This window comes from Phalangium opilio, unplaced genomic scaffold (genome assembly GCF_054372755.1).
Source record: "Phalangium opilio isolate 3A_F unplaced genomic scaffold, DU_Popi_V2 ptg000095l_1, whole genome shotgun sequence".
In the NCBI taxonomy this organism is placed as follows: domain Eukaryota; kingdom Metazoa; phylum Arthropoda; class Arachnida; order Opiliones; family Phalangiidae; genus Phalangium; species Phalangium opilio.
Window position 1 is genome coordinate 342,139 of NW_028324200.1, and position 72,089 is coordinate 414,227.

General features: G+C 37.6%; 4 protein-coding genes across 6 annotated transcripts; 3 read left to right on the plus strand and 1 right to left on the minus strand.

Annotated features, from left to right (window-relative positions):
• The first annotated feature begins 37,242 nt into the window (after positions 1–37,242).
• On the plus strand, positions 37,243–38,313 carry LOC149635032 (uncharacterized). Its single transcript, XM_089850908.1, has one exon. It carries the CDS (start codon positions 37,243–37,245, stop codon positions 38,311–38,313), a length of 1,071 nt encoding a protein of 356 aa, XP_089707034.1.
• Positions 38,314–39,649: 1,336 nt separating this feature from the next.
• Positions 39,650–40,954, plus strand: LOC149635033 (uncharacterized protein F54H12.2-like). The gene is made up of 2 exons (XM_089850909.1): positions 39,650–40,704; positions 40,780–40,954. Exons 1-2 carry the CDS (start codon positions 39,650–39,652, stop codon positions 40,952–40,954), a joined length of 1,230 nt encoding a protein of 409 aa, XP_089707035.1.
• Positions 40,955–42,167: 1,213 nt separating this feature from the next.
• LOC149635034 (uncharacterized) lies at positions 42,168–43,540 on the minus strand. The gene is made up of 3 exons (XM_089850887.1): positions 42,746–43,540; positions 42,386–42,675; positions 42,168–42,293 (listed from the first exon to the last, which is right to left on the minus strand). Exons 1-2 carry the CDS (start codon positions 43,522–43,524, stop codon positions 42,468–42,470), a joined length of 987 nt encoding a protein of 328 aa, XP_089707013.1. The 5' UTR covers positions 43,525–43,540; the 3' UTR covers positions 42,168–42,293; positions 42,386–42,467.
• Positions 43,541–68,014: 24,474 nt separating this feature from the next.
• LOC149635035 (uncharacterized) lies at positions 68,015–70,595 on the plus strand. 3 transcript variants are annotated; one of them, XR_016372408.1, is made up of 7 exons: positions 68,015–68,747; positions 68,810–68,989; positions 69,045–69,116; positions 69,173–69,475; positions 69,539–70,107; positions 70,170–70,226; positions 70,286–70,595. XR_016372408.1 is itself a non-coding variant. In XM_089850920.1 (5 exons), the coding sequence occupies exons 1-5, from the start codon at positions 68,695–68,697 to the stop codon at positions 69,801–69,803; spliced, it is 873 nt and encodes a 290-aa protein (XP_089707046.1). In that variant the 5' UTR covers positions 68,015–68,694; the 3' UTR covers positions 69,804–70,595. The 3 variants fall into 3 exon arrangements, 2 of the variants coding, with proteins under 2 accessions (XP_089707046.1, XP_089707048.1); XM_089850920.1 differs by having other exon boundaries at positions 69,539–70,595; XM_089850922.1 differs by having other exon boundaries at positions 69,332–69,475; positions 69,539–70,595.
• Positions 70,596–72,089: the final 1,494 nt, after the last annotated feature.

Genomic DNA, 72,089 nt, shown 5'->3' on the forward strand with positions numbered 1-72,089 from the left:
GAACACTTTGGTTCAGATTTGAAAACTGCGAATGCGTTCCATTGGGGTTAACAATAGATAGGCACAAACACACAAAGACAGATAATCGAGAACAGAACATCTCAATGACAAAGGTCACTCGGATTAGTTGCTATATTGGCTTGTTATGAGTCCAATGTGGGTTAGATATTAGTCCAATACGCGTTAGATGTTAGTCCAAGATCAGTAATACATTAGACGAATAAGTACTCGATTTTAAATCAATATGGACGCGATATTAGTCCAATCTCGGCTAGATTTTAGTCCAATATCGGTTAGAAACAGGTCCAATGTGGGCTTGATTTTAGTCCAATATCTGTTAGATATTAGTCCAGTATGGGCTTGATATTAGTCAAATGTGGGCTTGATATTAGTCAAATATGGGCTTGATATTAGTCCAATATGGTCTTGATATTAATCCAATATGGGCTTGATATTAGTCAAATATGGGCTTGATATTAGTCCAATATGGGCTTGATATGAATCCAATATGGGCTTGATATTAATCCACTATGGGCTTGATATTAATTCAATATGGGCTTGATATTAATCCAATATGGGCTTGATATTAATCCAATATGGGCTTGATATTAATCCACTATGGGCTTGATATTAATCCACTATCGGCTTGATATTAATCCAATATGGGCTTGATATTAATCCACTATGGGCTTGATATTAATTCAATATGGGCTTGATATTAATCCAATATGGGCTTGATATTAATGCAATATTGGGAGGATACCAGTTAATTTTTGCCCACTTCCGTAAAATATGGATAATAGCCTGACCATTACTGGATAATAATTGATCCCATAATAGATGACTTTCGATCCAGCTTCGTACGAAACTCCAAATCTGGCTTATTATTCGAGAGTCCCATTTTGGACACTAGTTACGTTATCCAAAAATGGATTAAAAACTGTGCTGTCTCAGAGTCAGCCGTTTGGATCCATTTCCATCCAATTTTGCACAACATTTTCTAAGAGTGTAGGAGAAAAATGGTGCGGTCTTAAAGCAAGTTCAAACCCATTACATGTAGGTACTGATTTTATTCGGAAAGTCACTCGCTGATAAGTTTTTTGTTAACTAGCCGAAAAATTTGATTTATATACCACGTAATCAATGCCTAGATATTCTAGCACGGACGAGTGATCAGAATTGAGTAAAATAAACAATTACAAGGCTCCCGATAGGAAAGTTATTTCTGCAAGAAATCTAAATGCAATTCTTTGGATTTTAACCTAAAAATAAATGGAAAAATAAAATAACCACTTTTTGTTACGTAGTGAAATGAAATTTATTAACGTGTTTTTATTTCGAATATGAAATATGAAACGAAATAATAACTGACCTAAAGATACCTTTGTACAAAGCTCAATTAATCGCTTTGGTCCCATTCAACCGAATTCCCATTCGTCAGAAGGGTTTTTATTGTGGTGTCCCATTCGACCGAGCGTAGCTAAAAAGCACGATTTTATTATAATATAGTCCAATTGGACCGAAATTCTATTCAACTGGAAGAAGACCTAGTGTGTGGTTTTGCATTAAATTTATTAACGTGTTTTTATTTAGAATATAAAATATGAAACGAAATAAATCTAACTTAAAGATGCCTTTGTACAAAGGCCAATTAATCGCTTTGGTCTCATTCAAACGAATTCCCATTCATCAAAAGGGTTTTATTGTGGTGTCCCATTCGACCGAACGTAGCTAAAAAGAGATATTTTCATAATGATATAGTCCCATTGGACCGAAATTATATTCAACTGGAAGAAGACCTAGTATGTGGTTTTGCAATAAATATATTTTTATCCTTATCAATGCTTTTTAATATTTTTTACTATTTTTTAACATGACTCTTTTACTTCATTTTCACTCTGTATAAATATTAAAGCTACTCGGAGTTTAAATTAATTAATCAGAAGACTAATTAAAATGAAGCGTTTAGCTAACAAGGGCGGAATTGTATATTAATAATGGTTACTTGTTCGTCTTAACAAGAAGGATAAATCGTGCTCCTATTACGAAGAACTCAGTCTTGTCGAATTAGAATCGTTACTTTAGATGGTTTAATTACTAGCCCGGCACCAGAAACCTATCCAATCCACGAACCGGACACTACAGCTATCTTGCAGCTGAAATCCAAACCAAAGATGATAGAAAAAGTTGATTCTACAACGCCTAGTAATAAAAGAAAACGCATTTTCGACATCTTCAAAGATGCAAACACAGAAACAAAACGTCTAGAGATTGCTTCAAAGCCACGCCATATTACCAGAATTCAAATCTGTAAAATCAACTCTATTCCGACATCGCTAAAAGAGCTTTCCTTCCAATCCCCCGCATCGTCAAGACATTAATCTAGAAGGTGAATGGCGCAAATTTGGAAATGCTGGCGGAAACTTTCTACTAGCAGAGGATGCTTCTGAAGAAAATATTTTTATTTTTGCCTTTGAAGAATTTTTGAAATTACTTTACGAAGCCGAGTGCTTATTCATGGATGGCACCCATTTCTCATGTCCGAAACAGTTCTCTCAACTTTATGTAATTCACTCACCTGCCATGATGCCACCATTGATTTACGCACCAGGACATTTCAAAGTCGTTTATACTCGTCTTTTTAATGTCATCGTTGATGTTACCAAAAAGCTCGGACTAACTTTTAGGCTTGTGAAGTTCCAAATAGATTTTGAAAGCCCTATGATATCAACCATAAAAACAACAACCAAAGGGTGTTTGTTCCATTTTACTCAGGCAGTATGGCGAGCAGTGAAAAGAAAAGGACTCATCAGCGCTTACAGAAAAAATTCAATGGTTAAAAAAATACTGGTTCAAATCTCTCGAAATTTTAATGAGATCTGCGAAGTAAATTGAGCTGTGATTGTGCAAAGTTTAAAAAGTTACTCTTTTACATTTTTGGTAAAAAATTAAAACACAGATTAATCATAATTAAAGAGCAAATTCTTCAAACGGTGGAAATGTGTTTTCTTCGGTTTCACGGGTTCGAATTTCTTCAAACTCCATCGAGAGTCGCATAGTGAAGGGTTTCAAATCATCTTGTAGTTTCAAGTATAAAATTAATAGTTTTTTCTAAATGTTCCCTAAGTGGCTAAACAGGTCGTTTGCAATTTTGGGAAAAAACCATTAGTTCTAAAACTTTTCACAAAAATTAAAAAACCTTCAACCGGACTAAAATTTCTAGAGATTCGAACAATTGAAACTGAAGAAAACATATTTAAACCGTTTGAAGACTAAGTTCTTTAATTATGACTACTTACGTTTCAATATTTTTAAGAAAAAAAACTAAGAAAGAAAAACTTTGCTTAAAAATAAAAAACCTTATTTTACACATATCATTTAAATTTCAAGTGATTTCAACCAATATCTTCAAAATTTTAGCAAAAAACTGGTGTTCTTCCCATAGACAGCCATGTTAAAAGCTGATTCTTTTGATTTTTCGAAAATTCACGATACAAGCTATTACGTAGCAAAAATTTGTTTCGATGGGCTTTTATAACTCGTGTAGCCAAAGTGTGATCGGGTGAGTTGTGAAAAGCCGTTGTTTACCATTCCAAGTGCTAAAGGTATAATAAATTCCTGATACAAGCGTTTCTCTTGACAATATGAATATTTTTTTAAACCTAATGTCCAAGAGACCAGTACTGGCTTTTTGAATAATTGTTATAAAACAATGTAACTGAACAAAGTGTGACATAATATAGGAAAAACTCGTAGTGCTGTGCGAGTACTCTATCGAGTATTGAGCCCAGTACTCGAGTATCAAACCAAGGCACGATAAATACGCGAACCTGCTTTTGGAAGGCTTTTAACTCTGAAAATGAGATGTAGTAGTTATAAAAAGGCTACTAGAAAGTCATTCTTATTGATTAACAGACGGAAGATAGTGCTGATTGGGTAGTTTAATTCATAATGCCAGTGTTATATAGTTCGGTAGTTGCTCTTAGCTGGTTTAATAGTGGAAGAAAAAGGAGTAAAATACAGTTATGACTATTATTTATTTTCTTTTTTATTAATTTTCGTTAGCGACTTTGCGCGAAGTATAACAATGGCTAGCAGTTATTTTGGTGAGGAATGAGATACTAACGTTTTTAAAATTTAAAGGGAGCAAAACTAATACCGTCCGGAAATTGTTTCAAGTAGTTATTGATGATCCAAATTATTCTAAATATCTTTTATGAGAGCGATAAATTAACGCAAAGTGTGGAAATACTAAAAAAACAATTCCCAATTACTGGATAGCTACTCGAAACAAATTAATCAAGTATTTGATGCTCGAGCCCTAGAAGTTGGTTAAATTAGAACGTTCTGCTTGAAGTGAATGGTGGAAGATAAAGAGCGTTACGCAAGAGTTAACGTCCATTTAAGGAAATATGATAAAATTCATGATACAACTATCACTCACTAACAACGAAAAATAAAAATAAAACCAACAATCACTTTACTATCAACTCGCATGATTAAAGCGTAGTTGTTAATAGCATGAGTAACAACGGTTGTTAGTGCTTATAATTGATTATAAATAACTCCATCGTATGGTCTAATTTTTTTTATCAAAACCCAAGTTAATATACGCATCTTGTATGTTTAATTTTAGGGCTCTTTGGATACTCCTTTTGGAATCATTTGTCAAGATATAGCCAGATATTTTCACAAGACTCTAAACGCGACGTAAGGTTTCAGGCTTATGCGTGAAAAAGCGCGCGTCACTCAGCAGCTCTCAGTTTAACTAAATTAAAAATTCACCTACGCAACAGGTACGAGTTTCATGAAGTGACGGTCGAAGAAGTGGATACCTTCTACCGACCGCGAGACATCCTGAAAGAGGTATCCACAATTTTAATGTCAACCTTGTCATTTTTTATTTTCCCTTAATATCATTAATAGGGAATGGATTTGTTCTGCATGCCGTTCTCGCTGAACGGCGGGTTTTATTACGACTTTTACGCTTTTTCGGTGCCCACCTGGTCCAGCGAAGTTATCCTCTTCTCAGGAGTTCCCACCAGAAAAACTGAGACTTCCCTTAACAGTCTCTTCATCTTCTCAGACGCCGTAAGACTATATGCAAATAAAAGCTTTTTACGAACATTTTAAGTAAATTTGAAGAGATTTTTATTTTATTTTGCTGTAAGTTATAATACCCGTGTGCTTAATAAAATAAGTTAGAGAAAAATCTGTTTTGGTACTGACGCCACAGAAAAGCGCGATTAAAATATTGAACGATGCTAAGCCAATTACCGGGAGAGTAAATTCACGTAGAAAGCACAAGTTATTCTCTCAGCTCCTTCAATTGTTTTTTCATTTTGTGCGACAAAATATCTGAAAAAGGCTCCGGATGTCGATTTTTACAATATTATTACCATGTACACAGCTATTGGTTTTACCAAGAATATATACCTCTTCACGGAATGGCCAAAAAGCTATACTCTCTATGCTGTGATGAGGGGTGAAAGAGGGTCAGCGCATAATTTCGCTCTACTCGGACAACTATAGATGATAGGACGTTACATATTTTACAGTCATCCGATTGGGTTATAAAAACTCCTTCAGCAGTTTCTTCGTGAAAGTTAAAGCGATATCAACGCTAGTATTTTAACCGCTCCAAGTGACGATGACCTCACGAAGAAGTTTTACAAAGGACGTGCCTGTGTGTCTGTCACCGCATTCGCAGTTGACAAATTGGAGCAAACGTAATTTTTGGGTTCCACGGCGATCGGCTAGGGTTACATGAAACCCTAATAATGGCAGGCCTTCCACGAAAGGTTCACGCAATTGTGGATTTTCTTATCATCTATAGTGAATCATTCGCCTTTAAAACCCTAAATTTCCAATAACTGTTAAAGAGGCATACTCTTGAATTCAAATGTCAACAATATCTATTTTTAATATGATTTTAGGAATTAAGTTACTTAAAACGATTTATCTAGAATTAAGGTAAATTAATGACGATTAAAATAATTATTTTCAATTATACTTATTTAATTATTTAAGAAAAACCTCTTATTAAGTCTAGACTCGGCGAGGTTTATTTTGGTTTTCCATTTTGTATTTTAACCGTTCCGTTTTCAATCAACACACTACTCTCCCGAAGGAGCGAAACTTGCAATAGTAAGGCTCCTGCTGTAGGAGGAAAAATAAGCTATGCACATAGAAACTAATTATGACGCGATAAATGAGGTTTTTAATACTTTGTTTGGCCCATCTCCCTTTAACTCCCAGACATCATTTGAGAAATTGGTTCAATTTTCCCTTCCAAGGAGGGGTAGAACTTCCAGGTTTAGCCAAGCACATGCTGGAAGAGAAAACTCATAGCATTAACCTTGACAGTGTAAAAATCTTACACAAAGGTGGGTATTACAAACGGAAGTTTGTCGAAGGACTATTCATAAAAAAACAGGGTGTTTTAAACCTAGACGAAGGATGTGAAGAATCCGGATTATGGGGTGTTATCAACAAAAAACATTTTGCGCCTAAAAAATAACTTACTTTGGTAAAATTAAAATTTAGAAATTAACTCCTCAGATTGATAAAGGCTCACGAGCCGAAAGCTCTCTGTATTTGTTCTGGGATTATTTACACCCAAATAAATAGTTTTGATTTATATCCATGTTGATTCTCTTTATTTTTAAAATTAGTCTTATTGTTTAAAATACCATGGACATCAAAAGTTTTTATATGCAAAACCATTTAACCTCACAGGTGACGGTTGGATTGGTCAATTGCGTCATTCTGGTCTCCATCCTTGCATCACTAATGAAAGTCGCCGTTCACAAGGCGAGACACTTTCTCCGACATTTTGCCTCCAGTCTTTACACGTTTTCTCTTAGCATGTTCCGAGTTCGTAAGTTCATTCTCACTTAACCTTAGACCTAACTGACACATGGCTAGACACTTTTAAGGACGCCGTATCTAAAAGGGTCTTTCTTTGACCAGGCAGTTTAAGGGTCATTTATCACACTGTTACATTTAGGTCAGGCTTGCTAAAACGATGATAGTTATTTGTTTTTAGCTATTTCTGACAATCACTACTCACTTTCATACCGCATCTTGATGTTCGGGTGGTTGCTGGCAGCGTTCGTTATAGGCGCGCAACAGAACAGTCACTTCACCACCAATCTATCTATTCCTGTTTACTTTCGCATCGACACTTTCGCCGACTTGAAGCACTACAAGGACAGTATACTCAAAGTACCCAAGAAAACCTTTGAGGAAATGTACCTCGCTAATTTGGTAAGAAACGTAGACGATGTCTTTCATTTAAGCGAAGCGAGGCTCCTTTGGCGCTACTTAAAATCTCCTTTTATGCTGAAGAACGTGTGTATATAATAATGTCAACCAGAATGCTTGGGAAGAGAATAGAAGTTACTGTGGTTTGTTAAAATAATAGTTCGGTTTATGTCTCTAGGCAAAATCAGACTCAGTGGCTAGCAATCTGATGACTTCGATTAAAGAATCGAACAGTTACTACAGGTTTTTGGATTTGGTTGTTGACTTTGAGTTCCGTAAGAACATCAGTTGTCAGCGTCAGGTCATTATGATTAATACACTCTTATTGCTATCGCTGGCGTCTCTCGTCATGGAGGAAGACGAGGGCCTGAAGTATCACGTGTCACCCCCACTCACTCAAATCATTCAAGGACTTATCATCAACAGTAACGTCTCCAAACAGACCATGGAACAAATCAACCGAGGGTAACAAATTTATAATTGAAATATTGTAATTATTTATTCAATATAAATTTTGGCTGTTAAAGTGGTGTGTTGTATTTCAGCATTTGTAAAATAGCGGTTTCTCATACCAGTGGTGTTTAATTTTTTAAGTATATTAAGCTGGCTCAAAGGCTACTTTCTGGCTGCTTAATTAATTTCAGCCGACCAAAATTATGCTTTAAAAATGGTGTAAAACATTTTTCTAAATCTCCCCAGCTCAAGTTAAATATCTGTTGCTTCACGAGTTATTTCAAATTCAGCGTGCGTCTGATTGGCTGGCAAATAATTTTTTTAAATGTTGAGGCAAATGAATTTAATAATAAATATTCATTTTGTCAGATTAGGTAGAATGTTCGAGCAAAAATCTCTGGAGCGAGTGCAGCAACGATGTGAAAGTTTTTTAGATGCTCGGACGTGGGAAATGCCCAAGTCCGAGGATGACCATTTCATGAGTCTAGAGGATGGCTATTTACCCCTGCTCTTTTACTTAACGGCAAACGCTATCGTCACCATCACAATCCTGTTCGAAGCCATTTTCTGGTGTTACTACATTCGGAATCAAAACGTAACGCTGAACCGCAAGAAAGTACTTCGCGTAGTAATGTTTGACATTTAAAAGAATAGCAACGACAAATGGAATACTCGCTTTATATAATGCTGAAATAAAGATTAGAAAATATTTTAAGTTCTGTTTTTGTTATCTAATAATTTCAAAATAAAAAAACATGAAATAAAACGCTTAAACAGTTACTGTCGACTTAGTAGTGTTTAAAAACTTCCTAAAATTTTTATTTCCCATCCTAGTGGGAAGAAATAGTTTAAAAAATGTCTGAAAACCTTTTGCATCTTGACGGTCAATTGACAGCTAAGCTTCTGGGCGACAAAGTTAGAGGGAATACAACCGTGCACGGACATTCTACTCTATTGATGCCGATTTACCCGTGTCTGAGCCCCACACCCCTTACATCACCACCCAACAAAACATTACTTCGCTGATTTATCAGATAATACGGCAAAAAAATAATCAGATGTTGGCCATAGAGTTTTCTCAGACCCTTTCCCTAACAACCTCGTCACATTTATTTAACCCCCCCCCCAACGCACTATGATTTGTCTTAATTTACAAACTTAATCTTATGAATTTAAGTAGAGACCCTTTGTTATTGAGGGATACGGGGTTCCATTCAGAAATATTTTGCTCGGCTTGAAATTTAAAATTTTCTTCCGTAACCATTGCAAATTTCGATAGCATCTTATTGTGCTTTAAAACTTTAATGGAATGTCTGGATGTGTTTTATCAATATAACATTTAAAACATTCCAGAAAGCTTCGTTAAAGAGGCACACTTTTTAGGTTTCGACATTGTCACACGAAACCCATAGTCTATTAGAACTTGGGATTAAGATGTCAAAAATGTGCAAAAGTAACGAAAGTATTTTCCGACCAGGCAGAAAAATAAGGTTTTAGGTATTTTTCTGGATAAAGCAGAAGGGTCACGGCTCTTCTCGTAGTAATATAATATACTCGTGAGTCGTGTAGAGCTGTAGGCCGGTGTGACCGAGGCTTAGCCTCTTATTTTAAACTGGTAATTAAACAACTTAAATAACAATATAAAAGGTGCTAACCCTTAAATTCGTTGCGGATAACAACGAGGACTCTAAGCAGACGACAACTAAATATTATAAAATGAAAACTTCGTAGTTGAAGGTTTTCAAGTAGAATCGAGAATAATATGAACCGAACTGATTTCAATACCAAAATCCAGTACTACTGAGCAGTCTGGGAAATAAGGATATTTTTTAAACTAGTCCTTGGGACCAGTGACCCCCCTAGTCCCCGAAATAATTAACTGGTCTCCGGACTGGTCCCAGCCTTTGTTCTCATATAGATTTGCAATTAATAAACTGGTCCTGAGGACCAGTAAGCCCCACTTCTTGAATTAAAAAACTAGTCCAAGCAATTAATAAACTGGTTTTGGACCAGAGGAAGTGTGTTATTTCCCAGACTGCTACTGAGGGAAAAACAACTTAAAGGCGAATTTTTTTCTTGGTCTATTGCGCTTATTCTTATCATTTGTGAATGAATCGCCCTATGTACCCTAAATTTCCAAAAATTGTGAAAACGGTGTACGCTAGAAGTTAAACGTCAACAATAGCTATGTTATAATCATTTTAAGAATAACGACTTAATTAGAATTAAGGTAAAATACTGCAGATTATAAAAATTAATATCAGTAATAATTATTTAAGATAATCTTCTTTCTTCGGAACGACACAAGTGAAAGGTTATATAGAACGAGTAATGAAGATTGCATCTGAATAGAAACACTATACTCAAATCAAAGTTAATATAAAGCGAGTAGGTTGAAATGATCTCTTACAAATGCAAAAGATTTTCTTATTAAAGGAAAATATGTTAAATATTTTTCGGCAATACGATTCTATTAGTAGTTTTTTAGCTATAAAGCTCGGTTTCATTTCAAAATTCCAAGAACATCTTATATATTAATATTTCAAATTAGGTGTTTACTTTTTAATTCAGCTTTACTACATTTTTATAGAGTAAAAACGTGTAATTAAACTTTTCTAGTTTCAATGGATGTTAAAACTAAACGTTCCAGTAAGTGTTGTTCCTTACCTTAGGGTTAAATCAGAATTGGCCTTCATTCGTGTCCTCTTTGAGGTCTAAACGGTTAAGAGTGAGCCGAAAATTAAATACACATCTGAATGATATAAATCAGATCCTTAAATAGAATTATTGATGATATACACTTAATCTACTGGATTTGAGAAGCAGACTTCCAGCCGATATTTTGATAGACAAATCTACGGTAACTCATGTTTTTCGAAAAAAATAATTTAAAAAGAACACCTTTTACACAGAGTCTATAGACACTTTTGTGGTATAATTATACAAATCTATTAAGGGTGATGTTTAACACTTAACAGGAATAAAAAGCAACAACGTCAATGGAATTTAAAAACACCAAACTAGTCTCAAAAAGACCTTTTTTTAAAGGGTTTATAAACACTTTTTCTGCTATTAATATACACCTCTATTCAAAGTGATTTTAACACCTAACAGGGTTTAAAAAGTGCCTCTAGAGAAGGTATTATTTCGCACCATTTTCAAAGGTGCGTAATGAGATCCTCTGGAAGAGTGCTTTTAAACACCAATAGGGGTGTTACTGGGGATGCATTAGTAAACAGTTCAGCTAGCTAATTGGACCAAGTCATCTTGCGACTTATTGCCACTTATCTAACGCCTTTACAATGCATAGAGGGGTGGTGGCTAGCCACTATGCCACAGCTAACCGACAGCGCCCTTTAATTACTCCTACGTTTAAATTAATCTTTTTTGAACCGCATATATTTATGCTCCTTAATTTGGGCGTATTTGTTTCTCTAGTACCATATTCGGATTTATGTGCATTTTTTAAAGGTATTTATTATCAGTGGCTACAAAGCATATAAATGGTGTGACCCAAAATTATCAGATTTTAGAATTCGGAGTATATGCACAGCAGATATTAGCAGAGTTTTAATTTAGAGTTTACCCGGAGTTTAAATCCATTTCGCAATTTATTTGAAGTGCAACAGATAGATTTATTTCAAAGGTAGACGATAGCTACAGCAGTTCACAACACGAAAATGGGCTACAGAACTACGAAACAGTGTCTTATCTAACACTTCTCTGAATTGTGTTTGGTTTTCATTATAATTTGTGTTTACTGTATTGTCAAGGAAACCTAATGAATTTAGGCAAAACAAACCCAACATTGGAATTAATACATTGAAAGTGTTCGTTATGGTTCTTTTTATTAAAGGTTTTTTTTCTAACTCGTCGGTTACACTTTCTCTAAGATCTCTACTGATTTCTGTGTACATTATTTTTTATATTTTTCAAATTTTAAGGAACGAAAAACTTTTTTATCTATTGAAAGCTTCGATATTCTTTAACTTCCAAAACACGATTTTCATAGTACAATATAGGTTATTTATTAGGGCTAGCAAATGAGTGTTTATCTCGTAAGTACAAAGCGAATCACATAGAAGTAGTACGTAGGAAAAAAATGGCAAATAGCTTAGATATACCAGTCGTTCCCTCGACAGGATTTTGAAAATTCAAGTAAGATTAACCAGAACCACATTACTTGCTTATAATCTTATGTACTGCGCGGTAGATCGTAGAAGCACAACCACTTACAATATCGGTAGCATTTTCTTTTCTTTTTGACGATGCATTGACGGTATGAATTTATAATACGTTCTTAATTGCTAAATCGCGGTAATAACGTATAGTGAACAGAAATATAAACAAATTGTTGAGATATATTAATTTAAAAAATATTAATTCACGAGTTACGTTTTCAGGTATGTAAATGTTACAACTCGCAGTTTCGGTGTTCCGCAAGTAAGAACTTAAGTTATTGTTAATATTTCACGCGGTTTTGGTCGACATCAATTAAATTTCAATATGAGATGTCTACCTTTTGATAATGAAATAAACACAGGAAGCATTTTTCACAGGAAACCCTGTTGATTAAATCAATTTCAAATATCTACGAATTTGTGACAGCAATTTTCTTACAGGCAACAAACATAAAGTAAGTCTTCAGACGCTAATAGCTTCCATTAGTCAATTTCGCATATACAGAAGGATTTATCTCCCAAAAGTAATTAATGTAATGATAAAATGTTTTCGGGGAATGGAATTGTGGTCGAAAAGCCGAGATAAGTAAATTTTTGAAATTGGTTACCAGTAAAATAATTTATTTCAACGGAAAACGGTAATGGAACGTTGTTTTTTCTTAACCATGCATTTCAGTTTCAATTAAAAAGAAAAACTAATATCTGATCCTTCACACAAGTGATAACCTCAGTCTTATCGATACTTTTTAGGTCTTGATTCTAATCAAGACATTTTTGATTAATATCTGTTCCTTCAGAAGACTTATTTTAATTAAGAATGTTAAGAAACTGTTTTACATTTTCAAAATCTGCACTAAGCAGAAACATATATAAAGGGGACCATAACTTTAGCTCAATCAGACATTTATTTATAATGATACTTCAAAAAAAAACGTAAATCAATAAAGGTTTGTATTCTTGTAGTAATTAACATAATACATTTTTTTACAATCATTTATTGAAACGCGAGGCGCCCCCCTAAAAATTCCAGAAATAGGACCAAATTGACAAATTTACAAAATTTTTAAAAATGCTGATTTTTTCCCGTTTAATATTTAGCTCACAATTGTCATAAGCAAAATATGTAATTCGGATATCCTTAAAACTTCATAAAGACGATCCGAGATTGTCAATTTCAAACATTTATGTAGCAAAAACTAACGTCTGTTTGATATTAAGCTTAAAACCTTAACCAAAATATAGTCAGGGCTACCCTAAAAGTTCACAAAGATGATCCAAGATTGTTAATACGCCTAAAAAGTGCCATCTTCAAAATATGTAGCCGGGGAAAAGAGAACCTAGTGGTTGGAAGTCGCGGGGGTTGGGACAGGGATAAGCGAGTTGAGATGGATTGAAAGTGATGATGGGCGACCTGCGGCACCGTATCTCTCCCAATGTACCTCGCGCACGCCCCTACCCTTCGGTAGGCGATTGCTAAGTGCTGCCGCGTAGCGCCATTTTATTTGTATGAGAACTAGCTTCTATTTTGAGGGAGCGCCCTTTTACAATTTCGTCCAGTACGACCCTACCTAACCGCTGAGGATGCTGGGAGGACTATGGTGCCGTAGGTGGGGGTACACAGGCAACGCTATAGGTATGGGGGTTTCCACTCCATTCTTCTCTCCTTCAAGGTTGGGACTCCAGGCATAGCCAACTCCATCACGCACTCGACAACGCAAAGCAACTCGAGCCAGCGTGGGAAATAGGGCGCTGACACAGGGCAAATGACTAGTTTAAAAATTGCCTGGTCCAGTTCAAAAATTAAATCGGAGGGGGTCAGTGGTCCACGAGACTACTAAGAAAGTTCAAGGGAAACCAGACTTCACACATTAAAATTCTAATATTTTAATTATCCACTTCTTTGGTTTAGCAGACGACGTGCTCTGGTCAATTATCACGGACCAGTTTACCTCTTCCAAGTCAGGAAAGTCGCTGGCCTAAAACTCACGTAAACGCGACGCGAATGACGAAAACTACGTATTTTCCGACTGAGGAGAGGCGAAATAGCCCGGCCTCCTTTTACATCCCCCCTTGTATTATGAAAGTGGGACTAGGTCATCATTTATTTGTGTGGGGGACCTTTTCCAACTTAACTTGTTAGCTCACACAAAGCTAGGTCCCCTTGTTTTTCAACCACCAAGAAATATGAACCAAATAGCTTTAAAAGTGCTAACATCATAAACTGACTCTTTACACTGCTTAAATATCGCAGATTGGAATAGTTTTGAAAATTTAAATTTAAACATACTTAGACTTAATTATAGTCAATGAAAATTGCTTAGCGGAATGTTAGGTGTTGTACCTTCCATTTAAAACCGTTTTCAAGTCTAACAAACGTATAGTTTTTCTAAAATCGGATTAACCGGAATGTTTTTTTCTTAAAACTTCCCATGTTATTTCTATGGGAAAAAATTCCTTTTTTTCATAAAAAGGTGTGAAAAATTTTATGGAAATGAAAACCACCCTTAGCAACTTTATTTTTTATAAAATTAACTAATTAATGGATCTCTTTGAAATTTTAACCACATATTGTGGGCCAGAATTGTAGTTCTGTGGAATTTTTTCAAAATAGTTAATGCAATAGAAAAAAATATCCTTAGGGGCAAATAGGACTATTACATAATCAAAGGATATCCCCGTATCTCTAATATAACCAGAGTTACGAGCTTCCAAAATTTAGTGTAATGTTAATCCTATGGAGGAGGCAAAGTACCTACAAGCACTCGGGGCAAGTACCTACAAGCACTCACAAGCACCTAAGAAAATTGGGCCTTGGGGGGGTCGGGAGCCCTGCTGGCTCCCGATGAAATTATCACTATTTACAAGTCTGGTCTTGGGTCATTTTCCTTTAGGTTTTTCTAAAGCGATTTCTGAGGAATTTTAATCGAAATTTTGTAGAGGTTACTCTGTATATATTCTTTAGAAACTTTACAGGATGTTTTCAGAAAAACAAGGTTTACTTTTTATAGACTGTCTTTAGAAATCGTTTAGGTTTCTACAAAAAATCGCTAGAGATTTTGTAGAATACCTTTAAAGATGTCATAAAATAGCTCTAGAAAATAAAAGAATATCTTTGGAGGTTTTTTGGAATATCTTTAGAGGTTTTTTAGAATATCTTTAGAGGTTTTGTAGAATATCTTTAGAGGTTTTGTAAAATATCTTTAGAGGTTTTGTAAAGTATCGTTAGAGGTTTTGTAAAATATCTTTAGAGGTTTTGTAAAATATCTTTAGAGGTTTTTTAAAATATCTTTAGAGGTTTTTTAAAATATCTTTAGAGGTTTTTTAAAATATCTTTAGAGGTTTTTTAAAATATCTTTAGAGGTTTTTTAAAATATCTTTAGAGGTTTTTTAAAATATCTTTAGAGGTTTTGTAAAATATCTTTAAAGGGTTTGTAAAATATCTTTAAAGGGTTTGTAAAATATCTTTAAAGGGTTTGTAAAATATCTTTAAAGGGTTTGTAAAATATCTTTGGAGATTTTATAAAATAATATTTGCAGTTTTCTAATCTATCATAGGCCTGAGCTCTGAGAGCGAGAGATATGTTCCAGCTAGTAGCTATTAAAATTTATATTTATTACACTAAAATTTACATATTCATGGTTCAACAGTTTTTCTGTATTGCATATTAATTTCTTTTATTTTGTTCGCCAGAGAGTCATGTACTTCCCTTTTTGTAGAAGTTTTAAATTTTTTCAACGTGTATGCTGAAAGTAGTACATTAATCATCGTCAAACAATTTTAATATCAGTTTTGAATATAGTTAGTAATAACATACCGATTACTGCATTCACACGGGAGCTATCTAAACAACGCTTTGGTGTTGAAGTTTTGTGTGCATTACTGGATCTTCCAGTTAGGGAAGATCCAATCAGCTCTTCGGTGCTGAAAACCGATACCAATAAGGCTCGAGCAAATTTCGTACCTGTAGGGGAAATTCGTAGCATAGTGGCTAGAGTCCCTTTATCAATAAACACTTCAGGAGCTATCTCATATTTCTATGGTTGTGGATTGAGTGTTGGCATATATTAGTACACTTATGTAGTTGAGTAAAGATTTGAAAGATTAACCTATGCTGTCAAATTCTTTGAAATTCTTAACTATCGAAGAAAAGATTAAAAATGACGCGCAAACCATTGGTGAGCAATTATTATATATAAATCATCTATTACTTTTATGTAATGATGTTTCATCAGCACAAAGCAGCTCACTCATGCACACTTGTCTAAAAGTATCGGTTGATATAAAATTATATTTCTTACTTGTTCTTTTGCTAATTGAGGCTCTTCTGAACTGGAGCCACTGTTAGTTGAGGGAGACACGTCACTATTGAAAATAACCCACCTTCGTTTTGATCGCTCTAACTCTCCTACCAAGTCCCTCAGTTGACTCATCACGGATTTTTCATCTGCATAAAAACAATATTATAATAGCGATTAAAAATATTGGGTACCTATGTTTATGTATTATATCATACCCACTGCGTTTTGTGGGCTGAGCTGATACGCGCCCTTCCCAAGCCAAGGTGTGCAGGTATCGTGCTGAGGGCTGTGTGGTACCGGGGAAGTTAATCTACGGTATCTCGAACGATCCCCTCGGGGCACCAGGCGAAACCCCGTTGTAACTAGCCTTCCACCCGGGTTGAGGACTACCGGGTGGCGACCTTTTATTTGCCTCATTACTCGTGGGATCTCTATGGATTCTTTAAAAACAAAAACCAAAACCAAACCTGGGCATGGAGCCGGTTCTACCGGTAACCAGCCTTCTCTCAGGGAAGGAGGCAACTCCCAACCTGCTTCTGGGCGAGATGCTGCCTCTGGCAGCACCCACCCGCAATCGGCGGAAGGCCAAAAGTCGCCTCCTGCTCCTCAATCGGGTTCCACCAGGTTGAGTGAAGCAAATAGGAGGCGCAGGGCCAACCGCCGAAGAAAACAACCCCAAAAAGGTGGCCAGAACTCTGCACTGGGTGCAGGAGATACGGGCCGAGATGTGACTCCTGTACCTTCGGGTGCTGGGAGAAACGTCCCGGGTACGGACTCTACGCCTGGTGCAAGAGAAGCTACCACCCTTTCTGGCAAGAGAGCTAGGACAGAGGACCCTGATCCCTCGCCTAGCTTACAAGCTGAGGCGTCAAAGAAGACCAAGTCTTACTGCGACGTCGCCAGTATTGTCAAGATGGCCATCGTTAAAGATGGCTATCCGACTAATGCGGTCACGGAGGAGGACGTCGTTCCTATCCAGGCCGCTATACTTGACGCATTGGACGCTGAGCTTTCTTCGGGAAGCTCGCTGCCACGTCCTCTCAATTTCCACATCATGGCTGGGGCCATGATCTATTCATGTGGGGATTCTGCGACCAGTGAATGGCTCGTCAAGGTGCTACACCATAATGAGCGTGCCATAGGGGGAACACGGCTTTCAGTGATGAAGGCCAGTGAACTCCCGAAGCCGTTCAAGGTGTCCTTCCGGACCAAGGACCGTCGCACCACTGATCCGGCGGCTCTTCTCCGGCGATTGAAGGCCTACAACGGAAGGTTTCTGACCGACTGTTGGCGGTGCCTGAAGTCGTTCGATGAGAAGAGCACCAGACGCTGGATCTTCCTAATTGATGGCTCCTCCATGGAGGCCATCAAGGAAGCCGGCTTCGAGGGTCTTACTGGTGTAGATGTCGGGACATTTAAAGTCCTGAATGCGCCAAAGGACCCTCTCCAGAATGCCTCTGAGGCTTCTGAAGAAGAGGGTAATACTGCAGCCAGCGTGAGTGGGGAGCTGGCAGCAAATATTGCTAGTATTAATTTAGAGCCATCCCTTCCAGATAGCTCAGACATTGACCTCGGGACAGAGTCCGACTTCTTGAAGGACTCTGATACCGAGTGGACCTGCGCTCCTGTTACTGGGATGGAGCTGGGGGCCGAGGGTGCTGCTGGTGGTGGCGAAGGAGATACCGGTCCTGGATCGGGACCACGCTACCGCCAAGCGGTAGCCGGGGCCGCCTCTCTCCCTAAGTCATGAGCATCAAGGTGATCCAGATCAACCTGCATCACTGCAAAGCAGCCTCGGCAGTTCTCTGCCGGAGGTTTGCCTTAGAGGGCCTGGATGTGGCCCTCATTCAGAAACCTTGGATTCATAATGGCAAAATCCTTGGTTTAAAGAATGCAGGTAATATCTCTTATGACTTTACCTCACCCAACCCCAGGGCGTGTGTTCTGACCAGGAAGGGTCTTGACATCCTTCCGCTTCCGAACTACCTCACTAGGGATACTGCTGTGATTAAGGTAATGCCCTCCTCTTCTGGAGAGGCAACTGGCCTTATCATGGCGTCTGCTTACTTTCCCCATGATGCCACTGGCTCCCCTCCACCACAGGAGGTTGTCACTCTTGTCGACCGCTGTGAGAGGCAGGGGGACAGGCTCATTCTGGGTTGCGATGCCAATGCCCACCATGTCACGTGGGGCAGTAGTGACTGCAACAGACGTGGTGATGAACTGCTAGAATATCTGGTCGGTACGAACCTGCATATTCTCAACAGGCACAATGAGCCTACCTTCGTTACTTCTAACAGAAAGGAGGTCATTGATGTCACCCTGGCCACAGGCAATATCAGTCTGTCGGTTTCTAACTGGCATGTGTCTAATGAACCGTCTCTTTCGGATCATAGGCACATCTGCTTCTCGGTCGCGGTCAAGTCAACTTCGGTTAAGACGGAACTGCGTAATCCCCGTCGGACCGACTGGTCCGGCTACAGGGAGGAACTTTGCATCCTACTCAGAGGTAATGCTCCAAAGCTTTCCTCGGTGCTGGAATTTGATTTGGCAGTTGATCTCATGCAACAAGCCATTATCAATTCCTACCACCACAACTGTCCGGCGAAGCCTGCCAGCCGGCCGGGGCTCGTTCCTTGGTGGAATACGGAACTTGGCAAGCTTCGCAAGCTCACTCGTAAACTCTTTAATAGGGCTAGGAGGACTGGGGACTGGACTATTTATAGACAGACCCTTAACAAGTATAATAAAGCCATCCGGGAGGCCAAAAGGAACTCCTGGAGGGACTTCTGCGGTAGCATCTCTGATGCCCCCGCTACTGCCAAGATCATGAGGATCCTGGCTCACGATAACACTCACCAGCTCAGCACCATCAAGGTGGCAGAAGGTGAGTTTACCAAGTCAGGGACTGACACCCTTAAGCATATGCTTAAGGTACACTTTCCGGACTCCGAGGCTTTTGACCCCACAAGCACCGACACTCCCCCCGTGCACTTTCGAAGAGCACACAGGGCGGACTGGGGCATCGCCAATAAGATAGTTACATACTCTAGACTTAAGTGGGCTGTAAATTCGTTTCAGCCCTATAAGTCCCCTGGCCCAGATGGTGTCTTTCCCGCCCTCCTTCAGGAAGGCATAGACGCCATTGGCCCCTATCTGTGCAGGATATTTAGAGCCTGCATTGCTCTGGCGCATATTCCAGATATCTGGAAGCGCTCGAAGGTTATCTTTATTCCCAAACCTGGGAAGACGAGCTATCTTGAGGCTAAGGCATTTAGACCTATCTGTCTTACCTCTTTCTTCCTAAAGACTTTAGAGAAATTGGTGGACAGGTATTTGCGGGATGGTGTTCTTTCCCACACACCCCTGTCCACTTTTCAGTTTGCCTATCAGAAAGGCAAATCTACAGAGACGGCGCTCCATGGCATCTTGAACTGCCTTGACAGGGCCATCGAGTTCAAGGAGATGTCTTTGGCCATCTTCCTTGATATTGAGGGGGCCTTTGATAGGGTCTCTAGTGAAGTTATCCTTCGCGCTGCGGAGCGGTTTGGTATTGACGACACTTTGTGTCGTTGGATAAAATCCATGCTCACGTACCGTAGGGTGACGGCGTCTCTTCTCGGGGAATCCTTGGAGATCTCCACCGACCGTGGCTGTCCTCAGGGAGGGGTTCTTTCCCCTCTTCTTTGGTGCCTGGTGGTGGATGAGCTGCTGGGCCGACTCGGGGAGGGGGGGTGTCACTGCTTTGGCTATGCGGATGACATCGCAGTGATTGTTACAGGGAGGTTCCCTGCAACTATCGCTGCACTGATGAAATCTGTCTTACATGATGTTGAGGAATGGTGTAGGGAAGTTAACCTCACCGTCAATCCCAATAAGACTGTCCTTATACCGTTTACCCGGAAAAGGACTAATGACCTCTTCAATGATATTTCCTTCTTTGGACAGGTTTTAAAGAAGTCCTCCGAGGTCAAGTACCTTGGCGTGACTCTTGATGCCAAGCTTACTTGGAAATCCCATCTTGATCTGAGCATCAAGAAAGCCAAAATTCTATTTTGGCGTTTAAGGAGTTCAGTCAGCAAGTCCTGGGGTTTAAGCCCTGGCGCTGTAAACTGGATTTATACTAGGATCATCAGGCCAGTGGTCTCCTATGGAGCCCTTGTCTGGTGGCCCAGGGTTCGCCTTAAGACAGCCCAAGATGAACTACGCAAGCTTCAAAGGCTGGCGTGCATCGGTATCACGGGGTCCATGAGGACAGCCCCCACAGCCTCTCTGGAAATCCTTCTCAATATGCTTCCCCTTCACCTCTTTATTGAGGAAGAAGCTATTATGGGAGCCTGTAGGCTCAACAACCTCGGCTGGTGGAAGCCCAAGCACTGGGACTTCAGTCACACCAAGCTTTTCAGTGAGTACAGCAGTACTGAGCCATCACTTGTGATGGTCTCAGATAAGTCTGTTATATCACACCACTTCGACAAGCCCTTCAGCTTGCACTTTCCCAGTCGCGCTGTTTGGGAGACCACCCCAGTCCTTGGAACTGGGGGGGAGTCCGTCTGGTTCACGGACGGCTCTAAAACGGACTCTGGAGTTGGTGCCGGGGTCTACTGCTTGACCAAGAAGTTTGGTTTTTACGAGAGCCTTGGCAACTTTGCCAGCGTTTTTCAGGCGGAAATCATGGCCATTTGTTTATGTGCGGATTTCTGCAACAAGAAAAACTACCGCGGACGGACGATTCAGATTTATTCGGATAGTCAGGCCGCCCTCAAGGCGCTAAATCAGTGCCTTGTCGATTCTAGACTGGTGCTCAGCTGCCTGGATCTGCTGAGTTCTTTGGCTGCCCGCAACAAGGTTCAATTGCTGTGGGTGCCAGGGCACTGCGGATACCTGGGCAATGAGAGGGCTGATATGTATGCCAAAAGGGGGGCTGAGGCGAAGTTCTTCGGACCTGAGCCTGCGGTTCCCATCCCCCATGGCATCATTCGCCATAGGATTCACTGCCGGATGTCTGCACTTCAACTGCAACTCTGGCTTGACATGGATGGGCAGAGACAAGCCAAGGAGTTTGTCCCGGGTCCTTCTATTACTAGGGCAAAGGAACTGCTTGCCCTTACCAAAAGCAAAATTAGGCTGGTCACCAGTCTCCTCACTGGACACTGCCGGCTGAATAGACACCTGCACCTACTGGGCATCGTTGATGACCCACTCTGTAGGTTCTGCCGGGAGGAAGAGGAAACCTCCTCCCATATCCTGTGTTGCTGCGACTATCTCGCGGCCATGAGGTTTGAGCATTTCGATATGCATACTATGGAACCTCACCAGTTCTCTACTGTCTCGGTCAATCGGATTCTCCGATTCATCGAGGCGACAGGACTCTTCGCAGTCTAACCAGTTCGGGGCGCACAATATACCCTTGGTATCGGTGCTCGACGCGGCGACGCGTCACCCCCTTCAACAATAACAATAACAATCATACCCTTGAGATTTTCATTTTCAGCTTTAGTTTTTTTCATTTCAGATTTGAGTTTATCATATTTTTCTCTTAAACGAGTATATTTTTCTTTGCTAATTCCACTAGCTAACTCTGAAGAAGATTCAGAAATGAACTGTTCCTTACTATTGGCATTGTTAATCAAATTCAATAATGAGTTTTGTTGCTGGCTTTTATAGCTTCTAAGCTAAAATTGGTAAATCTAATAAACACTACAACATTGAAAATAGTTTGGCTCTGCGACCACTTACGTCACTTGGCCCGGAAACAATACTAATTCCACTATTATTTAGAGTATTATCTGGAATTTTCTCCCCAATCTGGTCATAGTGCTTCTCAATTAAATTACTTCTTTTATCCTCCATCTCCTTGGATGTTCCTAAATTAAAATATATGACAACGTTCTACTTGTTAAAAGCAAATTATATCAAAGTGTTTAATAAGTACTAACCAATTCCAAGTAATACCCCTGGGGAAGGTCCTTCTGATACAATCCAACTAAACTCTAATTCTTGTCAAAAGTAGGATTCCGGAGAGTCACAAATATTTTCGCCCAGGTCAGCGTCATGTTGAAATGCTAGTTTTACTTTTATCACATCCCATATAGCCTGATTTAGCCAATTTACTAATACGTAATTAGAATTGTTCTTTTTTCTGGACATTATTAGACCTATAACAAAATCGTAATTATATTATTATTAATCGTATATTGGGAATATAAAATAAAAATAAAAAAATGTTTGTTATAATTTTCACAATTATTCAATATTTAATAGTAATTAACTGTACTATCCATTTATTCTTCAGTGCATTTGCCAGTTAAAAGCGGTCAAAAATAGGGCAATTTAGTATAAAAAAATACCAGGTCTTCTCAAACATGCGCCACTTCCCCAGTGGTCTAAAGCTCCCTAATGTCTATGGCTCCCTACATTCTCCCATTTCCAAACAACCAATGAATCCCCTTAGTGAAGTCACTACGGGGAAAACAAGTTGGGCGGTATTTCGCGGCTGCTTTGAATTTCAAAATATCTAACGTACTTTTCTTAATTTTAAACGTTTTAATTTGATTTTTTTATACACATAATTTAAGGCACATTTTTTTAAAACTGCCCTCATCTTGTACCAGTCGGAAAACATTGATAGAATTCCTTTAACTTAGAGACTAAGCCTTTGCTTACAATAGAATAATTCCCAATAACTGCACGCGGCATGCCACCCCGTGTTGTCCGCCCAAGAAGACTGCCATCTTGGACTAAGTAATGCCTTACCGGGACTAGACTCTCTAGCCTTTGGTAAGGCAATCCGGTTTGGCTCACAAAAGCCATTGATAAAGGGAGGAGCAAAAAGTCTTTTTTCCCTCCTTTCCGGTAAACTTGTTACACATCCGGTTTATACGGCGCATGCGCGACTTTTTAACCAATCAGGACTGTTCCTGAGTTAGATTTGTAAACGGGCGGTTTCAACGACTAACGGATTATCGGATTTCGAAGGATTGGGCTAGATGAACAGAAATTTAAGTTGAAGAAAACTATTTAATTAAAAAAGTAGGTACATAATGGGCGTTAAACACTGTGATTACCCAAAATGTAAAAGTGATTCAAGATACTCAGACCGGACTAATATGAGAGGCGTTCATTTCTGGGAGCACGGCAGTGCTCCCAGCCAAGTCGAGCACTGACATCCTTTTCTCGAAGCAACTCACGGCACTTTTAAGACCACTGTAACTTCTAGAAGTCTGAAATTTTGCTTGCCGTAAGGACTGTCAATCGTGGCTATAGTTTCCAAATTTCAAGTTCCTACCCTATATACTTTTCGAAATATCGAAGGTGAAATTTACCTTATTTTGTCACTCACTCACTCACCGATCATCAAAATTCTAAGGTACTTCTAGAGGAGATAGATACTTAAAATTCAGGATTTGGTTTTCATTTATTTTATAAAGCACAGAAAAATTAAAACATCCCGAAATTTTTATAAAACTGTTCTTTAGTTCTTTATTTTAAAACTAGATGGCGCTGTCGTCTTTACAACAGAAATAGTGTGCGTTCTTGTTAAAACGACGTAAAGGTCATAACTGATGCTATATTCTTATATTAGAATATAGCGTTCTATCTTTTTTGTATATTCTCTAGGGGTTGAAAGGGGTAATTCAGCGTAAATATGGACAAGCGTTAGCAATTATATTGGCAAACGGAGTACAGCGAGAGGGTCTTGTTTTATTGTAACTACCGAAGTATAACGAGAGGGTCTACAAAAAGAAGTGAGATCCTATGAAAAACATTAACATGTACAAAAATGGGCCAAGCCTCGCCTCGTGCCCTTTCCGCCGTAAAACGTTCTGAGATCCCATGTAGAGCCAAGTCTGCCATTTTGTTCTTATTCAATCGCCAATTGAACAATTATGTTATAAATTAAGTCATTTTCCTAATTAATAACCAATATTCTTTGACTCTATCATTATTATACATCTTTGTTCGTATCAAAAATATCGTGACTTGGCAATCGCATGTAATTACCTTATAAACTTGTACATAGGGTTATGCTTGACTCATCTTATAAACTTCTACATATCCACTCGGCCATAAACGATTTAGTGAACATCCCTTCGATTATTTTAAAATCGGCGACGATTTAGTGAATATCCCCTCGACTCACTTTTAATATTACCAGGAGCAGATGACAAAGGAGTCTCGGACGCTAGCTTCCACTATATAGAGGGCAATGGCACCCGCGTACGTCACAGCTGTAGCGGTATCGTTTGTCATAGACGCGCTATCAGACATTATAGCAGACGATGCTTTTGGTGGATTATATCTGGCACCAAAGTCTGCTGGGAATTTGTTTTGTAATAACGGACTAATGGTGGCTACTGAAGTTCGTCTTATCCGATCGCGACATAAATATACACAATGTAATTATACTTTATTCAAACAGCTGTAACCGTTGGTATTAAGATAAAAGATAAGACTAGGCCTACATTTTGTGACTTTAACCCTACTAAATAGTAAATTAAGTCCAAACTAGCAGAGAAACCCAGGTAAGCCAAGGCTTAATTAACAATTTGTGCCCACTGGAATGATTGGGCTCGGGTTTTCAAATTATAAAGCAAGGTTTTAAAAGATGCCGAAACACAATCTTATATATGTGTTTTAGGGCCAAAATATTCCGTATGTTTTTGAATTAATTGACTGCTACAAGAGGTTGGAAACGAAATCACTGTCTCTTACTTTTTGGGTTTTAAAAGATCGTGAGTGATTTCTTTTCCCAACCTCTTGTAGCTATCATTTAATTCAAGACGAAATTAAGAAAAAATTGGCACTGAAACACATTTTAGTTTTTTAATAGTGTACATACGTTACTCGCTGGGCTTTTCATTATCAATTTCAGTCTAAAAAAAAGATTAAAAAGCCGTTGAAATCCATTTTTAACTCTAATACTCGTTAAGCCTAGGCTAATTATAAGCAGACGATACGTATTTTTAAAGAGAGGCTCCAGACGCGATTTCCCAGATCTCCTTTCGAGACTTTGCAGCCACGCTATTGGTTGGAAAATAAAGCTCAAATTTTCTACGAGAGGGGGCACTGGCGTAATGATTTTGGTTAATAACCGTGACGTTCGCGGATCCCATTGCCCTCTACATTATGGAAGCTAGCGTCCGAGACTCCTTTGTCATCTGCTCCTGACTTAATTTATAACATAATTGTTCAATTGGCGATTGAATAAGAACAAAAAGGCAGACTTGGCTCTACATGGGAACTCATAACGTTTTACGGCAGAAAGGGCACGAGGCGAGGCTTGGCCCATTTTTGTACATGCTAATGTTTGTAATAGGATTAGTATTACCATCATTAAATTATATAAAAAAGACTTGGTTTGCCCAAGCCTAAAAAACAAAACGATACGTGTTGACTGAAGCGTGGATATTTTTTTTCTTATATTGAACTTTAAAGACAATCCGTATTTTACTACTCTTTAGAATTTAATTCAATCACCTGATTTTACTGGTAATGGATTTGTTTCCTACAAATTAATAGAAATAAAAAGTTACTTATGTTAGATTTTTCAACAACAATCCCATTTTCCTAAAACATTTTATCATGAAATTTATTTTTTTCAAGGGAGAACGTGTCTTAATTTTCAAATATTTTTGTAATTAAATGCATGTTACAAGCGGTCTATACTATTGAAGCATTCGAATACAAAAGACCGACTTTTATCACCTTAAATATATTATAAAAGGGATTGTATCGGCTTTATTCCTAGTCACAACGTGGTCACAATTGTTGAATGGTGTATATCAGTACTTCGACGGAAGATTTTAGTGTTGGTCTAGTTGCATAAATCTGTTCTGCGAACCCCTAGCCATTAACCCTGTAAATCACGTTATTATTAAGATCCGCAACATTTTAGTTTTATTATTAATCCCTAAGTAAACATCGTTTTATCGAATTTTAACTTATGTATGCTTAAGTAATTCCTTTGTTTGTGTTTGTCACGATTAGTTATCTTATTTTCCCGAATTATTGGTAGCGACATACTTATGGAAGAAATCGTATAAACTTATAGTAACACTAGGAGTATGTTTTTCAACTGGTTTGGTTGATTTGCTCTAGGTTGTGTTTGGGGTATTTGGAAGCTGTAAAAAGTGAGACAAACAGACAGAAAAGACTCCCTGCTTTTTGGTCCCAGAGCAACTCAGAGTAGCTAAGTTATTTCATTATGATGTTGAATCAAAGAGAGTAAAGCAAACAAGGATAAATATAGTACCGTTATGATTCTTACATTGAAAGCGTTATTTTAGGGTGAAAAATGACTTAAAATGAAACTTTAGTAGCTAAAGATTTTTAATTTCGAAGAGCTTGGTTAAGTCAATTTGAATATTTATGAGGTCCATAAAATAAAATTTATTATGTTCTTTAACATAGGAAAAACCTTTTTGTATCCTATTTTTACCACAGAACTGCAAGGATATACAGAAAAGACACGTTCGTCTTTAGTTGACAACATTACGAAGCCTTCGTGTGGTTAAAACCTTCTCAAAGAAAAATTCTTAGATATTGGACAAGGAAGTGACAATTATATTTAATTTTACACGATATCCGTTGAAAAAAATAAATTTCATGATAGAATGTTTTAGGAAAATGGGATTGTTGTTGAAAAATCTGAGATAAGTAACTTTTTATTTCAATTAATTTATAGGAAACAAATCCATTACCAGTAAAATCAGGTGATTGAATTAAATTCTAAAGAGTAGTAAAATACAGATCGTCTTTAAAGTTCAATATAAAAAAAAATATCCACGCTTCAGTCAACTGGAAAAACTCTTATCGGTTTGTTTTTTAGGCTTGGGCAAACCAAGTCTTTATTATATAATATCTGTTCCTTCAGTCTTAATTTGTATTAATTTACATTAATTTATTATGAAAATAATTTTCTGCTTGTCAAACGTCATTCATTTGGGGTTCCAGTAAGACGTTCGTGGGCATATTGGCTCGCACCGAGTGCCTCTCATTATTTTATGGGAAAGTTTAAATGATTTCGCACATGAAAATTGTAACAAAATTGTCACGTTAAAACATTTTATAATTAGCTTGCTTGATTGTTGATGTTTTTATATTAAACTTGTAGCAACGGGGGTTATGGCTCTAGAGCGAAGAAAACATTTCGTTGATACTCATAAACATAAAATAGGTATTTTTTTCTAAGAATCTCAAAATGAGTTTCTTTTTTTCTATGGTTGTAATATTTTATGAAAACAATAAATCAATGTAAGAAACAATTTATTATCTATAATAATAGTGTTTATTTATTTCATGCAATATTTACATATTAATAAAAATTCCAAAGAATGAATATATATATATATATTTATTACCTAGAAATTTATTAAGGTTAGATTAGATAATTCACTGGGCGAAAAAATTCTTCGAGTTCTGTCTTAGACCAGAAAAGTTAAAGGCTTACTCTCTGACGTAATTACTTTCCTTATTTTCTGTTTCAAATTTCGGTATTTTATGTATTCAAAGTACTACTCCGATCCTATCAAAGTCGCTAGTAACAGTAGTGTATAATTTCATAAACATTTCTCTATTGAACTCGAATCGTTTTACATTACTACATTCTATTATTGGAGGATTTTTACTGGTTCAGACTGTAACCCTTACATAAAATTCTTACCCATGGTATAATTGAATAACAATTTTATTTAAAAAAAAATATCTTTCAAATATCTTCGTACGTTTGTCATGAATTTCGTCTGTTTGTATATTCTGCGTAATTATCTTCCTTTATTTCAATGACAAATTTCACGCATTTCCTTTAAAAAAAACTTCAGTGTTAATCCACGAAATAAAGCCAGCTACATTTAGTTCTCTTTTTTAAAAAAGGATCTTTCTGTAATATTGGGGAGTCGATTTACTCACGAATGTGCCTCGCATCGTCATTGTTTTGTCATGAAGCCCATTGCTTTTCGAACCATGTTTATGCTTTTTCCAAGAGCATAAGAGAGACATCAGTCAAGTTTCTGACGAATCTGTGTCGTTTCGTGATTGTTCTGTCATTAACCTCATACCAACTGTTCTCTTTTCGAACCATGTTTATATAATGACCGACGTTCACTGATTGACCTTTATGAATTATCACGCCTCTAGTTCTGTAAACGCTCTGGTTCAAAATGACATTCTGATTTTCGAACCCAGATATTTTGGTGAAAATCTTAATTGGTTGACCATGTTCCACGGTAGCTCTGGGAAACCATATAAATACGTACTTACCGGCCGAAATCAATACATCGCGTTCGTGAATTTCTGTGTTATTACATGTTTCGCACAGCGACATCGTTGGTCTCATCCATTTTTGCAGTACTTTCCATTCAATTCTTTCTTGGTTTAGCAAAGGAAGAGAGAAGATAAAACTTGGCGTTATGTTTTGAGAACTTTTTTCAACAAGACATATGGGGAATTTGGTAACGTTTTGCGACTTTGTCCATAATAGTTCCCTCAGAGCGTCAGAGTCGCAAGTTTCCATTTCTTCGCTTAGTTTTGTCAAGAGAAACAACAAAAATTCACTAGCATCTTGTTGTTGGTTGTGGTTAAAATGCAGGCCAATAGCCTTTCGCAAAATCAAACCATCGTCCCAGGAATTTCTATCGGAGCATTCAACATGCTCAATAGTGTTGGTAAGGCACGTTAAAATAGGCTTATCGCTGGGTGGTCCATTGTGCCCTTTAATAATGTCTCTTAATTCTGGAATCAGTAACAGCAATTGCAAAACTGTATTTATTTTCAAATCCTTTCAAGGGAAAAGTGTCCATACTCTGAAGGTCTTTTAACTTTTTTTTCGGATTTCTTTATACCGTTTTACCAAATATTTCTTCTTCAACCTCTACAGTTTTTTTAGGCATAGTAGATGACGGCCTCTTGCTAGTTGCTTTTACATCCGACGCAATTATTTCTAAAACAGGCAAATCTGGTCTGAATTTTTGACGTAACCTGTTGTACTCCGTAATGACATGTCCGTCTGCTATAACTTTATTTGGGTCTAATCGCAAGAGATGGAGACCGGCTAAGGAAGTGACTCTCGATAACGCAACGTAAGCCATCCCTGTCTCAAATAAATTTGGTCCCAGATCCATAATTGCGCACTTCAAACTCATATCTTGGCTTTTATGTATAGTAATGGCGTAAGCCAAGATAACGGGAAATTGCGTCCGTTTGATGTATATGTTTGATCGTCTAACTTGAATCCTGGTATAACGGCCATGGTTCCGTTGATAACACCTTCCTTCTTCAAAACTGATGTTTCTTCCGACCATTACTCGGGCTCCAACGCATAGATAGAGCTTGCTTTCTAGGCCCCCGGTTTTAGACGGATGGTCTTCCAACATTTTTAGTCTCCTTACAACGTTTTTGATTTTATTTTTGTTGTGATCAACTACGGTATCAACGCATTCAATACATTGAACTTTTTGTCCACTTTGCCGCAACATTTCGAAGTTGAACTTTTCGCACATTGCTAATCTCGGCATCAAACATATTGGGCCAAATCCTTCATTCACCAGCTTAAGGTACAGATTCTTTGCCACCTCGATTTTGTTTCCTCTCGGAACTAGTCTACTCTCTAATGTAGAAATTAGGGATGAACCGGTACCGATACCATATCGGTATCGGCACCGATTCTCAGGGTTTCCCGATAGTATCGGATCGGTTGGTTCGATACCGATACTAAACCGATACTCGTTTAAAATGCGTTATATGACGCTACATGACATTTTTAGGTCTTTTCGTAACGTAATGATGGTGATAATATCTCATTTCTATGAATTACAATCGTGACGCTTTCTTATTTATATAAAAAGTACCTGAATTCAGTTTATCTAACAACTAATAAGCGAAAATCTTTCTTAGTACGCGCCTGTAGGGATGAACCGATACCATATCGGTATCGATCGGTATCGGTTCATTTTTTACCGGTATCGATCGGTATCGGGTTAAGCCTGGTATCGGCCATCTCTAGTAGAAATATCAGGTTTCGTAACATTTCCGATTCTAATTCTGTTCAGTAGATCGGCGTAACTTCGGTCGTCGGCCTGCCTAACGTTCAGCGTTAGTTCATCGTATTCGAAAAATTTCCAGAGATCAGTTCCGCCAACGCTATTCAATCTACTTTAGCTTCCGCTGAAGTGATTTTTGAAAAAGCGGGGTTACCTTGTACAGGCGGCAACTGTAAGAAGTCACCAAAAACCAAAAGAGAGACAACGCTGCCAAATGGTTTGTTCATTTCCCAAAATTCGTTAAGCCTTAAACGAACGTAGGCTAACATCACTGATGACACCATAGAAACCTCATCCATATAAGTAATCTATGCAAAGTAACGCCGTTAATATTTATCGCCGCTAAACCTGTTGGAGCGGCGACAGCGACACTACCGGCATTTTTAAAGTGACGTCTTACGGCGTTTGAAATAGTTTCCATGAGAAAGGACTTCCCAGTGTCTCCTGGACCAGAAACAAAGTGGCAGAAGTTACCATTTTTATCTCCTCCTTGGGCGAAGTGATTCATGACTTTATCATAAACCCTCTTTTCGTCGGAGTTCAGTAACGCCACATTGTCAGAGACAACATCATCGAAATTTATTTCCATGGCAACCTCGACATTTAACATAGCATTTTCAGTTTCTATGACAATTTCTATGCCTTGGAAAGTATTTTCATCGTCATCACTTTCTGCCTCCGAGATATTCTCTTTACTTTTTTCAAAAGCTTTATGTTTCTTTTGAACCGGGAACTTTTCATTGTACTCTCTCAAAGTTTGAATCACAGGCAGAAAGGTTTTGAAAGCTTCGGCGTACGTTTGAAAGTCGCCTAATAATTCGGCTTCATTTCTCCATGGTTTAAACAGAATGAGTAAGGCGTGACAATACTGCTCTTCTTCTTCCTTCGGCTCGTGAATGTAGTGCTCTATGATATAGGGTTTTATTCTCCGTCTCATCAAACCCAGTCCATAGTAGATAGAAAGTACCGATTTGGGGACATGGCGTCAGACAGTGCCAGCATCGTGCCAGATGGCACCAGTAAATATGGCGCCAATGGGCGCCCACACCATTTTTTTTCTTATGGCGCCAGTGAATCAAACATTTTTCACCCAATCTTGTTGTAACGTCAGTGACACGTGCATGGCGTCAGTGAATCAATCATGGCGTCAATGTTAGGCTTAAGCGTCATATCCGGCAACATGGTAAATAACCCTTGTCATACACGCGGTTTAAACGTCATGTCGACTATAAGAACGTGATTGGTCTAAAAAGTGCGCCATGTTTACATGGTCAGAAAGTCACGTGACATTAAAGTATAAAAGACGAGGACGGTTTAAAGATAAGACATTCTACATCCTTCCTTGAAGTATCGATCCAGATCCGAAAAATGTAAGTATAAATTTCTTTAAATATAAGTTTACGGTAGTTAATTCCTCCCGCATTTATCGATATGGATTTAAGTATGCAACACCCCTTTACCGGACTAGTGGCAGGAGTCACCGGCTGTGGGAAAAGTGTTTTCGTGGGAGAATTAATTAAGCATAAGGATATATGTAATTCACCCACTCCCGAAAGAATAATTTTGTGTTACACGGAGTATCAGTCGAAACTATACGGCGCTATACTATCCCATACTCCGAGTGTAGAATTTCACGAGGGTTTATTAGATGTTAGCACCCTAGATGCTAGTGTGAGGAACTTCGTTATATTAGACGACTTACTATGTGAAATAGCGAATAATAAGGACGTGACGAATCTTTTCATTAGGGGTTCGCACCATAGGAATACCTCAGTTTTAATTTTAATGCAGAATCTTTATTATCCCGGGAAGGAAATTCGTACCTTAAACTTAAATGCCCATTACTTGGTTATATTTAAAACACCACGTGATCAGTCTGCCATTATCCATCTGGCGAAGCAAATTTTGCCGGGAAATAGTAAATACGTGGTAGACTCTTTTAGACAGGCGACGTTGGAACCTTACGGCTATCTCTTTGTAGACCTTAAGGCTAACACCCCCCCAGTAGCACGAGTGTTCCGCGTTCGAGTCGGTTCGAGGTAGATTCGTCGGTTTATGGTCCAGTCGGTAGTTACGACTAAAATCCGACTCTTATCCAACTTCAGTTGCCAACTCCGCTTTGCAGTCGGCCGTGAGAACAATAAAATAGAGTTGGCTGATAGTTGTCTTTAAGTCGGTTAATGTAATGAAGGATTAGGTCGGCTGCTCAACTCCTTACCAACTAACATGGGTTTTTATCAAAATAACAACAATTAAGGGACAAGAGGTCGGCATATCCGACTACCTACCGATCATACTAAAGATTTCAGATTTAGTTATAATGAAGCTTCTTCCGCGTTTGAGTCGGTTCGAGGTAGATTCGTCGGTTTATGGTCTAGTCGGCACTTACAACTGAAGTCCGACTCTTATCCAACTTCAGATACTAGCTCCGCTTTGAAGTCGGCCGTGAGAACAAACAAAATGAGTTGGCTGATAGTTACATTTTATGTCGGTTGGTGTAAGAAAGGATTAGGTCGGCTGCTCAACTCCTTACCAACTAACATGGGTTTTTATCAAAATAACAACAAGGGACAAGAGGTCGGCATATCCGACTTCCTACCGATCATAGTAAAGATTTCAGATTTAGTTATAATGAAGCGTCTTCCGCCTTTGAGTTGGTTCGAGGTAGATTCGTCGGTTTATGGTCTAGTCGGCACTTACAACTAAAGTCCGACTCTTATCCAACTTCAGATACCAGCTCCGCTTTAAAGTCGGCCGTGAGAACAAACAAATAGAGTTGGCTGATAGTTACATTTTTTTTTCGGTTGGTGTAAGAAAGGATTAGGTCGGCTGCTCAACTCCTTACCAACTAACATGGTTTTTTTTATCAAAATAACAACAAGGGACAAGAGGTCTGCATATCCGACTACCTACCGATCATACTAAAGATTTCAGATTTAGTTATAATGAAGCTTCTTCCGCGTTTGAGTCGGTTCGAGGTAGATTCGTCGGTTTATGGTCTAGTCGGCACTTACAACTGAAGTCCGACTCTTATCCAACTTCAGATACTAGCTCCGCTTTGAAGTCGGCCGTGAGAACAAACAAAATGAGTTGGCTGATAGTTACATTTTATGTCGGTTGGTGTAAGAAAGGATTAGGTCGGCTGCTCAACTCCTTACCAACTAACATGGGTTTTTATCAAAATAACAACAAGGGACAAGAGGTCGGCATATCCGACTTCCTACCGATCATAGTAAAGATTTCAGATTTAGTTATAATGAAGCGTCTTCCGCCTTTGAGTTGGTTCGAGGTAGATTCGTCGGTTTATGGTCTAGTCGGCACTTACAACTAAAGTCCGACTCTTATCCAACTTCAGATACCAGCTCCGCTTTAAAGTCGGCCGTGAGAACAAACAAATAGAGTTGGCTGATAGTTACATTTTTTTTTCGGTTGGTGTAAGAAAGGATTAGGTCGGCTGCTCAACTCCTTACCAACTAACATGGTTTTTTTTATCAAAATAACAACAAGGGACAAGAGGTCTGCATATCCGACTACCTACCGATCATACTAAAGACTTCAGATTTAGTTACAATGAAGCTTCTTCCGCGTTTGAGTTGGTTCGAGGTAGATTCGTCGGTTTATGGTCTAGTCGGCACTTACATCTAAAGTCCGACGCTTATCCAACTTCAGTTACTAGCTCCGCTTTGAAGTCGGACATGAGAACAAACAAATAGAGTTGGCTGACAGTTACATTTTTTTTCGGTTGTTGTAAGAAAGGATTTGGTCGGCTGCTCAACTCCTTACCAACTTACATGGGTTTCTTATCAAATAACAACAAGGGTAGAGAGGTTGGCATATCCGACTACCTACCGATCAATACTAAACATGTCAGATTTCGTTATAATGAAGCTTCTTCCGCGTTGAGTCGGTTCGAGGTAGATTTGTCGGTTTATGGTCTAGTTGGCACTTACAACGGAAATCCGACTTTTATCCAACTTCAGTTGCTAACTCCGCTTTTGCAGTCGGCCTTGACAACAATAGAATAGAGTAGTCTGATAGTTACATTTTAAGTCGGTTAATGTAATGAAGGATTATGTTGGCTTCTCGACTCCTTACCAACTAAAATGCGTTTTTATCAAAGTGCACTAGTGTAACAACGGTTTAAGATTATCTTAAACATTAATATAAATATAATTAATAATATTATATATTTTCTTTGATAATTATTAACCTTATTGCGCGTTACATCGTTTAAAAAATAACTATTGAACATTCTTGAGAGACTAGACTAATATTGACGTTTGAAATGAAGTATACGCCCATTGTTGTCTTACTCCAATCGGTACATAAGTTTTCGAATCTTAGTAATGGATAATAACAGCACAATTGCGTGAACCTTTGGTGGTAAATGCACCATTGGGAAACTAGAAGTTTCTTGTAACCCTAGCCGATCTCTAACCTTAACGATGATGAAGGAGTAGAAGCCAGTAAGTACACACTGGTGTCCATGTGGGATGGAAAAATGACCAGATGAAAGTGGTGTTTAGAAGACAGTAACTACAACCCTTAAAGCCGACCATAAACAAGCCAAAAGCCGACCATAAACAATCCTAAAGCCAACCATAAACAATCCACAAAACCGACCATAAACAATCCATAAAGCCGACCATAAACAATCCATAAAGCTAACCATAAAAAGTCCACAAAACCGACCATAAACAATCCATAAAGCCAACCATAAACAATCCACAAAACCGACCATAAACAATCCATAAAGCCGACCATAAACAAGTCGTAAAGCCTACCATAATCAAGTCTTAAAGCCGACCCTAAACAAGCCATAAAGCCGACCATAAACAATCCGTAAAGCCGACCATAAACAATCCGTAAAGCCTACCATAAATAATCCGTAAAGCCGACCATAAACAATCCACAAAGCCGACCATAAACAATCCATAAAGCCGACCACAAACAAGCCATAAAGCCGACCACAAACAAGCCATCAATCCGACAAATAACAGTCGATAAAGCCGACCGCAATTAGATTAATAATCCGACCATATCCAGATAACAAAGCCGACTTCTTGTTTGATAATGTAAGAGCTGGACACGCTTACTTTTTAGAGTCGGTTAAAGTGCTGGCCAAATTTCTACGGCCGGAAGTCGGGCCAACGCTTAAACGGATAGGACATTTCGACGGTCGAAATGAAAGTTTACCGACGCTTTTACGTCAGTGTTGGTTGGACCTCGAACCGACTCCGTTGGCCCAACGTCGATTTTGCTACTGGGGCCTAGATAACCACCGTCTAAGAACAGGTATACTTCCAGGTCAACAAGCAGCAGTATTCATACCGAAATGACGGCCATCCTGGAAGCGAATTTTTTCCGGATTAAAGGGCGATGGGTAATCAAGGAGCTGACGATGTACTTGAAGGAGACCGACGCGTACGAGGTCTGGATCTTCCAATCCCCATGCAAGTTCTCGGAGTTATCCGTCAAGGATAAAAGACAGTGCAGGTGGCTCTCAAGGAACACTTGCAATCTAGCATTCGAGGAGGGAGATTACCCATACGAGACGACACAAGAGGCCGCCGACTATATTCGAGCTAGAGCATCGTCATACGTGACGAAAGGAGCGGAGAAGGCCGAAACCCTATCAAGGTTCTTGGGGTGCAAAGTTATCAACGCCGAAGACCAAGGTTGCCCAAGATTATCAAGTATCGAGTGTGAAACCCCCAGGGCTTGTACATTCCATAGGGACAGCAACAACTGTACCTTGGTGAAGGCGTCCAAGCTAGCGAAATGGCTCCATCAAAACGAGTCGGCGATAATTTAAATTTTTTAAAATATATTGCAAATTGTAACTCCTGTCAAAGAAATGCTGCAATAAAATTTGCCAATAAAGAAGCGATTAAATCTATTGTCGAATGTTGTATAAATATCCTACGGGGCAATGTCCCTCTTTCAGAGGAGGAGAAGGAGCGGTTGAAGAAACATCGACACGTTATAAGAAAAGTTACGTCTAACATCCTCCCTTCAAAGAAAAGGAAACTATTAATTCAAAACGGAGGTTTCATCCCTTTACTTCTCGGACCTTTACTATCTATCATTAGTTCAGTAGCAGGTGCGGCTATAAGTCGAGCTATAAAGTAAAAATGGCGCGAAAAATGTTATTAATTTCCGAAGAAACATATAATAGGTTAAATTCAAATAGTGGTTTAAAAGTCGACACTTCAATGGAGTTGGATAAGGAGGATAAGTTGAAATCCATCATAAACGATACTAAATTAAACGATACTGATAAACTATTAAGATATAACCACGTACTTTCGAGGGAAATTAGTAAAACGGTGAAAAGGGCGAAAGTAAAACCAGCGAAAAACCGGAATTGGAGTCCTGAAATCGTCTCTTCGGTTCCTTCCTATAGCGCAGTTGATTGTTTGAACTTGTACAAATGGATTGACCGTATATCAAAAATAAGATGGACACACGCCGGAGAGTTAATATATGAGAACCGTAAAATCATCGGTTCAAATATAATTGATTTATTAGCTTATACCGCGAAGAGTTCTAAAAAACAGTCGTCCGTCATTGGCGCCCCACAGTCTTACCAACTTTTGTATACGGTTAATGTACCAAGAACATTAATTAAAATTAGAAAAACAGACCTACCCCCGCCTGAATAAAGTGAAACGAAGAAAGAAAAAGTGGTGAAAGAAGAAGTGAAGGAGGATTATTTCCCCGCTCAGACTGGTCAAGGTTTCGCAAATTGGATAAACTTGTAGCACTTGTTTTTAATAAAATACGATTCATTTACATTCCACGTTTCATTCATTTTAAGTATTCCGATATGGAAGGTTGTGATAATCAGGTGGGTACTTTTGTGGTGTTAGCCAACCTAGTACACACATTTTTTAAATCTCCTTAAATTTTAACTGCGGTTTTAATAATTGCCATATTCCTAATTATAGAGGTTAGCGATTTTCTCTTCAGGCATTATCATAGTGTAACCAACTGCACCCTTAATGGATAGACTAAAAGAGATTTATTCTAATGTTTCCGACCCGGGTTCATATGGAAGTGTTCTCGGATTATACCGAGCGGCTAAAGAGGACGGGTTAAAGGTTACGGTAAAAGACGTGGATACATTTTTAAAAACCCAAGATACGTATACATTACACAGGAATGCTAGAAAAAACTTTAAGAGAAATAGGACAATAGTTTATGGGATCGATGAACAGTGGCAGATTGATTTAGCTGATTTGAAGAACCTAACTCGTCACAATAAAGGGTTCAGATACCTCCTGTGCTGCATTGACGTTTTCAGTAAATACGCCTTTGTGGTGGCTACCAAGGACAAGAAAGGGCCAACCATCCTTAGGGCTTTTAGGGCTATTCTCGAGTCTGGTCGCTCACCGAAGCGAGTGCAAAGTGACCACGGTAATGTGTTCAAATGCAGGGATGTTCAGAGAGAGCTGAAAAGAAGGGGGATTGAGTTCTTTGCCCCGGATTCCGAACAGAAAGCTACGATAGTTGAAAGGTTCAACAGAACTCTAAAAAGTCGCATGTATCGGTATTTCACGGAAAACAATACCTATAAGTACATTGACGTTCTTAAAGACATGGTTCAAGCTTATAATAACAATTATCATCGATCCATAAAGTGTAAACCTGTTGAAGTCACACCCGAAACATCGAGACGGGTATGGGAAAACCTTTACGGCGATATAGACTTCTCCCCACCATTAAAGTATCCTTTCGATATTGGTGACGTAGTCCGGATAAGTAAACATAAGAATATTTTCGAAAAGGGCTACTTGCCCACGTGGTCGGAAGAACTTTTCAAAGTGGTGGAGAGATTACCTCGTAGTCCACCGGTGTATAGGATCCAGGATTTGAATTCGGAACCGATTACTGGTATTTTTTACAAGGAACAATTACAGAAAGTGGGTAAAGACCTAAATTCTAGTGTGTTTAAAATAGAAAAGATCTTGAGGAAACGTCGCAGACCCGACGGGACGCTAGAGAAGTTAGTACGTTGGAAAGGATACTCTCCGTCTTTTGACAGTTGGGTTCAGGAAATAGATATAGTATGAGCTTTTACATCACTTTACCTTCGGACTCGTCGATGAGGTATTTCCCCGACAATACGAGAAAAAAATTCAGGACATACCTCCCCGAACCCGTAAAATTACAGGGATTTTACGAAGTAGGCTTAGCGGAAATTAGCTACCCGCACACTTGGGATAATTTGAGTAAGACATGCTCGCTTATACTCGTGAGTAATGGTAGAGCAGTATATTCTACAATTATAGAGTTACCCGCTGGATATTATAGTAATATTCAGGATCTTATCGAGCAACTTAACTACGTCGAGGATGACGTGGCGGGCGTTATTACGCGTGAACCTTCAATTCCCGCCCAGCTCAAGTATTCTTTTAGTTACATAAAACGCATACGACGAGTACAAATTTCTCTCAAAGAGGATTATTTGTTAACTATACCGGGGGAGTTAGCTGTTATTCTCGGATTTTCGAAAGATTCCGCGGAATCCACGACTTTTTCCCAGTCTACCATAGCCACGTACCCCGTTGACCTCGACGCGGGACTTCATTCACTCTTTGTTTATAGCGACGTGGTCGAGTCTAGACCAGTGGGAGATGCACATATACCTCTACTAAGAATCGTTAGCGTGCAGGGTAATGACGGAGAAACGGTAGACAGGGATTTTCCTAGACCCCACTACCTCCCCCTCGCCTGCAATACTTTCCAGTCAATTGAAGTTAACATTATGAGTGAGCTTAGCACACCCATTGATTTCGTGAGAGGAAGAGTTCACGTTACTCTACACTTTAGACCCCGTAGAATGTGGTCGCCATTATAAATTAGAAGGTAAGACAGATTCGCTTATCATTTACACTTGAAGTGTTAGATGAAGAACGTCGCCAAATCAAATATGTCCTTTAATCAATCCGACTACGATTATCACTTTTTAAACCAGATCGGACATGGAAGAGGAGTTGATTATAATAAGCACTTTCATTTCCAAATTGGTAATACCTTAGCGGTATACAGGGGACTTCCGGTGCAACACGGGTACGGATTGGGAAACTTCATTTCATCGGCCTTCCGCCGGGCTATGCCATTACTGAAAAGGGGTGCTTCATACCTCGGGAAAAAAATTATGAACACGGGTGCAAAGGTCGTGGCCGACGTGGCAAACGGGGTAAACGTGAAAACATCGGTCAAGTCTCACGGAAAAGCCGCAGCTAAAGACGTCGCCCTTAGTGCGGCGGAAGAAATCCGAAAAATGACCGGAAATGGTAATAAAAGGAGACGCAGGTCTAGATCACTCGTCAGTTCAGTCTCGGCAAGAAAGAGGAAGGCAACGTCCTTTAAACGACCTGATATTTTTTCATAATATATATAATAATGACGCGAATCCATCCCGGTTCGCATGGGTCGGTCGGCTCCGAAGTTGAACTTTTCGACATACCCCTTACCAATACCAGTATTCTGAGTGAAGAATGGGTCGAATACAGTCCCATCTCTAACATTAACGAAAATTCGACAATCACGTTTACCGTGGCTGGTAGTTCCGACGCGTATTTGGACTTGTCCAAGACTTTACTACATCTCCAAGTCAGGATTGTCATACCGGCCGATGGAAAAACAATTCCGGCCGCTGCTGATAAAGTTGGACCGGTAAATAATTTCCTGCATAGTCTTTTCAGCGAAGTACACCTTTCGGCTCAAGAGAGATCGGTCACACCTTCACCGCAAAACTACTCTTACAAGGCCATGTTTCAAACGGCGGTGACGTTCGGAGGACCTGCCAAAACTAGTTTTCTTACTTGTTCCATGTTTTACAAAGACACGGCCGGAAAATTTGACGTTTTGGACGATAACGATGGGTTTAAAACACGAGCGGAATTTGCTAGAAAAGGAACAATAGATATGGTAGGAACTGTACACTTGGATCTTTGTCAACAACCTCGATACTTCCCAAATTTAACGGATCTCAAATTCAAGTTTGTTAAAAGTCCAAACGAATTTTGCGTGCAGGCGGCCGGTGCAGTTAAATGGAAAGTGGTTTACGAGTTAGCATCCCTGTACATTCGTAAAGTAAAATTACCATCGGAAGTGTTAATCGCCCACGCTAAATGTCTGGAACTGGCAACCATGAAATACCCGATTATTCGCACGGAATGTAACTCATTCTCAATTAACTGTGGTACAAAAATATGTGTTAGAGATAACTTATTCATGGGTCAACTACCCAAAAAAGTTCTTTTCGCTCTTGTAGATCAAAATGCGTATTTGGGTGATTACGAAAAGTCCCCCTTCAATTTTCAACATTTTGATTTAAATCATATCGCCTTGTACCTTGACGGAGCTAGCGTTCCTCATAAACCTCTTACCCCTAACTTTTCTGGTGGTCAATATATGAGATCTTATACAAATCTTTTTACTCAAACCTCTCAATGGTTATTGGACGAGGGAAACTAAATTTCACGGGAGGAATTTCCCAATGGGAATTGCATATTTGCTTTCGATTTAAGTGCCGACCTCAGTAGTTCAACTTCTCAATTTCAATTGATATGGAATGGTAACTTGCGATTGGAATTAAAATTCGCCAAGGACTTGCCCAAGACTATCACAGTTTTATATTACTCTGAGTTTCAGAATTTGGTTGAGATTGAAAAGAATAGAAATGTCATATACGATTACAACTAAAAGATTATGGACACTATGCAAATAACTAGAATTATGGAAAGGGATAAATTCACCAAGGATCTGTTTCGAGGTGTTTTCGCCGCGGATATGTTACCTAAAACTGTGAATCTTTCCCTTCCCTGTTTATCGTGAATACGGGAATGTCGGATACTAACGGAGAACATCGGACTGTTATTTACTTTTCTAGTAACAAAAATACAGAGTTCTTCGATAGTTTCGGAAACCCACCGGACATGTTTCAATTCAACGATTTTATAGAAAGAAACAGCGTTACCGTAACTTTTAATTCTAAACAACTTCAAGGAAATTCCAGTCAGACATGTGGCGGATTTTGCGTATATTTTTCTCTGTATAGATGCAGAGGTATTAAAATGTATGATATTTGCTTAAAATTTGTTAAAAATAAGAGTTTGAACGATAAAATGATATCGGAATTTATGTATAAGAGATTTATAATAAAGTTTTTTTGACTGAATTGTATGTTTTCTTTAAATCGCGCGCGAACTTATTCCTACACGCGGGAAATTTAAACACGCGCACGCGGCTGGCCCACGCGGTCGACCCCCTCCCCTTAACCTGAAAAAAAATGTTTGCCTAAGTTGTATGAAATAAGAGGGAAGAAATTTGTATTTAAAAATTTTTATTTTGAACGAGAAACCGTAGAATCACGGAGTAAAACTCATTCGAGAAAAAACAACTTAAAACTATACAATTAAACATTGAAAATATATATACATTAAATTAAACTTATAAACTATACATTAAACTATGAAATTTTAAAGGGAAAGGGTTGGGCGTGGACCGTTTCGGCCACTTCGCACCAAAAGGGTATGGGAGGGGATAGGGTTACAGAAAATAATTATACATTTGAAATTTTATTCCTTAATTTTAAAATGACCATGCGCGTATGTAGACACCCCATCGATGATGAATCTCTTATCATCGCAAGGGTTAAGAGCGAGTTTCTTCTGGGTGATGGAAAATAGTTCGTGTTTAACACTGACTATCCTCTTCATCTCCTCAGTGGTGAGTTTACGTTGAAGCAGGCATTCCTTGTATTGGGCGTGACGTATCTTCTTTTTGTCTACGCGACGACAGATTCCCTTCGCCGTCTTCTTTTCACCTTTTGCCGACAGGATGCTGTACATTTTCGGTCGCAAGCCGCAGAACTCTTGAATCTGGACGCTGTTGAGTTCGTCCTTGAACTTTCCGAGGGCCTTCTTGTTCTCCTCGCTGAAGAGCGGATGTTCCTTGGGGTAGGCGGAAAAGTCAAACATCTCCTTCATCTGAGCAAAGTCCCGGGGCAAATCGTCGGTGAAAATCTGATAGTCCAGGCTGTCTGCAATTATACGTAAAAACATTTAATTAGTTTTTAAAAATTTAAAGAAAAAAAAGGATTTAAATCTAGTAAACGTTTTTAAAAAATCATACCTGTGTCGGTAAAAAGAAGTTGGAGGTCGTCGCCATAATTAGCCTTCATAGTGTTGTAATGGAAGTCGTACATGACCAACTTTTAGAGGTCCAAGATGGCGAAACCGGTGTAAATGGGTCGGTCCAACTTGAGGGATTTCTTCAGACGATGGATCCCGACCAGCTCGTTCTTAAAGATGGTGAACCTCTGGAATGTCGGCGAACTGGCCTTCTTGATTGCCATCTCCCGGGTCTGGACAAGATCGAAGTTGATCCTGTTGCAGAGGTTTTCCATCGTCTTCCCGAAAACACTGTTAATAGATAAAAAATTTTGATTAATTTACGTGTGAAATAATAACTTAGTGTAGCGTAGATGCGTACCTATTGTTGGCCAACTTGAAAAAATCCTTCTCAAAGTCGTTCACTGCCTGCTTCCTCTTCTCCGTGTTGAACTCGATAAATGGTTTTAACCACGCACCCTGCTCGAATGTGAGTATTCGATAGATTTTCCCCAATTCCATCCCCTTAGCGATGTAAAACTTGAGATTCCCGTAGTGGAGAACATATTTCTCCCTATTGTAGAGCGTGGGAACTAACTTTGGGAGGCTATCCTGTACGTTAATTTTCAGTTTGTTCAACTGTTCAATCGAATACGGTGAAAGCTCATCCGCGTTAATAACTCTACGTTCGGGTGCTAAGGGTAGACAGTTATGTTCTTCGTGCAAACTTTCCGGGTACTCAAGATCTACCTCCAGGATAAAACCCTGGGGATCATCGTCTGGGTGATTCAAGATAATTTCACGAGTGAAATCTTGACATGGTTGAATCCATCGAAATCCTCTCATCGGCAGGTGATGACACATTACGGTGCCGTAAAGGTTATTACAGTCTAGGTAGGTAATGTAAGAGCTACGTTCTGCCGGGTTGAATGTTTCGGGGAGATCCTTATTATTGGCTATGGCTAGTCTATGCGTAATTAAAGAAACACCCCCTCTTATACCCTTCTTAATAAAGAGAAGCATATCTGGATCCTGGAGTAGTTCCAATTTCACTTGGGTCATGTGAAGTGCGCTTTGCCAAGCGAAACCGGGACCTGTATATGCATGCGCGCAATCTAACTTGTAATATTCTAGACACAGCCCTGAAACTTTCAAAAACATCCGCTAGGCGCAGAACGTCGGTCTTAACGAATAAATTATGGTACTCACCGAGGTTAGTGAGTTGGAATTTTTCCCAAACCTTTTGAGCTTGAGAATAATCTTCCTCACTAACCTCTTCGTCAGTTAAGGAATTGAAGAACGCATCCTTGGGTGGCAACTCGGTCTCGTCGAATTTCGTCTCGCAGTCGAAGTAGTCATAGGGGTAAACCTGTTTCCTCAGCAGATGCGGTACTTCGTCAGCGCTGAAGGCAGAGTTTAAACACTTGAACTTATCGGCTCCTCCTCGAGCCAAATTCGATACGAGTGTCTCTAGCGATGAACCTAATTGAGTCTAAGAATCGTAAATTACCCAGAGAAAACGAAATGTACGTTTCGGAATTCGTGGGGATACACGTAATCTTGTGATATCTGACCAATGCAATTTTGTCCATAATAAGATGAGCATCGTAACGAGATAAGTTATGCATGAAGACCGGAACGAAATTCCGGGTCTTCAGTTTCAGGTTGCACGAATTATGAGCAGCTCCCCTGTAGGCTCCGTTAGTGTGGTCGTGGTCAAGAACTTTACAGTCATTTACAGTGAAAGGCCTGTTACATAAGTAACAGGATTGGGCCGAGGCGAATTGCGCCTTTTCTAAGTTTGATAGATTCATGGGGGCGTTATCTTTAATCTTACGGTGAATGATTGCGTCTTCACGCAAAAGGTTTTCTAAAAACCTTTCCGTGGCATCTATCCCTCGATAAGTAACTGGTTTAGAGACTGTACCGTCGTGACTAACGATGACATAACTAAACCCACAGGAGATATGCTGTGAAGTTTTCGTGGTTGAAGAGAGGCCGGCATCGGGATCGCATCGGTGAACTTTACGGAGAATAGACTCGAAATCGGCATAGATGACGTATTTAACCTGTGAAAATAGAAATAAAAGTATATTAGATAAAAAACAAAACATTCTCTCTCTCCCAGTCCCAGAGCCCCATGCATCTTATCGTCTGCTTTATTTATCTTGCTATGGGCGCCGTCTGACGTTAGCCTCAGTAAACTATTTTGGCGCGTTATTCAAAATACCCTGATAAATAACAAAAGTTTTAGTTTACTCCTGTTGCCATGCGACGCTTTTGAATTCCAGAATAGGTTCCTTTACCGGCATCTCAATCTTCTGGGGTCCGTGTATACTGCACTCCTTGATGTGTTCCCTGTAGTTCTTCTCCGAGTTTACACCGGAGAATCGATGCAGGCAATAACGACAGTAATAGTCCCTGTGTCCGTATGCGGTGAATGACTTCGCTAGAAGTCGACTCATGCTTCGGATTAAGCAAAAATGCTTCTTCTCTCCCTCGGTTAATAGTAATAAATCTACTTGGCGTGGTTCCTCAACTCTGTTGGAACTCACGTAAAGGGGGAAGACCTCTTTCTCGTATCCGAAAACATTAATCGAAAGGTTATTCACCCGTTCGAAATTCTCAAATTTACCGGTATTTACTTCCACGGGGAACGTAATACCGGCCATGTCTAATTCGTTACTATACTCTAGGTACTTTTCTACACGATGAGGGGCATTTCCATGGTTAACAGGGTGTAAATGTGCCAAAATTGACCATAAGAAACACTTATTGTCTGTATTTCGCACATTTAAAAGGGCTCTCTTAGCTAAAAGATTTTTAGGGGTTTCAAAGTACGTGCCCCCGTGAAGCGGGAGGTACGTTATGATACTAATTTGCAGGAAGAGAATTTTATCTAGAACCCACCCGCTACCTTGCGCTTCGTACTCCTCCATTAAACGTTTCAGAGTCCTAATACTAAAATCTATCTGTCCGGGGATAACGTCGGGGTTCAAAATAGCGAGGTTTCGGGTTCTATGATAAATTAAATTTTCTACTTCCTCGTCAGTGTCGGCTAACTGACGGGTGTAGCGAGCCCTGACAGTTAAATACCACTTAATCCCCTATCCCTAGCCAGTTTATTGCGCAAGTAATTTTCAATCGCTACCCTATGTCTACCTACGTACAGCTCTACGTCTGTCTCAGTCGCTACGGGTGTGAAACGTGCACAAAAATAGCCCTACCGAGTACTTCCAGTTCCTCTAGGTCGTCGTAAAGAGGAACTTCCGGTGACGCAACGATGGGTTCCTCCTCCTGCTCTTGACCTCCACCACCCTCCTGCTGATCCATAAAGCGATGGATGTCGCGGTTCTCCTGGCTGGAAAGGGCTGGGAATTCATCCTCCTGGTCCATGAACTCGTTCAGGGCACGATTTCCATCGTCGGACAGCTCATCCAGATTTTCGCAAACGGCAGGTGGAGGAGTTCCCAGTAGAGATCCATTGATGACACCCTCCTCTCGGTTCATGAACGCGTTCAGGGCACGATTCTCATCGTCGGACAGTTCATCTAGATTCTCGAAAGAAAGGTCCGACGACACCCTACGGGTGACGCCGGAAAGGGGGTCGAAAACAGAGGAAGGGATAGGGTTGGACGTGGACCGTTTCGGCCGCTTCGTCTTAGGAGTGGATGGGTCGGACGTGGACCGTTTCGGCCTCTGCGTCCCAGGAGGGATAAAGGTAGAGGTTGAGGGGCCCGAGAATGGGATAACAGGAGGAACAAAGGTAGAGGTTGATGGGCCCAAGAATGGGACAAAGGTAGAAGTTGATGGACCTGCATTGTTCATGAGGGGGAGTGGAACCTTAAAGGTAGGGTGTCGGGCAGCCGCGTGTAACGTTAAATTCGCAAGTCTGGTATAAACGGCCGGACATTGCGAGCATGGGTATTTAACATCCTCGTGTTTCTCCCTTTTATGTCTCAAAAGTTCCCTGTTCCCTTGGTAGGAACGCTCACAAATATTACACTTAAACATTCTCAAAGAATGATAAAGACAATCTTAATCTCGGAAAAATCGCAAGTACTTGTAAAAATCACAAGTAATCTCGGTACTAGCCCGTAAACTTTTTCTTACCCTCCGCAAAATAACTTGCAATAGCAAATGTTACCAAGTATTAAAAAATACTATAAAGCAACTAGGGAGCAGGCTGGAACTCGTCTGAAGTCAGGAACAAAAGTGATTGAGTTTGGACACGTGCCAGGCTTTTATAATCTTGCCTCTTGGCGTCGTCCGTTTAATCTCTGCCCGAACTATCATACGGGTTTTCCCATTGACGTCACGATGAGGGGCGCGCCATGTTTCGAAAACCACGCCACGTTTCGAAATTCGCGTCAAGTTTCAATCTAGTTTGATTACTTACTAGTTTCCTAGCATAAACAAACATTGCAACCCCAACTATCATCCCATGTTGACACTAACCGCTTTCTACAAGCGCTTATCATGATTTCGAATTATTGACATAGGCCGTTTATTTACCCTCCGAGTTTCTCTATTCACGTTCACCGACCTCGTTGTTTACATTTCTTATCCTTGAAATAGGCCTATCAATAAAGATTAATTGGTTTAAGTTGAAATAATTTCTAAAGTTTATATTTAGAAGTATTAAATTTGAATATTAAGTTGAAATAACTCCTAAAATTTGGAATATGCCTATATATTTAGTTATATAGTATTAAATTTGAATATAAATAACTCCTAAAATTTGAAGTAGGCTTATATTTAGGTAAATGAAAAAAGTATTAAATTTGAATATTTATTATTTAAATTCATTTCAATGTATTACAAGAATTTTTTAGAGTTACATACACTTAGAGAAACCATTTGCTTACAGACTTGAAAACTTAAGAAGGTGGAATTATTAAAAATATTAACTATCATCTCGATATTTAAATTAGACACGGCATTAGAATAATGTTCATCTACACGTTCACTCCATTCCATCATTATACAGTCATGCTGTAATTGTGAAGGATGGTCGATAATGCAGCCGTTGCACGAATTCTTTATTCCCTCAGTTAGTTGCTGTATTACTATGTCCCTAATTGCACTCTCCACACGTTTCGCTTCGGTAATGAATGTCGTCACCTGAATGTGTTTTTCCAATAACTTCCCCCATAGGAATGGTCCTATGGCAAATCCATTCCTAGTTGGGTATTGTATTCCGTAGTTCGCTCCTTGACCCTGGATCACTTGGCGGATATTTAACATCTTCCTTTCCTGATAAGTTACAAGTTGAATTCGCTTGTCCATCGATCCCTCGAAAAAGCACGTGGTGGGTGGAGCGTCGTCCTTCTCGAAAAATCCATTTATGGAGTCCTTCATTCCGTAAAGTTGCATATATTCCTCCTCGCTTAATACGATCCCAGTTGAGCCATCGGTCATTCCTAGTCTTATCCTACAGTCCGCGGTTACGCTGACTGATTTAGTTGAGGAAATCTCGAACACGTTGGAGTTATCCCTAAATATTCAAATTAAATTTGGTGCAAACCAAGGTTATAGCACTAAGATTTTATGGGAAATTATACTTACATTTTTCGGATCTGGATCGGTACTTCAAGGAAGGATGTAGAATGTCTTATCTTTAAACCGTCCTCGTCTTTTATACTTTAATGTCACGTGACTTTCTGACCATGTAAACATGGCGCTCTTTTAGACCAATCATGTTATTATAGTGGACATGACGTTTAAACCATGTGTATGACAAGGGTTATTTACCACGTTGTCGAATATGACGCTTAAGCCTAAAACATTGACGCCATGATTGATTCACTGACGCCATAGGAAGACACGTCATGTACGTTTCACTGACGTCACAGCAAGATTGGGGGAAAAATGTTTGATTCACTGGCACCATAAGAAAAAAAATGGTGTGGGCGCCATGTTTGATTCATTGACGCCATATTTGCAGGTGCCATCTGGCACGATGCTGGCACTGTCTGACGCCATGTCCCCAAATCGGTACTTTCTATCTACTGTCCATTTTTCAACTTGATCACATTTTCATTTTTTTCGCACACTCTTGATGAAATCATAAAATCATCCAAACTCGTACAAGCTCACATTTTCTAGACTATCTGGTCGATTGGGATATTTGTCGTCCACGAAACCCTTTTGGCAAGTTTCCTTGCTCGTGAAATCATTTTCTCTCAATGGCGAAGGATTCATCCATTTCAGCCCAGTCCCCTTTTGTTACGTACCCCGTGACGTATCTCGCCACTATCTCAGTCTCATCCGCGATAAATTCCATATCTATGTTGGCTTTCGAAGCAAAGAGCAATGCCGGATTGTAGTCATTTTTGAAAACTTCGTTTTCTTTTCTAGGCAAATCGTACAAGCGTTTTTGACGTTTTTTCATTTTCCGGTGGCGAGTTACAGATTCAGTGGAATTATAAGTCGCAACGATTGTAACGTTCCGGGGAAAACCGTAACGACACACTTTCACTTCCTTGTTTCCACTCTTTATTTTTCGGTAACAACTGGTACAGCATTTATGTGCTTGAAATTTTTTGACTAACCGATAAAGTTCCTGACTTTCAGCTGAGTTAAGAATTGAACACGAGACATGCTTTTGTAAGTACTCCGAAATGTCTTTCGGCGAGGAAGAACCAATTATGGGAGCTCCCTTGGCCCAAAGCAAGCAATGGTAGTGGGCTAAACCTCGAGACTGGTATTCAACGGGCACAAAATGGTGGGCTATCCTTACAGAACACAAAGTTGTTGAGAAGCGATCTCACTTTTTTGTGAAAATGCTGGCTGACGGTAACAGGATCAATGTTTAATAGTACAGTTACGGCCATTAATTTTATTGTTGGTACGTCGGCATTCACTTTTCTTAGGTGCTCGTGAAGTTTGATATCATCGTATTCGGCGGGATTTAACGTTAGCAACCATGTTGGGGTCCATACTCTCTAACCATAGCTAGAACACGTTTTTGAACCTTGTACCATTAATCCTTTGTTCCTCGTATGTGGCCCATGAAAGTCGCCAAATTGCTTTCGAGCTCTTTATCGAGTGATTCGACTTGATTCATCAAGTTCTCGACTGATACATTGATGTGTTTTTTGACGCGCAAAACAAAATTTATACTACTGTTTATCGCTTTCATCGCGCATTCTTGGTACAAATGGAACAGATACGAATAATCTCGCCAAAACATTGCATTTACGTTCAAGAGACGAGAAAGGCGGTAGTCAGTTTCTGTTATTTTCCCAAAAGGTCTTTCGTCGCTTTTACTGAAAACCTTGCTATGCGGGTTCTTACGAACTGAAGATAAACAATAGAAAGTCTCTTAAATATTTTATTCCCGATTTTTACGACCCTCTGAAGGAAAATATCTATTGTTTATCTTCAGTTCGTAAGAACCCCCGTATCAAGGTTTTCAGTTCGTAAGAACCCCTCAAAATTTTGTCCAGCGGGGATTCGAAAATCGGCACGGTCGCTCCATTGTTACTCTCGATGCACGGTTTTCAGTTCGTAAGAACCCTTTTCGATGGAAGTCGGCCTTTAAGAGTATTTCTCTTAAGCGCAAATTTACCATTAAATATTGGCTTACACAGTATTGGATATAAAAGGAAAAGTTTTGGTCCTTGGCACAAACTCTCCAAAATTTGCTGGTTATATTTATGTAATGGAAATGCCCAACTTTTATGAATGTGACTAATTGATGTAAAAATATGTAATATAGCCATTTAAGTTTTAAAAGTTATCTTTTCAACTCAAATACTATTGATGAAAATAAATATTTAACATTTATTTGTTAATTGCTCTTGAGAAAAATAAATTTTGATTCTTAAGAGTGTTAAAAATAAAGAATCTTTTTCAGCATTTTAAACAAATTTAATTTGAAAAACATTGTTTAGAGTGCTTTTTAGAAATTTAAAAAGAAAAGATTTTTATTTAGCACACTCTATTTTCTTTAGAGCACCATAGGCACTCTTTAGAGCTCTATAGGACTTCATAGAGTTTTGTTTTAGAATGTTTTTGTAAGGGAACTTACATAGTATCCTACATATCATAAAATATGTGGGCAAACTGAAACGCGCAAATACTTTCTTAACACCCAGCTAATTCATACTTATCGAAGAATTGAAAATTTATCTCTAGTAGCGGTGGAAGAAAATTTGCAGAGTTTAAATTGCCCCGTAAACAATATTGGAACGTGTACAAATGCATTTTTATTTGAACTTGTGTTTAGAACGATTACTTATGTATATTATTTGTGTGTTTGTAATATTTTCTTTGTTAACCCTCTAAAGTTACTTTTTGTTACCAATTAAGTGTAAACCTTCGATACAAATAGAAATCAAAGCAAATGTGAACCCAAGTCCCAATATGCATAGTGGAACGAAAAAACTCTTCAAGTGTAGTTGAACAACTTCATTTTCTGTAATCTTCAAAAAACATCTCTCTCCTGTCCAGGTCGCCTCTTTCAAGGATTTAAAGGTTACTCCACTTTCAAAAAGCTGGTAACAACTGTGAATAGAGAAATCTGCATTATTGTTTTCAAATGAAGTGTAATAATACGAGGTAGAACGAACCAGGTTCTTAAAAATTTAAAAGAAACTTTTACCATTTTTTAAATATATTAGCATAGGAAGAGTTGAATCCTCTTCGGATGGGAAAAGCCAACTTTGTCTTATATACGGACTTTGATAAACAGTATCTTCCTGGATTCTCAGTGCAAGAACTTAGCTGCTCAAAACCATCTTTAATTAAGAGTTCGGGCATGAAAAGGAACTGATTTTCATTATAGACTTCTTCTAAAGCCTTTTGGATGTCCAAATCACTAAATGGGATAATTCCTTTGCTCTTCACAGATAGTTCCCACAGCTTTCGAGTATCAGAATCAGTCGTTCCCTATGTGGACGAAAAATATAAATCGAAAACTCTAAATAGTTTTTCTGATTTCATTTTTATTTCTATAAATATAAAGTTTACTATACATCAGTTAAAACTAATTATACAAGCGGATTATAAGATAAACTGAAGCGGTTGATAATAGGGTTAAAAAACCGGCCTTTTTTAAAACTCCCAGTCCACCGGGTTTTATTGGGTTTTTCTGTGTTTTACTGGGTATTAGCATAGGAAGAGTTGAATCCTCTTCGGATGGGAAAAGCCAACTTTGTCTTATATACGGACTTTGATAAACAGTATCTTCCTGGATTCTCAGTGCAAGAACTTAGCTGCTCAAAACCATCTTTAATTAAGAGTTCGGGCATGAAAAGGAACTGATTTTCATTATAGACTTCTTCTAAAGCCTTTTGGATGTCCAAATCACTAAATGGGATAATTCCTTTGCTCTTCACAGATAGTTCCCACAGCTTTCGAGTATCAGAATCAGTCGTTCCCTATGTGGACGAAAAATATAAATCGAAAACTCTAAATAGTTTTTCTGATTTCATTTTTATTTCTATAAATATAAAGTTTACTATACATCAGTTAAAACTAATTATACAAGCGGATTATAAGATAAACTGAAGCGGTTGATAATAGGGTTAAAAAACCGGCCTTTTTTAAAACTCCCAGTCCACCGGGTTTTATTGGGTTTTTCTGTGTTTTACTGGGTACTAGGGTTTTTATCTTTAGCAGCTGCGTGCATGGTTGAATTTCATTCAAAAGTAATTGCTTAATAAAAGTCTTAAAATGTTTCATAAAAAATAATAAATAATATTGAATGGTACTTTTGAAGTTGAAACTTCAAATCTGTTTAAAATGAAAATATTCTAGCATTCAAATTTATCATAATTGAAGATCTTAGTGATGGTTTTATTAAGTTTTTTTTATAGTGTGTAAAACCCAATTAAACCCGCGGTTTTTTTGGGCTGGTTTTTTAGCCACATCGTAGTCTACGATGAGGCTCTTAGGTTCAACCGAGCCGTAGTCGTAGTAGCGACCGGGGTTGTCGCTTTCGTTATCGTTAGATTTTAGCTTAAAAGGAACTCGATAGTACCTCAACCCACCAATAGGAGTAGCTGAGCTCTGTTAGAGATTTTATTTGAATTAAATGTTTTTCACATTGCACCCGGGAATTGAACCCGGCCGCTGTTAGATAGTAACATAAAAAAGATCTGTTCTCATGTTTTTGTTTGCTTTGTGTTAGATCTTGTGCTCTATAAAATATTATAAGCTATACTTTTTCGTTACATATGCGTGTAATTAATATCACATTAATATTTAAATCACAGGCCACTTTTGGATAGAAAGTCTGAAGGTCATTTTAATAAAGTTTTAAGACAGACTTCTTTAAGAAACTTAGTTCCATTGCTAGGGCTAGATGCCAAGGGTCAGCCGTATACAGGTACCACAAATGTTTAAACTAGTATGCATGACATATAAAGATTAATATTATCGTATGGTCATCTCAACAAGCAGCTTCAATATTGATAAGATTGAGGACTGCGTGTTCGCGCGTGATATCAACGTCAACTACCGATGTGATTGACATTGGCCAAAATGGTTGATACGTGTTCGGTCAGCTTAACAATCAAAGATGTTCAACTACAAACCAGAGTTTCTTTGGCTAGAGGGTCTTAGCGTCAACCTGTATTTTTTGAGAGGTTAGCCTCAAATTATCTCTGTTAGGAAGTGAGAATTAAGGTACCGTGTAGTTATGCGAAATTATTAGCTTTGACTTATAGTAATGCATAATTTGCTTACTTGAAATTGAGTAATATTCAATTTTCTGGCTTTAAACAAAGAAATATTCAATTTGCTTACATAAAATAAATAAAAACATATTCTTTTTCTCTACCTATTTTATATAAAAATATCGCTAATAATAATCTTTAGTATATCATGCTATCTAAAATTTCAGATGTTGCTAATTCCCGTTTTGTTTTTTCACGTTACGGTTTCTTATTAATCATTTCCAAACGTTTACATGGGAGAGATAGATAGGTTCGTTTTAACATATGATGAAACGAACGTGGTGCAACAAAAAACAAAAATATATTCATTTACCTCAAGGTACGTTTCGAGGGATGTGCTCTTGTGCACAATGACCCGCCGTGTTGGAAATTCCAGCATATCTTTCACTGTTTGTATTTGACATGGTTTCTCTGATAATGTCAATTTGGCGAGAAGACATCCAGTATACGAAGATGCGATCCAAAATGAAAAAAGCAACCATCCAACTATCATAATCCTCTCACTATCTCTGTTTACCGATACGTTTATACCTGCCATTTTATATTTAATGTATAATAATTAGTTTTATAGAAGCAGGGCCTTATTTGTACTTACCCTGAAATAAGAGAGCTTGAATATTTTCGAAGATATTTTTCATGCAGAGTCGACCCCAGTAATTTTTACCACTACATTTCTCCAACACTGTACGAGCCAGGAAGAAGAATAAAAAAGTGACAAATAAAAATATCCAAACCTAAAAGTAGAATTAGTGAAATTTCATTAATGCTGAAGAAACTACGTCTTAATCAAATGAACAATAATAGATGAGCTCTAGTTTCAAGCTCGTATTTTGAAAAAAAAAGTTCGAAAATTTTTAGCTTTCACTAAAGATTTGGTGTCGTCGTTCTGATCCTGGCTAATCCTTATCTCCTTAACTGCCAGATCGAATACTGAAATAGGATCATAATAATATTGTTCAAAAGGCGTATCTCATTATAAAAAAGCCTTTTGCATTTTGGATTTGTTTTGATAATTCACGAACAGATTAAGAGTAGGTAAATCCGCTCATCGATAAAAGAAAAATATTTATTTTGTCGGTGTTTAATTTTGGCGCGGTGCCAAATTTTAATTTTGTGAGTGAGGAAAGTCATGAAAAGGTTATTTTCTGGACGTATCTGTCGGTGTGAAACCAGGGGACGGCGTTTGCAGTTTGGTGCAAACGTCTTCGCCATTTCGGAAAAATGGGTTTTGCATAATCCGTTAGAAGCTAATGCAACTTATCATGAATTATGAATATTGTCACGGTAGTAAATAAGAGGCGGAGTACGGTGTTTAGGTTAAGTAGTTAATATAATTTTATTCAATATAAAAGTGCGAGGGAACGGTGCTTTGTTAAGCCTACCCGCGAACTAGGGAGGGGGGCTGCTTCCCATGCCTTGGCCGTAACGAAGGGCTGAGCTTTTCCAGCTTTATCCTCTTCGATCGGCCTTCGGGGAGAGAAGCGCGCGTTAGCACGGGACGAGGCGCCTTTTATAGGGCTCGCTCGGCTGAGACTCAGGGTTTTTGGGGAGCTAATTTATATTTGGCTTGATGTCTGTCGGTAGGGTGCGACAATATTACGCCCATACAGCATTTGAATTTTAAATTTACTATGGAACCAGTAACATTTACCGTATTGTATTACAAATCACGTGTATTCTTTCCAAAGTTTGTATGGTATGAGTAATTTTATCGTTTGTTAATAAAAACAGTAGAGTAGTTGATTTAGGAGAAATGCCCAATTCTGTTTTTTGTGTTTTAATTAGAGAAGGTTAGTTTTTTTAACATATGAAATCAAAAACGAAAGCAACGTTTGAATTTACTTATTATCACAAATCTAAGCTGAGTTACAAGCAACGTCCAGCCCAAATAGCTTTACCCCAAAAACTGCACTTTTGTAGGGACGTTACTAAAGTTAGAGGTACAGATTCAGAAAAATTTAGAAAAAGTATAAAATAGGCGCTATTCCTCTGAAAGTTATAACCCTGCAAGGAAAACATCACAAATTAAACGGACCCATTTTGAAGGGAGTATCACCCGCTTTTAATAGGGTTAAGGTGGAATTATATCGGTATGTAGATCCAAAAACGTTAGATAGGATTTTAGTTTACCAGTCCATCAAAGTTCGTTTAGTTGAGGCACATTCTACATCTTTGGATCTTAATACCACGTGTTTCGTCTTACGAAAATAAGTTTGTCAAACAATTAATTTGATTTAAAAAGGAATGGTAAGTATTTTATCTTAGTTCGGTGTTTCAGACTCCAGATAAGAGTAACAAATAAAGTTGATTCCGTGAAAATGCCAACATATCGTGATGTCAAAGGTGAAATGATTCTCGTTATTATTGTTTGGGTTAGGGAAGCAAGTGATTAAATAAAATGTTTATGACTAGAAATTTGGAAGTCTAATGACCAAATTATACACTAAGGAGTACGTAGAATCCTTTATTTTGAGAACCAGATTACGAAAGTTAGTCAGCTTGTTGTTTATCTGGAAATCGATTTGTAGAAGGGTAAACCCTGAGTGAAAATATATGTGACAACTCGTCGTCGAAAGGAGAGAACCATCCTAAACACTAACAATTTAAGTTAGAAACCGTTTCCTTCCATTTTATATCATGAATATAAATATATTTATTAAATCATAAGTCCAAGGAATTAGAGAAAGTAGAGAGAACGATTCAACGATTTAAGCTTCGTTAGACCATTATAGTATATAGACTATTAATGCTTAAGTATTTCGACAGGAGTCAGTGATTATATAATTAGTCTTTCTCTCGAATCGGAGAGTTAATATTTTAGTTTTCTCAACTTCTTTTATTTAAGTATGCAATCCGCACTAATGAATTGTAGAGTCAAGCCAACGCACGTATAATATTTCGTACTCGAAGTGATTATTTTTTACTTACCGTGAAATCAAATATTGAAATCGTGGCGACGAGGTATGCGTGAGAAGAAATTGGCTTCCCGGAACTTAAATATATCCAATTATCTTCAGTAACGACAGGAGTGAAGTCGAGATACTTAAAATTTTCGTACATGATGGGTTGCAGGTTAAAAGCAAAATCCGATTCCTAGTTTTATAAATTGATAAATTGTATTTCTAACAAATCTATGGTCGTCTGCCTTTGCCTTCTGCTTATTCTAAGGGAAAGGTACCTCTCATAGATAAGACTCTATACTGGCTTTAGTAAATTAGGATGGTTTTTTGATTGCATGTAACGTTTATCATACTGTGTTTGGTGCTTTGAAAAAATTCCACAAAACTAAATTCCGGACTCCTAATGCGTGGTTAAATTTCATGGAGATATTTTCATCTTGATGTATAAAAGAAAGTTTTCTAAGGGTGGTTTTAGAATTTATACAATAAATTCGACCTTTTGGTGAAAGAGACTAAATTTTCTCGAACAGATAACGTACATTATTTTTTTCAAAGTGAGGGAAAAAGAAACGTTAAAGGAAAGCGCGGCTCCATTATCACCCCTAGCATTCTGGCTAATCTTCTGGACACGAATTTAACCTTGCCAAAGGCAGGAACCAATCAGACCTAATGCACTAGTTCCCATTGGTTCCTGCCTTTGACTTAACCAGCCTTTAGCAAGCTTAGCCACTGTGTAGTAGAAATGCCATCTTTAAGGGGAACCAACGGAGCCGCGCTTTGCTTTAATAAATAAAAATATTCGTTCGTTACGTCTAGGAACGAACTTAAAGATCCAACGTCCGGGTAAAGCCTTTGCATAGTTTCATACTTTGACTTGGACTTACGACTTTTTATCATGGGTAAAGTCATGTATAAAAACTTAATGGTCTACGTCGTTTAAAAATTCATCGATTTGGTATGGTATGATCATTATACAATAATCACAAGCCTTTCCCAACATTGCCACTGAGCGCTCCTATTTCCCCCGATTTTAGTAAGTGCAGGTTTTAAAGTGCAATACAATCTTAAAGGGTATGCGAATTTACAATTTCAAATCATATTTTACCACGAAAGTGGTATTAAGTTACATTTTCAATTCTCTACTCTCAAAATATCAAGTTTCTATTATTAAAATCCATTGAAATATCACGAAAACTCAGTTTCGATATATCAACAAGATTGTCGAGCTTGTTTGCCTGTTTTATGGCATCACTATGACGTGAGGAAAAAAAGCCTGAATCCTATAGGCGCGAGGTATAGACCTTTTCACACTTAGAGCGAGGGTGAAAAGGGGGTAAAATTCTCGAGAGGTGAGCATGCGCAGAAAGAATGTTCGTTGCCAGTCGTATTTATGTAACCATTGCTTTTACCTTACTAGTTAGGCATTTGAGTTTATTTTTATAAAACAGTGATGTATTAATTGTTGTAAAAGTATAAATTGAACTTCCTAGATGAAATTTTATCGAATTCAATTAATAGACGTAAAATTGGGGTAGTTTATAATATTCTACAGACCAAATTGGGCGCCAAGGCTTACGTGCGTGTTTTAAGAAACATCAATTATTTGAAAATTTGTGTATCTTAGATTTTTTCACCAAAATTCCCTTTTCCCAAATTAATATTACATGAAATTTTGCATTATTGTCGAAGCATTGCTATATAACAAACAAAAGTGACATCGTTCACATTTACCACCAGCATATCGATTGTAGTTCTTGGTAGAAAACTTTGCTGATTATGGATATAATAAGGAATTAAAGACGTTAATTTTATCTACCATTTGTTTTAAATAGGCGTGATAATTGAAATTAAGTCGAATAATGAAATAGATATACAACATGCCGTTTATTCTTTTCCACTTAATGTGTTTCGTTACTGACGTTCGCTCTTTATTGTGTTCATCACAAATTAGCAAATAAAAATATAACCGTTGTCGAATTGTTCAAATTGACGCCAAAATTAATTAAACCGCAACTTTTTTAAATATATCTTTTTGAAAAAAGTTTTTTAAGTCATTTTGAATTGTCGACACAAAAAGTGGGAATTAATGAAACCATATCCGTATAAGCCAGTCATGGAACAAAAGTAGAGCGTTATTTAATTATATTTTGAATGCTAATGCTAGATCTATTAATATGGAGAAGTGAACTTCAGATGAATATTCAGTCGTTTCACGTTTTTTTTTCGAAAATGATTCAAATTTTTATGATATAATAATTTAGGCAAGTGGAGTTTCGGTGAAATAAAAGGTAAGCAATTTTTTTAAAATAATTGCTATTTTATAATCTTGCCTCTTTATTGAAAAGTTTAATATCTCGGACTTCAGTCATTAAATTGATTTTCCTATCTTTTACTTTTTCTAGTCTTAAATTTGTCTACAAGACAGTTTTTATTAATGTTTATCTTTGATTTCTATAGTTAAGAAGTATTGCGTATTGTCAAGGACTATTATCTATTCCACCCCTTAATACACACAGTTGTTTTACGTTAGAAAATTTTTAGTTGAGAATTGTTGTTCTTAAACTCACATTTTTCACCAACATTCCGAGAAGACCAGTACCATTTCCTGGACCGTATATTGTACCAAAATCCACTATATTTTCTGTTAATTTACCTGTATAACTAAAAGTAATATAAAAGAATTTAGATGAGGTTTAGACAGTGTTTCGAAATTCATCATTAGGCATATTTATAAATATTTTAAAACTATGTGTCACTTTGACTTCATTTTCTTCAAAGTTTCTTTGGCGATGACGGCGTAGTGACCTTCAATTTCCAAAGGATTTAAGTTGTAGTACAAACCATACAACGGAATCTGAAATTACAATCTTTAATAAAAACCAATTATTTACCACCTTTATTCGCTAATAACAAATCGCTAACATGTACGATTTTCGAGACCTGCACCGAGTATATAGCTGGTTTTCCGGACCGCTACATGCATTAACCAAACCCGGCCCGGCCCAGCCCGACACATTGCGTGAATTCAACAGGTCTGGCCCGTTACACGTAGTGCAGTTGAAATTTCTATAAATTTTTTTTATAACAGCAATGCAATGAACTCATTTTTGCTTTAGCGTCAAGTATTGTTCATATCTTTTGATAATTGCTCGTCACAACGCAACGTCACATTTGTTCTTAAAAGCTAATACTCATTTAAATAATCATTCGTTTGAATTAGGGATTAAAAGAGAATCAAGTTCGGCCCAGCAAATATTTTGAAAATGAATAAAATGGTGAAAGCCCAGCTCCGTACAACCCCATCGGGTAAGGCCTCGGGCCGGACCAAGCTCAGCCCGGTCCGTGCAGGACTCTATAACGAGTCATAGAAGGCTTGTTTCAACACAAAATTTCCATGAACGAGCCATATTTCAATATTTATTTTAAACAAAACAAGCGGCTTAGCATCTCCATGCTCTTCTTTCTTCCGAGGTTTTTGGACTAACAGAAAATTATTCTTACCTCAGTAGCACAGTATCTAACGGTCTCCATTGCCAAAAACTCTGGTATAACAAAAGAAACTGACTTAGTTTAAAGGAGAAGAAATCAATGATCAAAATAATAATTAAGGTCACAAATAATTATCTTATTACACTTAGCTATGGAAAATATGGCTATCATTTTTAGGCTTATTTTTTAAGCAGACGCATCTTACTATTCCGTAGCAAATCAACAATAGTAAATTTCGTAATTTGCAACAGCATCTAAGTAGTTATGTTTCGATTTATTTAAACGTTAAAAAATAACGAAAACTATTTCCTGTTTGTGATTGACATTTAACCGTTTGAGAAGAAATACAATTCTTAAAAGTTAAAGTGAGCAAATTAAAAAACATTTCTGTTTTTGTTTAATAAACATACTAGTTTTGAGTTGTCTCTTTGTTTCAAATGATAAAGTTTTACTTACGAATGCAAAAAACTTACAAGTTTAACAGAATGTCAGAAGAATGAGTTTATATTGTACTGGCTCGGTTTCAGTCTGCGTGTTTAACCTGCCAATTGTGTATTTTTGGAAAAAATCTATGATAAATGAGGTGTGACTGTGGATGCAGAGGCGTGGCAACCGTACTCTCAAAATGTTGACTCAAACATTAAGTATCTACAGCACGAATGCCAAGAAACTACCTTGAAAACCATTTGACATTAAATTTCAATCAATAAATTTACTTTGTGTTGGCATCTAATCCTAAGTGTTTTTGGGAAAAAAAATAATGGACTCCACTTAAACAAAACATCTCGGAAAGGTCATTAAAACAAAATGGCCTGGCAGGCCACATTAAAGGGCACAACGTTATTTTTATTTCACCCGCTGAGTATATTGTTCGAGTAAAGAATCGGCTGAAGCAATACTGAAGGACCGATGGCAGTCCATAGAGACTCATACTATCCTCAACGTGACCTAATACTATTAGGGTTCAAATAACCAATGCAATAGTAATCTAACATTACCTGATCTAAGATTGTAGAGGTTGAAAAAACCAAACCAAACGCAAACCTTTACCTCACCTGACCTAACGAAAGAAACTCCAAATTAAGCGACTATATTTACGCACCCTAGCCATCAAGCAAATGGTATACTATAAGGAGAGTCACGCTACCTAGGCAAATTTGCCGCTACTTACTAACCTTCTTTTTAGGTTGCAAAATGTCCAATGAAATTACTCGCAATTTTACGAGTATTCCCTTAAATCGATTGCATAATGGAAGGCAAAAGTCATGTGATTGAAAATGTCACTATTTTTCCATTTTTAATTAAATTCTAAATCACTGGGTCCTAAGATTAGAAAACAGGCTGTAAAAGACCATCCCGCGCGGCCATGACTATATTAGCCTAAACGAAATCAACGCCCGAAAAACAGGCCTAAATAGTGAGTGGCGGGCGAACAATGCTATTTCAAGCCCGAAAATTCCGCCCCTGAAAAATATGTCTATACAGCTTAGGAATAAGACAACACAAATTTCGCATGAAACGTCAAAAGCCCGAAAAAAAGTCTAATTTCCTTCCCGGGATAATATAAATTTTGCATGAATATAAAGGCTGAGGTGTTTTTATGATGCGATCCCCGTATAAACAGATTAGTCACTTCTTTATTATTGGATATTTCACAAAGCAAATCATCAAGTATAACGAAATTCTTGATATTGGGGTCTAATATATTCGCATTTAATATCCCCTTGTGAAATTCTACGGTGGGTGTATGATCTAACACCGAATTAAATAGTTTCGGTTGATATTCAGTGTAACACCATAATATCCATTCTGGAGGGGGTGATATACATATATTCCTATGCTTCATAAGTTTAGCCACAAAGAAAGATTTCCCCTATTGTGTCGCCCCGGCTATGAGACCATTAAATGGGTGTTGTAAGCTGAAGTCCATTTTAAATAATGACCCATATTTGTTACATCAAACCTTTTTATTTACAATTTGTGTTGGTGCAGTTTCGTTGAAGAAACCCCTCTCCACCCTCCCTTTTAAAAATCACTTGATTTTCTTATTCACCCTCTTTTAACTCCATCGAGGACGTTTACTTACGATAATTTTCTTATCTCTTATCTTTCATTAAACTAACATTACCACTTCTCTGTATTTGTACCACTTCTCTGTATTTATCAACGCTTTTCAACGCCATTTTGTCCCAACCTCCACAACCTCCGCGCAATGATCTCGGACGCCCATTGTACCTCTACTCGCGAGACTTTACGCAAAAAGAAACAAATACGTTTCCCTAATTGTTCATATTGATCTGTTTAAGGAGGTTAAAATTGTACGCTTTTAAAAAGTGAATTATAGCTGTAGTTATCAAATTTTGCCAAAATCCATTTCCAAAGTGATATGGCTTTATTTGGTCTTCTTCCAAACTAAACGCCAAATGAATGCGGTTGCTTACCGTAATTCAGTCGCTAATGTTTACAGCAATATTGCCAATTACCCTAAAACATGATTTCGGTAAGAAATGTTTTCTAGAGAACTTGCTTCATTATGTGTTTTTACCCATTTCGTTTTTCGCTTACTTTTGCGCAATAGACCTAGTTTTCGTAGCCAAAAAAAAGGATAGAGGACAACGTCATATAGCTTCCTTTGAAGTAATATACCTCCAAGGTTTATTTTATTTCTTTCAACATGACTTCAAAATTTCTTGTGTAAATGTTCACTCTAAAATAATACATCTAAACGCAAAATAAATACCATTAGTTTTCGCGGAGATATTTTTCTGCCTTTCCACGTATTTACATTCATATTTCGATTTCTCGCTGCCATATGTGACACTTCTTACGCAATTATTCTTTCCCAAAAATATATTCGAAATTTTCACATAATTATGGGGTGCGAATGTTTTTTCTTAGCTTATTCTTGCCAAGGCTTATATCCTAGGTCAACTTGCACGAGTACATAATGTGAATTGTAGGTTAGTTTCCCTAACATTGTGCCACTATGCATATAATATGCTGTTACACGCGAGATATAACTACGTCAGTTTTAAAAATAATGGGTCACCGCGAGTGTACATTCTAAATATGTTGGGTTGTTTTTGACCCAAAATGGGCTATTTATCAACTCTTTGCTGGGCCAGTATTTAACCGACCCATTATTTAAGTTGTTCTTCCTTGGAGCTAGAATTGGTTGTTTATTTAAAACAATATTGAGTCAACGTAAACGATAACTCAGATTTGGACTAAACAGTAACCCCATTACTGCTTATATTTTAAAATCATATTTGGGTAAAAAACAACCCTAGTAAGGGTTAATTGTAATTTTGAAGGATCATTGGGATTAAAGGTAGTCACAAATTGGGTTAAATTCTTACATAATTTTGGGTTGAAAGAAACACTAATTGGTGTTGCTTAAAACCTCTGAAAATAGAATTCTAATTTGTGTTGTTTAAACCTCTCAAAATGAAACCCAAGTTTCTGTTTATTACACTGCTAAGCGTTTTTTTTCACCTCACGTTCCTTATTTCAACTTCCACGAAATTGTAAGATCGCTGCTTAGTTTTACCTGATGTATCTCACGAAGAGGTTCTAATATCGACGTTTCTGTCAGTAGTTACACACCAGAGGACAGCGTTCGCAGTTGGAAAATCGGAGAAAATGTGTTCTAAGTTTCCGGACCGCATTTACAGTTCCCGGATATTTGGAAAATTGTATTCCACTTATACTGGCCATTAATCATTTGTCTGTCTAACACCACCATCCTCAACTCATATTTCCGTCGCACATAAACACCAGTCTGTAGTTACCACCATCCTCTGGTCTTTTATCCATCCCACTTGGACACCAGTCGGTACTTATTGGCTTCTAAACACCATCATCATCTGGTCTTTTGTCCTTCCCACAAGTCTGTAAATACTGACTTCTAATCACCACCATCTTCTGGTCTTTTTTGCATTCCACATGGACACCAGTCTGTACATATTGTCTTCTATCTCCATCATCATTGTTAAGGTTAAGGTATACGCGGCGATCGTCTATGGTTACGAAAAATGTCTAGCCCCCCCAAATGGTCGGTCTTGCACCAAAAGTTCACGTAATTGCGCTGTTCTTATCCATAGCTAATATTCGAAACCTTTATATACTACCGATTTGAGTAGAGCGAAACAACAGGCGTATCCTTCATTTCAAACGTTAAACTTAGTCAATTCTCTCAAGAATGTCTAATTATTCTTTTTTAAAAAAATACAACGCTCAATAAGAATAACTAACGAAGAAAATGTTTAATATTAATTATATTTATTTCAGTATTTAAGATAATCTCGTTTCTCAACTCAAAAGTGAGACAGAAAAAGTTATACAGCAGTCTATGTTTGTCCGTCCGTGGTTACACAAGTGCATCGCGCTAGCAGTTTGCCTTGTGTTGATGTGTAAAGAAATCCTACAAAAGCTTTATATTTCCTTTTGCCATAATATAAAGTGCGATGCCTTTAGTAGTTTTGTAGTTTTACAGCTCTGTATAATTTTGATATTCCAAGGACATTTTTTTACATTTTTATAGTTTTACAGCTCTGTATAATTTTGATATTCCAAGGACATTTTTTATATTTTTATTTGAAATGGCTGTTAATATATTACTTAAGCTCTACTACATCTGCATATAGGAAAACCCTTGCTTCAGAGATTACGAAAAGAACGCCAAGGCTTAGACTCTGTCGGTTAAATGGAGTATTATCCGTAATAGGCCTAGTGAACCAAAGAGTAAACAATTGAGGCCCGAGGTTAAATGAAATATGGGTTTTGTTTTATTTTTCTGCGTTAAAGAAACAGTAACGGTAGTAGTAAGTTACCACACTTTTAGGCATGCAAATTAGCCGAAAATGATCCAAATTTGCATAATTCAGAAATCCCACTTTTGACTATGCAAATTAGGATCTAAATTTGTATAATTCAGAGATCCGACCTTAAACCATGCAAATGAAGCGAAAATGATTATAATTTGCATAATTCAGAATCCCACGCCTGTCAATCAAATGCGAGTCACGTGAGAGTCACGTGTGGTGTTGTGACGTAGGTAAAATTTGTAAGATATATCAGCAACAGGGTTTGAAATTATATTAGTTCGGGACAAAACGTAAAGCTATAATGAACTGGGAAAAACTACGGCTCGAAACTTTTAAAGATTACCCCGTTAGTAATATAAGACCGTCAGAGTTTGCGAAACATGGTTTTTATTATTTAAAGAAAGGCGACGCCGTTAAATGTTTTTATTGCGATATAACATTACATAGTTGGAAAGCTAATGATAAAGTAAATGAGGAGCATCGGAAATATTCCCCGGAATGCCCAATTGTGAAAGGGTTTTCGACATGCAACATACCTATACATTGTTCTATCGATGAGGTAGGTAGAGATGTACCACCAACGGAGAAATACGTTTCAACTACAAGCAAACCCAAGACTGAAGAATATTGTAATAATAGATGTTGTATATTACGTGGTTTTGAGGTTGCAATTTCATATTCTTTTAGAGTTGGTACATTTCTTGTTTTTTTACCTATAACTATACCTATTGGGTTAATTACAGCATTGTGGACAAGGAATGACAGCTATGCGATATTAGGTTTATACCCTTTAATGTTACCATATATACTACCGGATTTATTTTTAATAAGATCAGGATTGTGTCTATATTGTAAAAAACAAATCAACAAGATTAATTTTTAAAAAAGGATTGTGTCAATGGTGTAAAAAAGAAATCAAAGGATGAAATAAATTTTTTAAAAAACAATGTTTATTTGTATTGATTACATCACGATTAAATTCTGCGATAAACATTCCAAAAATTTGGAAATAAATTTAAAAAGCGTGTTTCCATCTGTTCCAAGTCTTGACGATGATAATAATCAACAGCGTCTTTTGAAAACACATTAAAAGTGGGGTCATACGCTAATATTAGGTGTCCATCTCTATCTCTATCTTCCAAAATATCTGGAAGATATGGAGATCTTGTAATGAGAGTAAATTTATTTTTAAATTTTTCGAAAGTGAAAGTTAAAAACATTAAAGAATACCTATATCTATGCAATTCTTCAATAACTACGTTAATATATAATAACTTTAACAAATTAATAGTATAACTAATAGGTGTAATAATATATATATTCCAGGGGGTGTCATTGTGTTGTCTGTTCTTTATGATCAAACTAGTGTTGAATTCATACAAAAGTTTTATAATTGCAGTATTTAATACCGATTCAACACTAGCTTGATCGTGACAAACGTATCCTAGAACGTGCGCTGCTGCATTCGAATCTTGACATTGATCAAGTTCATTAGGGTCGTATTTATGTATACTTCCTAGTTTACATTCCGTACTAAAAACGTAGCGTCCACAATTTCTGGTGTCGATAGAGGCCAATTCCGCCCATTCACCACCATCATTTCGTGTGCGATAATATACACTTCGGTAGTAAGATACTTTAACGGTGTTGATAGTCCACAAGTTTTTAAACATTTCGCGACGTACAAGTTGATTAATAACATGCTTTGATATTTGATTGTTTCCTTCAAACTTTATACGATTGTTCTCAATTTCGATCAAACATAATGTACCTAATCGAGGTATCGCGTTTGCACCTTCTGATTTAATACTAATAGGTTTGTAACACACGTAACTCGAAAACCGATGATTTACATTTTTACGTGATTCAACAGCAAAAACGTTCGGTACGTCCATTTTGAATTTTTATTTCACCAAAAGGTTCACTATCTTGTAAAGTATAATTGACAGCGTTCTTTCTGGGGTTAAATTCTGTGAAAATAATTCCAAAAACTTGGAAATGAATATAACAGTTTTTGTTCTATTTTTTGCAACTCTAGGCGTGCATAATCAATAGCGTCTTTTGAAAATACTTTAAAAGTGGGGTCATATATTAAACCGATTTTATCTCTCAAAATTCTTGGAATATTTTTAGATTCTGTAAAGAGATTAAATTTTATTTTCATTTTTTCGAAAGTGAAAGTTAAATCCATTAACGAATGATTAAAGTTATGCAATTCTTCAATAACTACGTTAATATATAATAACTTTATCACATTAACAGTATAACTAATACGGGGATCACCATTAATATAATAGAAGTAATCAGAATTGCCATTTTTATCCTTTATGATCAAACGAGTGTTAAATTCATACAAAAGTTTTATAATTGCTGTGTTTAATACCGATTCAACACTCGCTTGATCGTGACACACATACCCTAAAACGTACGCTGCTTGACTCGAATGTTGACATTGATCAAGTTCATGAGGGTAGTATTTATGTAAACGTCCTAGTTTACACTCCGTAGTCAAGATGTAACGTCCGCAATCCCTGGTATCGATCGAGACTACATCTCTCCAAAAATCATATCGGTTACGAGATACTTTAACAATGTTGTTGGTCCACAAGTTTTTTAACATTTCACTGTGTACAAGTTGAGCAATAGCATACTTCGATATTAGATTGTTTCCTTCAAACTTTTTACGATTGTCCTCAATTTCGATCAGGCATAACGTACCTAACCGAGGTATCGCGTTCGCAGCTTGTGATTTAATACAAAAAGCTTCGCCACACGCGTAACTCGAAAATCGATAATTTATATTGTTACTTGAACCAAAAACCATGTGATGCATGCATTCTCCAACCCCGGAATCCATTTTTGAATTTTTATTTCACTAAAAGGTAAATGATGGTTCACTATCTTGCAAATCCTTACCAATCCCAATCTTCACCTTCAAGTTCTAGGAAAGATGGATTGGCATTTTGAAAATCTTCGTAAGATTTATTGCTGGCATTCTTTGAAAAAATCACTTCAGACACGTTATCAAGTGTTTCTTCGTCACAAAATTCATCGTTTATAAAAATACAGTATCGAGTCAAATAAAATTTCCTCTTAAATGTAGACAAGTTATCTGATAAGGATGATAATGAGTAATTGCCGAACCGTAAAGAATTGATTACAACTTTTATATATAACAGCTTCATGAAATTTGTGGTGAAGCTGTTAGATGTTGCGTAATTCCTACGAAATGGGTTTTTATACGTCAGCGTAGAGTTGAATTCGTAAGTGATTTTAACAATAGCCGTGTTAAGCACTGCTTGAACAGCGTCGCTGTCGTGACAAACGTATCCCAGAACGTAGGCCGCCTCTTCACGATGTTGACAACGCCAGTTTTGTTTTTTATAGTACTTGTGAATCCGACCTAATTTACATGTAGTAGTCGGTACGTGCTGACCACAATTTACTGTATCAATTGGTTTTAGAAATGTCCAAGCATATCTATAAGAATACCAAGATAGTTCTACAACATAACACTCAAACTTGTTTTTCAAAATTTCTTCGCAAACGAGTTTTCTAATCACGGTATGGGTTATTTTATACTTTTGCGCAAATTTCTGACGATTGTCTTCAATTTCGATTAAACATAATGTACCCAACCGAGGAACAATAGTTTTGCAATCGTTATCGACTTTTAAAATGTTTGATAGGTTGAACGAACAAATTTCCTTCATTTGTGTTTACGGAAAGAGCAGAGATAGTAATTTGGTTCCTCTTCACTATCCCAATATGAACACTCTTTTTCTTGACGTTGGTTTTTGTAACAAAACTGATTACAGTTTATACAAAAAAAACTATTGTCCAAAATCGCGTAAGCGTTTTCAATATTGCTAATTAACACTTTACCGTACTGTTTGTATATAGCCCGTTTAAATTTAACGCACTCGGTATTCACACAGTAATGAATTTCACCACCAATAGATGAGAAACTAGCAATATCGTCTTTTTCACAAAAAAGACAGTTTAGATCCTGACCACTCTGTAACTCAGTTTGGCCTGTGGTATTTAATTCCGAAAATTGTTTTTCATTCAAGTCTGAAAAGTAATAATATCTTATAAGAAACACGCACGTTGTGAGGGCCTCTTTTAAAATTATACATTTATAATATGCACCCTTCTTAAAACGACTGATAAATATTTTTCGATAGGGACGCTCATTAATATGGACCCTTCTTTAAAGTCGTTAATACATAAAAAACCAACAGTTAAATATTTTTCTAAGAAAACCAGGGATGACCTCGACGCTCATTACAAATTCCTAACTAGACTTCTTAAGCTAACAACCTTGAAAATTTCATATATAAACTGAACGGATTTCAAAGTTTCACATCATAACGCAAAAAAACTTTAAGTTTGAAAATATCTTCAAAGTCTAGAGTACTACTAGAAAAAATGTGTCCAGCAAAATCTTTTGACTCAAACGCTGTTCAACCGGCTGAGGAATTGTAAGTTATTTTAGCTAACAAGTTAAAATTATTTTTTAATACCGGATCTATTTTATATATAGCGCTCTACCCCAACTCTGGGATATCGATGATGAATTGGAAGTTGATCCAATCATCATCCTCGAGGAAGATGATATCCCAGATGGAGTGGAGGAGGAAATAAACGAATTAATCGCGAATTTTGATATGTTCGCCGAAGCGGACGACCCGGATGTGGTCTCTACGGAATCATCTGAAGAAACGTAAGTTTTTTTGTCTTATATCTAGCAAGATATATACTAATACTGTTTTATATAGCGCATCCGAAAGTGATGACGAGAATGAAAATGCATTTTATTCAGATACCGAAGATGTAGAAATTAATTTAGAGTAAGCTAAAAAACTATTTTGTTAATTTTAATCGAAATTAATATAGATTTTTACAGCGCCATGTATTCTTATATTACTCCCTGTTCATCCTGTAACCACTTCCAATATAATTTTCGTACCTTTTCCGGAATAATAAATACTAATACTATATCCTTTAAATTATTTTACTGCATGAACCACAACTGTATTCTCTACCATACATTAATTTGTCTCAGCTGGATGGAAGGACAATTCCATCCAGTTAATATCTATCAAACATCCACTAACTCTTACTACATTAACAACGCCCATCTTCCTAAATCCTACAATTACTTTCTACAAGAAGACCTACACGCCACGGATGACGAAATTGATCTAAAGTAAGTTAAAAAACCTTTTTTGTTTTAAAAAACCGATTTTACTTATATATTTTTTTATTATAGCTACATGTACTCTCGAATCACCCCCTGTCCTCGCTGTAAAAACTACTCTCCAACGAACTATTCTCTGTCAATCCAATATCAACTTCAAACTACGCACTACAAGCTCTACTTCTGCAACCACGAAGACTGTCCTCTCTATCAATCAATTATCTGTCTCAACTACTATGAATATTACTTGCCTATTGACCTTCTTCTCAATTCTAGATTCGCTTCACCTCTCTATCTTAGAAATATTCCTAATTATGTCTATCAAATAAATGAATAAAATATATATATAAGTTTTTAAGAAAAAATGTCTCGTCATTTATATGAAGCTTAAACATTCTATTAAAAATCCCCACTAAAATACGAACACTGTAACCAATGTTTTTCAAGAGCCTCTCGAATATCAAAAATTAAAGCTAGGAAAGTTGTTATCCTTGACAACGCCTTATAATAATTCTTTAAATAGTAGAAATCTAGGGGAAAACTTTATCATTTTCTTTTAACGCTTCATCCGAGAAAGTCTTAAAAAACATGGGTATCCCAGAAGATAATCCTCAGCCGCAGTTACAGGAGATGGACTCTCTGTAAGCTAAAAGTTTACTAGTTGTTTTTAAGCTTCTAGTTTCTTAAGAGTGTTTTTTTATAGAACCCAAGTACCGTTAGAAATTACCGCAGCTTTAGCGGTAGAAAGGGCATCTGCAGGGTAAGTGATATTTGTACCATTAAAAACTATAGTTAAGTAAAAGTAGCTATGTATTTTAGAATCTTCGAAACTCATTCATACGTATTCGTACCGTGCTGCGTTTGTAAAGGAAGAGAGGTGTCTGAAATCGATAGAAATATTTCAAAGGCTTTCTATTGTAGAACTCTATCCTGTCCCCGCTATAATAAGATAGTGGGTATTTGCTTCCCCGTTTTTATGGTTAATATTCATTACCCCTGTCGCGGCCATCCCGATGATATTAATACGGCATTTATGGAAATTTTTGATTATCCTTTAAATGTTTAACTCTTTTTCTAAAAAATATTAACTTTTTCCAAATATATACCATTTATTATTGTTGTATTTTAATTTTACATGTTATTAAAAGATTTTTTAAAATTCAATTAAACAGTACGAAATCATTTGTTGAATGCTTAAAACACATTGAATATTTTGAGGATTACGTAAATTATTTTCGTAAGATTTTAACAGATCGGTTAAATTTAACGTGCTGCAAAATGCGTGTAAGGTAGTTTTATACTCGCGTTTAACATCCAATAGTTTTTTTTCAAAATCACCCAAAAGAATTCGAAAGGTGAGTAGCATATTTTTTATGAAAATTCTTTGATTAATAATAAAGTTAATATGGGTTGAAATAAACCCGTTCATGGGGTCTTGCATAATAAGCGCAAATACTTCGGGTTTAATTGTTACTGGAACGCTTTCGTCATACGTAAAGACAAGACCCAAATTCGTAATAGATATATAGATGTTTTGACAACGTAAAAATTTAATTGACGATTTCTGCATACAGGCCGCGAATTCAGATTTACGTTTGTTCAAGATGTACCATATTTTATACGGTATTAAAATAAAGTTTCCACTTTCAACAATAACTGTTGGTTCTACGTCTCTTCCCCGCGGACAAACAGTTACCGTTACACCGCTTTTTGTTAAGTGTAAGTTCAAATCGCGAAACATAGCCATATTTTTATAAAAATAGTATTACTCACAACACATCACGGGTATTTTTATTCAGGAACGAGCAGTGCAGTTTCAAACATTTACTTTCGATTGACTTTCCTAACAAAAACTCGGGGTCTTTTTATAGTAAAATATCTCCACTTAAAAATTACATAATATTACCCTTAAGCGATAGAAATTCTTATACCTGATAATTACGAGAAAATAAAAACCTTGGGAGAATTCACACGTGATTTTTGAAAGTATAATTTTGACCCTTCGACCTTTTTCCAAAAAATATCATCCATTTTAAGATCGGAGCACCTTTCCCCCGAAAAATCCCTGTTTAAATTCCCACACTTTTTCGTTTTTTATAAAACCATTAAATACCAATTAAAGCTTTCCATCTGTGTAGGACGTGTATTGGAAAGCGTCTTTTAGCCTTCTACATAAACTCCACCCAAATCGAAGCAAAAAATACTTCTCGGTAATTACACCCAGGTGTATCGTATAAAAAAGCAATTATTTTTTTGATACAATGTAATTTAAAAAATATATTTTGTAACCTAGGGGAATTCAGGTGTTCCAATCGTATATCTAATATCATTAAAAAGTATACCCGCAGCCAGATAAAAAAGGCAATTATTTTTGATACATTGTAATACAAAAAATATATTTTACAACCTAAAAGTATCATTAAGTATAATTAACGACTAGAATTCTCGGTAAATTACTTTTAAAAAATATATTTGATAACCTAGGGGTATCCAGGTGTTTGAAATCGTATACCCATCATTAAAAAGTATACCCACAGCCAGCAATTATTTTTGTTACATTGTATATACCTAGGGTATCATTAAGTATCATTAACGACGAGAATTCAAAATATATTTTATAACC

Bases quoted from the DNA above. Each gene is read 5' to 3' on its own strand.
- LOC149635032 (XM_089850908.1), top strand. From the start codon at position 37,243: ATGGATAGACTAAAAGAGATTTATTCTAATGTTTCCGACCCGGGTTCA.
- LOC149635033 (XM_089850909.1), top strand. From the start codon at position 39,650: ATGACGCGAATCCATCCCGGTTCGCATGGGTCGGTCGGCTCCGAAGTT. The intron at 40,705-40,779 runs GTTATTGGACGA...TTTCGATTTAAG, and splicing joins TTTACTCAAACCTCTCAATG to TGCCGACCTCAGTAGTTCAA.
- LOC149635034 (XM_089850887.1), bottom strand. From the start codon at position 43,524: ATGTTTTTGAAAGTTTCAGGGCTGTGTCTAGAATATTACAAGTTAGAT. The intron at 42,676-42,745 runs GTACGCATCTAC...ATCTATTAACAG, and splicing joins TTCAAGTTGGCCAACAATAG to TGTTTTCGGGAAGACGATGG.
- LOC149635035 (XM_089850920.1), top strand. From the start codon at position 68,695: ATGTGTCCAGCAAAATCTTTTGACTCAAACGCTGTTCAACCGGCTGAG. The intron at 68,748-68,809 runs GTAAGTTATTTT...TTTTATATATAG, and splicing joins GTTCAACCGGCTGAGGAATT to CGCTCTACCCCAACTCTGGG. The intron at 69,117-69,172 runs GTAAGCTAAAAA...AGATTTTTACAG, and splicing joins GATGTAGAAATTAATTTAGA to CGCCATGTATTCTTATATTA.